Here is a 72,089-nt window from a genome sequence, read left to right on the forward strand (position 1 = left end):
GGCTAATTCTAAATTTTTTTGCAATAATTAAATCCTATTGTTAGCCCAATTAACCCCTTGTGCCTAGAAAGTGTTTGTAATGTTCTATCACACAAAAAGTCTTGCAACCTAAGTTCTAATCCTACTCTAGCATGGCAATTCTATGAATGTAAAGATCAGTATTGAATTGCTCAAAGTAAATAGAGAATGAGGAACGTGGCGATGTTTTGCCGAGGTATCGGAGAGTCACCACTCCCCACTAGTCCTCGTTGGAGCACCCGCGCAAGGGTGTAGCTCCCCCTTGATCCGCGCAAGGATCAAGTGCTCTCTACGGGTTGATTCTTCGACACTCCATCATGGTGAATCACCCACAACCGCTCACAACTTGAGTTGGATCATCCACAAGCTCCACCGGATGATCACCAAGCTCCCAATCACCACCAAACCATCTAGGTGATGGCGATCACCAAGAGTAACAAGCACGAACTCTCACTTGACCACAACAAGCCTAATGAGAAGGGTGGATGCACACTTTGCTACTCTTGATCTCACTAATGAGGGCTCTCTTTGGGATTCTCAAATCTCAATCACCTCACTAGGACCTTGCTCTTCTTGGCACTCTCAAAGGTGTTTTTTAGCTATTGAAATGAGCAAAAGTGCCCCTACACACGAATGGAGGAAGTATTTATAATATGGGCTGAAAAACGAACCGTTATGTGCCTCTGTGGGGTGACCAGACGCTCCGGTCATGTTGACTGGATACACCGGTCAGTTCACCCTAAACTCCAGAGTTCAAAGTGTGACCAGACGCTGGCCAGCATCCAGTCAGCACTGACCGGATGCGTTCGGTCGAGATTTTCCCTCTCTGCAAACTTACTGGAGTCGACCGGACGCTGGCCCCCAACGTCCGGTCACTTCCAGATGACTTCACCTTAATCAAATGAATTAACCGGACTCTACGCCAGCGTTCGGTCACACCAAAGCCAGCATCCGGTCAGTATTTGACCCTCCATTCACTTCCAACTCTCGAACATACGTGAATAAAGTTTGCTCTAATGAATCTAATGGCTTTTTAGGAGCTATCTAGTGCTAGGTTAGCAAGTGTGCACCACACCTAACCCACTAGACTTACCTAAGTCAAGCTACTCATCCATACCCCCCTTAATAGTATGACCAAAGGAAAAACAAAGTCCTAAACTACTCTAAGTGTCTCTTCAACTCCAATCGACACTTAGAACTAATCTATCCTTAACCTCATCGTCCATCCTTTAAAAACCGAAATGATTTTCATCGTAGGGGCATGACCACCATGATAGCCCAATCGATCACCATTACCATGACCTAACTTAATTGCCTCTGCAAAACACACGTTAGTCATAGTAATCGTGTATTATCATTAATCACCGAAACCCAACTAGGGGTCTAGATGCTTTCAATCTCCTCCTTTTTGGTGATTGATGATAATACCACCTCGAGTATGTGAAAGAGTTGAGGTTTTTAACATGCTTGGTTCATATAAGCTTTTGACAATAAGCACAAAAGAGTTAGGCAAGCTTATATGACCCAAACCAACATGATGTACTCAAAAGATATGAAATAAGCATAAGTACAAGTAATAAAGCTCATTTGTATCGGAGTAAAAACGCGGAAGCAAAGCAAATGAGCATAGCACAAGTGATATGACATAAATAATTCAAAGTAGAGAGCACACATGTCATATATCATGGTCACGTAGATATCACTATCACATAAATATAGTTTGATGCATAAAAGTAAACACACGAATGCATAATAGTGTATCACACATAAAACTCCAAATGTAATAAATAGTCTAATAGATAAACTAAGCTCCCCCTAGATATGTCGCTCCCCCTAAGACTAACATACTCAATCCCTCTCCCCCTTTGGCATCAAACACCAAAACCTAAGGGCCGGTCGGCGGGGCTACAGTGGATGAGTCGGGCGCTAAGGTACGAGGAGCAAGCTAGAACTGAGTGCCATCATCATCTGACCCTGAGCTCTGAGCTGTCTGACCCTCTATAGCTGGAAGCGTTGCTAAAGCGGTCTGGGTTGGATCAATAACTGGAGCTGTAGACTGTGTAGATATGACTAGAGCAGCTTGCTCTAATGATGCCACTAAGGAAGAGAGCGTCTCTGTAGTCCCGGTAATAGGTGCAACTATAGAAGGACCTAGGACATGCAAATATGATAGAGTAGGCTACCCCATCAATTCACTGAAGGTTGCTCCAAGACTTCTAGAGACTAAAGTGTCTGGCACTAGTAGCGAGGAAGTCTGAGCTGATGTGAAGCCCATCTGGAGAGGTGTGAACTACAGGGCTAACACGGGCGAAGCAAACCACTAGGACACATGCTCTGTAGGTGAAGCAAACTGTGCTGGTGGCTGTCCCTAACTCTGAAGCCCACTAGACTGTAAAGCTAGAGTCATAGAAGTGGTGGCATGCTTACCAAGCTGGGGTGAAGGTTGTGGCGGTGGAACCCCAATAGCTATCACTACATGCTGCATAAATCCAAGGAGCTGCTGCTGATGCATGGCCTGCTGCTGACACTAAAACTCATCCTATCGAGTCTAGAACTGTGCAAAAGTAGCGGTGGTCTCTTGAGCCTGGCGAGCCTGATCTTGCCTCATCCGCTCAAGTATGGCAAGTAGAGCGGGATCTGTCTGCGATGCAGATGGAGCTGAACTGGAGTTATCGGCCTCATGATCATGTCATCGAGGAGGCATCTAAGGGATATCACGGTAATCCTCATCTGAGCTGTCGCTGGGGTTGCCCTCGACCATCCCTTCCTACTAAATGTCAAGCTGCTGCTCCTCTATAGTTGCTATGCCCTTGATAGTGTCATCCTGCTAGGCTATAGTCTCTAGCACCTCTGGACAACGACGTGGCTAGCTAGGTGCACTCGGTGTACTATGGCGGATCATCTAAGTTAGGTTATATGTAGGAAACTCTGTAGTAGTACCACTGTACTCAGCTAACATCTTAGGTGGCCTCACTGTAACTGCCCTATGAATAAGAAATGTGATCCAGCAATGACCCTTGAACCCCTCTGCAATAGTATCCTCCATCTATGATAAAAGGAGATCCCAAATATCAAACACTGTCTGCTGCATCAGACAGTTCAATAACCACAACTGTATGCGAGTCAAGCCCTCGCTATAACCCATCCTTAGAAGCAGTGTCCTCCTCATAATGGCATCAAGCACTAGCAGTAGGAGTGAGATCACTGGGTGTCCTACTAGATCTCTTGCCAAATGGCTCTATGAAGTAGTGGTGGACTAGATTTGTAGGGGGCACCATACCGCCATGAGGACATCTAGGGGGCGATGTCTGTCCATAGCAAACCTCATGTAGTCGGACAGGCTACTCCTGAAGCCTAAGTATCTCTCTAACCCTAGTGCTCTTCAGCATGTAATCTCTGCCACTAAATGCAAAGTGTATGAATCTGTGCTGCGGGTCAATCTAGAGAGAAGCATAGAACTAATGGACCCAAGATGGAATATATAATCTAGTCCATCCAAGTAAATCTGTTAGCCCCGACAGGTAAGAAAGTTAGGGGCGAATGTGCTCTCCAGCTGCTGCAATAATGGTCTCAATGTTACACACCCTCTGAGATATGAAAATAGTCCCACTGTTAAGATATGTATTATAGAAATCTTCCTGTAGAGGTGTGCAGAAGCCCTCTGAAGCACGCTCATCCCGCCTTGGCGAAAACCACTGCTTAAAATCCACAAATCTGAGCTGCTAAACCTGCTTGGCCGTGGTAGCCCTCAAATCCAAGTGGGTCACTAGGGGCGGACCTTGTGGTCTAGGTGGTGGACGTGAACCCCTCCGCTGAGTCTCTAACCTCGGAGTGACTGGCACATGGGTACGTCTAGAGCGGCAAAGCTATGGCTGAGGTGTCTGCTCTGTCTCCACGGCCTGCTCTTCCTCCTGAGTCTACGCTGCTGGCTGTGGCTCCTGCTATGACCCCCCTTGAGGCTAACTCTCATCCAAGACAACTCGTCATCCCACAACCATGATAGTCCCAGCTGGACCACCATGACAGCGCTCAACCTGCTCTAGTGCAGCTCTAATAGAAGGAGAGAGCTGATCTATGATCTGGACTCCACTCCTGGCACCTCCTGCCTCTGCACGCTCTGCTGCTGCTGCAACTACGGCTGCTCTAGCTGTATCTGCATCTGGATACTTTCGCTTCTTTGTGGCAAGCTTCTTCGTTGCCTTGCCTTTTGGATCTGCAGGCAAGCAAGGCGGGTGTCTCAGATCCTCATCACCAGGACCACCTCCAACATTCTTGACATGAACCATCTCATGGATCTGAAAAGAACAACTTCCGCTAACAAGAAACAACTGTCAACTGTCACTTTTGAGGCTTGGCCTCGATCCGTACTCGTGAGCTTGGCCCTAAGTTGACTAATAACTGCAAATAGGACCTCAACGGCACGGACTCGCTGCATAATAGAATAGAGGGTATACAAATAATCAAAATTATTCATCTAGAGATACGAAACCCTAGGAAGCAAGCAATTAGGTATGAAATTAAAAACGAGGGCTTGCTACCTGATGAACCGGCGAAACAACGAGAAGAGAAACGGATCGGGGAACCACCAGGTCAGCAACTGGAGATTAGGGTTCACAATACGCAGTGAATTGTCGGCTAGGGTGGAAGCTCGGCGATGTGAAGCAAGACGACGGCGTAGCTAGGGCAAGAACTCGATGGCGCTGGAAGGCCTCGGTGGCGCTGGGGCATAGGCAGGGCACGACGGTGAGGCGGCTAAGCTGGAGTGGTGATGCGGGTGCGGCTGAGCGGGAGCGGCTGTGCAGGCACAGGCATGGCTGAGCAGGAGCAGCAGTGCAGGCGCAGAGTAGCACGGGCAGCGACACGGGCGTGGAGGCGTGGGGATGTGGAGACGACGTAGGTGCATAGCGAACACGACAGCGCAGGCAGAGCGGTGGCGAGGCGCGAGTGGCGGCGGCGGCGTGGGTTAGGGCATAGGCTTGGCGCGGCGCTGCGTTATATGGGGTCCCCCTCAGAATAGAAAAGGAAATGAGATAAGAGATTGAATCCCGCACATTCTCTACTGACCGGATGCTCCGGTGTCAGCGACCGGATGCTACCACCCAGCGTCCGGTCGATTCCAGAGAGGTCCAAATCCCCTAGAATCATGATCGGACACGTTATGTGAACACCAACCAGACGCAGCCAGAGTCTGGTGTAAGCTGCCTTCATTGTCTTCGATCGACCGGACGCTGGATCGCCATCTGACCGAATGCTAGAAGAACACTGTTTCAGCATCCGATCACTCCTTCTCAGCAGCAGTTCACCTCCTATGAACTGACCGGACGCTAAACATCAGAGTCCGATGCAGCGTCTGGTCACCCTTTTTCCAGTAAATCTTCAAAGTCCTTCGTGCTGCCTGTTCCTAATCAAGTCCCAACTCCAATAAGATCCAAATAAACACCAATTGGGACTGATATGAGTGACCTCTCTCAAACCCTCAAGTTTTTTAAAATATTTTGCCTTAGGCTATAATTCTTTTTAGGAAAATAGGCAATAAGAGGGCAATTGAAGATAAACGACAAAAGAATATTCATGCATATGTAATGCAATACTTAAAAATAAATCTAGTTGCTTGTCAAGTTTGATCCAAGGTTAAGCTTCTTCAAACGCTTTACGTCGGTTATCTTAACCTTGTTAGACAAGCCCTATATGCATTACCAACAATTAAATATGTTGTATATTACAATGCAATGCAAGGGATAACACAAGCTTATTTTTTAGTGAAGTTACTAAAATCAAGAACATTGAGCTCATTCCGCAATCGATAAAAAGTCGCCTTATCTAGCGGTTTAGTGAAGATATCCGCCAATTGATCCTCGGTCCTTACACCTTCTAATGATATATCATTTTTAGCAACATGATCTCTAAGAAAGTGACGGCGGATATCTATGTGTTTGGTGCGAGAGTGTTGAACCGGATTATTTATAAGTTTTACCGCACTTTCATTGTCGCACAAAAGATGTACTTTTCTAGAACTACACCATAGTCTAGCAAGCTTTGTTTCATGTAAAGTATTTGTGCACAACAAGCACCCATGGCAATGTATTCCGCTTTGGCGGTGGACAAGGCCACACTATTTTGTTTCTTGGAGGACCAAGACACAAGAGATCTACCAAGCAAATGGCACCCTCCGGATATGCTTTTTCTATCAACTTTGCAACCGGCATAATTCGAATCAGAATAGCCAACTAGTTCAAATATAGCTCCTTTGGGATACCAAAGGCCAATGCTTGGTGTGTGCTTAAGATACATAAGGATTCTTTTAACGGCAATCAAATGAATTTCCTTAGGATTAGCTTGAAATCTAGTACACATACACACACTAAACATGATGTCGGGCCTAGATGCGGTTAAATATAGCAAGCTACCAATCATAGAGCGGTAGAGAGTTTGATCAACTGTGTTACCTCCCTCATCTAGGTCGAGATGTCCATTAGTTGGCATTGGTGTATTGATTGGCTTACATTCATCCATCTTGAATCTCTTGAGAAGATCATTTGTATATTTCTCTTGAGAGATAAAAATCCCTTCTCTCATTTGCTTAACTTGAAAACCAAGAAAGAATGTAAGCTCCCCAATCATTGACATCTTGAACTCCTTTGACATTAATTCACCAAACTCTTTGCAAGAATCTTTATTTGATGATCCAAAGATGATATCATCAACATACACTTGACAAATGAAGATGTGCCCATCAAGCTTCTTGGTAAATAGTGTGGTGTCGACCTTCCCGATGGTGAAGCCCTTCTCAATGAGGAAGTTCTGAAGGCACTCATACCAAGCTCTTGGGGCTTGCTTAAGCCCATATAATGCCTTGGACAACCTATAAACATGATTAGGATATCTAGGGTCTTTAAACCCGGGAGGTTGATCAATATAGACTAGTTCATTAATAAAGCCATTTAAAAATGTACTTTTCACATCTATTTGATATAGTTTCATTTCATGATGTGATACATATGCAAGGTGGATATGTATGGCTTCTAGTCTTGCAACCCGTGCAAAGGTCTCTCCAAAATCCAATCCTTTAACTTGAGAGAACCCCTTTGCAACTAGTCTTGCCTTGTTTCTCACAACTATGCCTTGATCATCTTGCTTGTTGCGGAACACCCACTTTGTTCCAATGATGCTTGCACCTTTTGGCCGCTCTTCAAGAGTCTAAACTTCATTGCGGGTGAAGTTGTTCAACTCTTCATGCATGGCATTTATCCAGTCCGGATCTTGAAGAGCTTCTTCTACCTTGGTAGGCTCATAGCAAGAGACAAAAGAGTGATGAGCAATAAATGAAGCAAGTTTTTATGAGCGAGTCATTACACCCTTTGATGGACTCCCTATGATGAGATCTTATGGATGATCTTGTAGTAGAGGTGTATTTCTTCTATTGACCACTTGAGGAGGAGGTTGTGGAGCATCAACATCTTGTGCTTGTACCACCATTTAATCATGGGAGACATGAGTATCTTCATTTTCTACTCTTCTATCTTTATCATCATCTTGTGGCACACTTAATGAAGAAGGTGGATGGATCAATCACTTGTACATCATCTTCATCATCTTTAGACTTGATGTCTCCAACCGGCATGTTCTTCATATCCTCCCTCAATGGTTCATCACCTACATTATCAAGATTCTCATGTGCTCCTTGGGAGCCATTAGATTCATCAAATTCCATATCATATGTTTCTTCAACCAAGCTGGTGGCATGATTACATACTCTATATGCTTTGGACTTTGATGAGTAACCAACAAGAAAACCAATATCACAATGTCTTTAAAACTTCCCTAGGTGTTGCTGCTTCTTGTAGATATAGCATTTGCAACCAAACACTCTAAAGAAGGAGACGTCCGACTTCTTCCCATTAAGCAACTCATAAGGTGTCTTGCCAAGGAACTTTTGAAGAAATAGGTGGTTAGATGCATAGCATGCGGTGTTGATAGCTTCCACCCATAGAGCTTCAGGGGTGTTGTACTCATCTAGCATTGTTCTTGCAAGAGTGATCAATATCTGGTTCTTTCTCTCAACTACACCATTTTGTTGAGGAGTATATGTTGCGAAGACCTCATGCTAGATCCCAACTTTATCACAATAGGATTCTATGTTTGTGTTGTCAAATTCCTATCCATTGTCACTTATGTTGTTGTTGAGCTTGAGCCTTCTTTTCTTGGTTTGCCAAATACCCAATGCCACTTCTATCCATCTTCATGACGGTGTTCATAAGTAGCTCACTTTGTAGATGCTTGCCTCTTGTGAACTTGCTCAATCCAATCTTGAGATGCTCTTTCTCTAATTTAAGCTTCTTGTTTTCTTCCTTGAGAGCATCATTGTTTTTTCTTTCTTGAGCTTCTTATTCTCTTCTTTGAGCTTTTTATTCTCAAGGATCAAACCATCATCATGAACAAGAGTTTCTTGCACAATAGTGGTGTGGCTTTTGATCTCTCCAAGATCTTTCTTGGGCTTTTCATTCTTAGCTCTACTTTTTCTAATGATCTTAGTGTATTGATCTAGCAATTTAATAAGATCATCATAAGAAGGTGATTCATATTCATCATCATCACTATCGCTATCATCATTGCTAGCATGTTCATCACCACTACTATCATCATTTGATACCTTGTGTTCGCCCTTAGCCATAAGGCATAGGTGTGTAGAAGATAATGGCGGTGGTGGCAGTGAAGATGATAAAGATTCAATAACAATAGCGGCCACCTTCTCAATGTCACTATCATCATCGGATGAGCCACTAGATGAATCAATGTCCGTGAGCCAATCATCGACGATGTATGCCTTTCCATTCTTCTTCTTGTGGAAATCTTTCTTCTTGCCATCTCTCTTCTTGTATGGCTTGTTTTTCTTCTTCTCATCTTCTTCTTCATTACTTGAGTCATCTTTCTTGCCCTTGTACTTGTTCTTGAACTTGTCTTTCTTGGGCTTGGTGCATTGGTGTGATAGATGACCAAGTTCTCTATAATTGTAGCAATCCATCTTGGAGATTGGCTTCCTTCTAGAGCTAGTGAAGAACTTCTTCTTCTTGCCATCAAACTTGATGCCACTCTTGTTGAGCTTCTTTAGCATCTTGGTGGTTTTTCTCACCATGAGAGCAAGACTTGCATCATCAACTTCATCATCACTTGAGCTCTCATACTCAAGTCTTGCTTTGCCCTTCTCTTGGCTAGCTTTAAATGCTAAGTCCTTTTCTTTCTTCTTTGCAGAGGATGAGCCATCTTGAGGTGTGATGTGCATGTACATCTCATGAGCATTGATCTTTCTCAAGATTTGTGTTGGTGTAGCAGTGGAAAGATCACCTTGATGAAGCACGGTCACAATATGCCCATATTTGTCAATGGGGAGGACACTCAAGATTTTTCTTACAACATCGGATGGTTGCATTTGAGTGAGTCCAAGCCCATTGACTTCCTCTACAAGAACATTCAAACGTGAATACATTTCATTAGCACATTTTTTAGGAAGCATTTCAAAAGAGTTAAGCTTTTTCATGACAAGATGATAGTGTTCCTCACGCACACTCTTTGTTCCCTCATGGAGCACATAAACGTCCAACCATAGTGCATGGGCATCTTTGTGGTTCCTCACCCGGTTGAACACATCTTTGCAAAGACCTCTAAAGATGATGTTTCGAGCCTTTGTATTCCATTTCTCGTAATTCACCTCATCGCCTTGTAGGTTAGTAGCATCCCGAGGTTTTGAGAAGCCTTGTGAGGTGGCTCTAAGTATTCCAACATCTAGAGCTTCTAAGTACGCCTCCATGCGAATTTTCCAATATAGAAAATCATCCCCCTCAAAGATAGGAGCAGGTCCATCCCCGTGAGACATCTTTCTCTAGGCGGTTGAGCCAAAATACGTGAGCATGAGGCTCCAATACCAATTGAAAGGATCAAGATGCCCAAGAGGGGGGTGAATTAGGTTAATTCTAAATTTCTTTACAATAATTAAATCCTATTGTTAGCCCAATTAACCCCTTGTGTCTAGAAAGTGTTTGTAATGTTCTATCACACAAAAAGTCTTGCAACTTAAGTTCCAATCCTACTCTAGCATGGTAATTCTATGAATGTAAAGACAAGTATTGAATTGCTCAAAGTAAATGCTCAAAGTAAATAGAGAAGGAGGAACACATCGATGTTTTGCTGAGGTATCAGAGAGTCGCCACTCCCTACTAGTCCTCGTTGGAGCACCCGCACAAGGGTATCGCTCCTCCTTGATCCATGCAAGGATCAAGTGCTCTCTACGGGTTGATTCTTCGACACTCCGTCGTGGTGAATCACCCATAACTGCTCACAACTTGAGTTGGGTCATCCACAAGCTCCGCCGGATGATCACCAAGCTTCTAATTACCACCAAGCTGTCTAGGTGATGGCGATCACCAAGAGTAACAAGCACGAACTCTCACTTGACCACAACAAGCCTAATGAGAAGGGTGGATGTACACTTTGCTACTCTTGATCTCACTAATGAGGGCTCTCTTTAGGATTCTCAAATCTCAATCATCTCACTAGGACCTTGTTCTTCTTGGCACTCTCAAAGGTGTTTCTCAGCTGTTGAAATGAGCAAAAGTACCCCCACACACGAATGGAGGAAGTATTTATAACATGGGCTGAAAAACGAACCGTTATGTGCCTCTGTGGGGTGACCGGACGCTCCGGTCATGTTGACCGGACGCGCCAGTCAGTTCATCCCGAACTCTAGAGTTTAAAGTGTGATCGAACGTTGGCTAGTGTCCAATCAACACTGACCAGACGTGTCCGGTTGAGATTTCCCTCTCTAGAACCTTACTGGAGTCGACCGGACGCTGGCCCCCAGCGTCCGGTCACTTAACCTCTCAGCGTCTGGTCACTTCCAGACGACTTCACCTTGGTCAAATGAACTGATTGGACTCTGCGCCAGCGTTCGGTCACACCGAAGCCAGCGTTCGGTCAGTATTTGACCTTCCATTCACTTCCAACTCTAGAACGTACGTGAATGAAGTTTGCTCCAATAGATCTAAGGGCTTTTTAGGAGCTACCTAGTGCTAGGTTTAGCAACTGTGCACCACACCTAACCCACTAGACTTACCTAGGTCAAGCTATCCGTCCATACCCCCCTTAATAGTATGGCCAAAGAAAAAACAAAGTCCTAAACTACTCTAAGTGTCTCTTCAACTCGTCGTCCATCCTTAAAACTAGTCCATCCTTAACCTCGCCGTCCATCCTTTGAAAACCAAAACGATTTCCATCGTTGGGGCATGACCACCATGATAGCCCAATCGATCTCTATTACCATGACCTAACTTAATTGTCTCTACAAAACACACGTTAGTCATAGTAATCACGTATTGTCATTAATCACCGAAACCCAACTAGGGGCCTAGATGCTTTCACTCCCCTCTCCAACAGACGAGAAAATTTTGTATTTGGCCCTAAAAATAATGCTCCTTTCTTATTTGACATCGAAACTGAAAATCTTTCCTATATGTCCTGAACTCGAGTTTTTCTTTCCTATTTGACACTTCCGTCAGTTTGGATGGTTAACGGCGTCAAGTCCTATGTGAAAAGTCCGTTTTACCCCTAGAGTTTTTTACAGTCCTGGCATTCCATGGTTAATATTGCTTTCTTTTATGAAACATTGCAGTTTAAGATAAAAACATTCATAAAAGATAGCAATATTAACCATGGAATACCAGGACTGTAAAAAACTCTAGGGGTAAAACGGACTTTTCACATAGGACTTGACGTCGTTAACCATCCAAACTGACGGAAGTGTCAAATAGGAAAGAAAAACTCAAGTTCAGGACATATAGGAAAGATTTTCAGTTTCAATGTCAAATAAGAAAGGAGCATTATTTTTAGGGCTAAATACAAAATTTTCTCCCAACAGACCCCACCCCACATTGACTCGCATCACGCCAACCTCCAATTTTGAAGCTTTGGCCGCCGTCGTGCCATTAAGGCCCGTCACCGCCCACATCGTGGCCAGTCTCCACCACTTCACCCCGTGTTAATTCCTCTGCACCACTAGCTAGCCTTGGCTCCCTCTTTATTGTGCGCACGCTAGTCACAGCTCTAGTGCCGCCTCATCGCCGCTACCACGGTCGTGCCTTTATGGTCCGTCATTCACCTCGCCGCATGCATGTGGCCAGCCTCGCTCGGGTCGTCTCCGGCCAAGATGGATTCTTAGTAAGGTCACTGGTGGGTTGTCATGCTCACCCACTATCCCTACCACCTTGTTGTTGTCGCGGCTCACCAGAACGCCGTCGCCATTGTCGTAGGGTGCCCGCCATCATGGAGAGGTCCTTCTACGGTGTCCCGGCTCATGCAACCGCCGCCCATCGTCTCACATCGAACCCTAGGTAAGCGTTGGCCTCGTAGATAGGTCAGTGTGGGTCCTGTATGGCCGGCGCAAGCGCTAGTGCCACCGCTCGCCGTGCTGGCGCGCGTAGGGTGGGCCGGGGGCCTTGCTGTTGTAAAGAGGAGAAAGACCCGAGGGTTTCGTTGCAAAGTTGTTGTCTGTAGAAATAGTACGTGTAGTGTTTGCGCTATTTTTTGATAACGCGATGGTGTTTTTGCTAATGTGCCAGCGCGCGTTGGGCCAAAAACAGTTTAGCTTTTTCATGGAGAATATAAATAGCTTTTCATTTGTATTTTTGAGCTGATCTTTGGTAAAATCATGTAGGTATCCAAAAATTATGAAACCAATTTTATTAAGTTTCTAAAATTGTACTCTATCTATTAGTGTATTTAGTTCATATATATACATGTTGATACCAGGAACTATTAAATCATTTGAGAGTGCTTAATATTATTAGGTTAAATATTGTAGAAATTTTTGTGGCAATATGGTGATAATTGTTGCTTTGAAAATTTTACAGTAGCTTGATGGTATTATTATGTGCTCACTGTAATTTTTGTTGCCTTAGAATAGGCTAAGTACTAGCGTAGTCAGGTGCTCCTTGTTGTAATATAAGTTAAATCGCTAATAAGAGTAAGATTACATTTTAGTTGCTAAGTTAATATCCGTTAGATGAATCCATACCTGTTTTTGTGGAAATGATAGTTATCTTAGTATCTTAGTCATTAGAGCTAGCTTAGTAGTTTACCATGTGTATTCTTATTTTAGGAGCTGTTGTTGCTAAAATACTAAGTGTTGCATCATCATCGCATGCATGTAGAGAACGAGTCGTCGGAGATCGTGACCATCGGAGATCACGAGTTCGAGGAGTACAAGGAAAAGATCCTCATGCAGGAGAAGGTCCAGGAGCCACCACTGACTGACTGAGCTGACACCCCGTCTGCCTAAGGCAAACCCCGATGCATAACCCTTATTTTGAATAATCATTGGATATATATATGTGATGTGCATTTATGTTATAGGCTTATTGTTGAAACTACGTGCATAGATAAACCTACCTATGAGTCCTACTAGCATAGGGCGAGTAGCTGCTATGCTTAGGCTATTGGTAGTGTGAGTAACCTGCCGTTACTCACAATAGATGATTATTATTATCACTCTTATGATAAATGGTGAAAAAGAAATAGAGACCGGGCAGGGATATGGTACGAGTATTGGCGGGTTTAAGAGGTTGTGTCCCGTGGCCAATGGGGCATAGCTTGGTTATACTGTTTTTCCTGTCCGTGTCGGTTAAGGACCAGCCATTGCATTGGATTCTAGTCAGGTCACGAACTTATTATCCTGAGCACATACTTGTTTATGGGAGTAGGAAAGGCTCGTTGCTCTCTTGTCATAGGTTCCGGCTCTTTCCAGACCGACTGATTGGAGGCGGGGATGGTGGACGTCTAAGCACCACAGACTCAGGTGTGGGGGCTTGGAGTCCAAGTTTGAACGGAGACCTAGAACCCTTGACAGAAGAGTAGTGGATTGGTCCTACTTGTGCCTGGGGTATAAACGGGGTGTGTGTTTCGGGGTACCCAGCTAGGCTACATTGGTTCACAAATTGCCGTATAATACTATACGACTTGTCTACGATCTAGCATCGTAGTAAGAACTGAAAGATAAAAGATGGTGAAATGGATCTGATTGTTCAACTCTTACTTGAAAGTAGAACATGTGCTTACATAGAATTGCTAGATAATGAACTAATCATGATTGCTAATAAGAACATACATAAGGATTCACTACTAGTAATGCTTTTCATAAAAAAAAGAAACCCAGCAAACCATAAAGCTTATCATATCATTTGGAGTCGAGAAGTTATTCTCACTAGTCGGGTAAGTATTGCGAGTACATTGTGTACTCAAGGTTTATTTACCCCTATTGTAGGTGCAACTTGAGGAGTAACTATTGAGTGGACGATTCTTCTGGTGGGCACAGACGGATCCTTGTATCTTACCGCTAGATGTTTATTTCAATTCCGCTGTTTAAATTCCGCACTCTGAACTTGGTATTGTAATAATATATTTCTGATAACTCTTGATATATGAAATGGACTAAGTATTATAAACTCGTTCTCATTATTGGATCCTAGAGAAAAAAAGTGGATTGTTTGAGTTCTCTCTTGAGGTGTACTCGACGGAACCGTTCAATGTAGCTTGCTTTTGGGGTGCTTAGTGTCTAGTGGAAGACAAGCGTCTCCAAAGGTGTGTTATTTCGGACGGTTCTGCCACAGGCGTGCTCCTTGTCGTACTGCTCCTCGAGCAGCAGGTAGGAGCGGGCGGAGAGGAAAGTATGCGGAGGATTCTTGGCGGTGATCACAGGGACGGCGTGGTGATTAGAGGAAAAACGTGGATTGTTTGAGTTCTCTCTTGGGGTGTACTCGACGGAACTGTCCAATGTAGCTTGCTTTTGAGGTGCTTAGTGTCTAGTGGAAGACAAGCGTCTCCAAAGGTGTGTTATTTTGGATGGTTCTGCCACAGGCGTGCTCCTTGTCGTACTGCTCCTCGAGCAGCAGGTAGGAGCGAGCGGAGAGGAAAGTATGCGGAGGATTCTTGGCGGTGATCACAGGGACGGCGTGGTGATACTTGGGGGAGAGACCGCGGTGCATGTTGAGGACTTGGGAGGTCTCGCGCATGGGTTGCCTGACGTCACGCAGAGCGTCGGTGAGTTGCTTCAGGCGGTCGGTGTAGGTCTTGATGTCCATGTCTCCTTGGACCAAGCCCCTGAACTCGGCCTCTAGGTAGACAGCTCGATGAAGCTCGTGATCGCGGAACTGATCATGGATCGCGTTCTATATGGTGTAGGTGGTGGCCTTGGGAGCGCGGACATCCTTGGACACCGTGTTGTAGATCCAGCTGAGGATGCACTGGTCTACCATTGCCCACTCTGGATCATGGCGGTTGGTAGTGGTAGGAGGAGAGGTGAGATGGGATTGGATGCCGAACTTGCCGATGAATACATCAAAGAAGCAGCGCCACTCGGTGTAAATCTACTCGGCAAGATCGTGCTCGACGGGGATGTGGGATTTGATGTTGACGGTTTGGAGCACGGTGGCCGGGAGCGGAGCCGGTGGCGACAGCAGTATAGGACTCGACGTTAATGGAGGAGGAGGAGGAGGATTCGACGTCGAAGACGTCGGCGTTGAAAAGCGGGTTGTCGTCCATGGAAGGGGTTTGCGGTGAGCGTGTGGGAAGAAGAAGCAGCGGAAAAAGGGAGGGCGGCCGCGGCGAGCACGGTGGTCGCGGCGCAGCGGGCGTAGCGAGTGTGAAGGAGCGGTTCAGGAGATGACCCGCGCTGCTGATACCATGTAGAAGAATGGGAGCCAACACATCTTCGTATTGATCTCAATGTATGTATATAGAGTACATCAGGTGGTTGCTGTAATGGGCAACCGAGTCTACACTACCGCACGACGTGCGTGCGTGAGCGACGCGAGAGCGCGCGCGGCGTCGGTCAAGGCGGCGGCAGTTGCGCTGAGCTGTTCCAGAGTCCTGCTGCTCAACAATCATCATAAAGATAAAGTTCAGCAGCAAAGAGAAGTACAGAACCTCCAATGCAATCTCTAACTGAACCACAGAAGATGGAAGCACCTCTGGCACTGAGGACGAGAGGGCGGCCGATGAGTTACCCATAGAAAAATGACAAATCTTTTAGTTCTTTCTTTCTTTCTTTTTGTGAACTTTTTCTATTTTTAATATACACTCATCCATTCCAAATTATAAGTTGTTTTGATTTTTTTGGTATATAGTTTTTACAGTATCTAGACATATACAGTATATATGTCTAGACGCATAATAAAAACTATGTACCTAAAAAAAAAAGTCAAAACGACTTAGAATTAACTAGTAGAGTAGGGTACTTTGTTGCTCCTCATGTTCCTCTCAATGAAAGAAAATGAAGAATCAGCATTCTTGAGTGCTTGGCTAATTTGGAACATGCATGGTTGCAGCTGAAATCAGCCAACAGCAAACACAAATCCTGTGGGCTGCTGCTCAGTGCTCACTGTCTGTCTACCAGCACCTGGGTGCAGCATAGATACCGGATCCAGGCATGGGGCCACGGGCTGTGCCGGGGTCAAGAACTGCATGCATGCATGTGTACTACTGCTAGCTGAGGATGTTGATCGATCATATCCACTCGCCTCCTCCTGAGTCCTGATGCCTACCCCCTCTCCCGCGAGTGGTCACACTGCTGCTTGCTACCAGAGTAATGGTACTGGTAGTACCAGTAGCTGTATTTTTCATAGTGATGCGTATATGACGAGTTGCATTGGTGGCCAAGGATCGAGATGTGATCGCCCTCTGCCTCTGATGCATCCATCATACTTACAAGAGGGTCTGTTTGGATTGAGACCTGTCAGTCAAGCCAATATGCAAGTAATCATAGCTTCAGACATCTAAAATCGAACACATATATATGGGTTATCTACTTATCTGGTCCATCTCAGTGACCCGCGGTGCATGACACCACAGAGATCGACACTGTGCTAGCTAGCGGTGTGTGTCTGTGACCCTGTGTGATGACCACGGCGCCGGCCGCTGTCGTCGTCGTCGCCGGAAAAACGGCCGGGGAGACCGCATCCACGTCGTGGTCATGCATGCCCGGCCGTGTTCGTGCAGCCGGCCAGTAGTCGACCGATCAAGTGAAGCAAAATAAAGAGTATACGTACGTAGTACCAATAAGTAGAGATCGGATCAATCGCCGTGTCCTGTCCTGGTAGGAGGTTAGTACTCCGTAGTAGCTGACTAACTGTGTTCCTGATCGAGTTGAGTAGAAGGTGCGTGTGGTTTCATGCATGGCGACAGCAGCCTATATTCCAAGTTGCCAAATGGACGAATTGAAGGACGGCCGAATTAAGGTTAGATGTGCATGCCTGCCAGCCATTGAATATTGCTGCTATAGAAGGTTCCATGTGTGTGTGAAGCTAAAAAGACATATACTCACATACAAAGTTGTTTGTGAAAACATAATGGTGGTCCTGGAAGCTAAAGAGACACACAAAGTTGTTGCGTTCCTGGTGCTTCTCGATCGTTGCCTGCTCTTTTGCCAATTCAACGAGCATAAGGTTACGTTACGTGTACGTCTCGATCTGTAAGTGTAGTCCCACCAATGCAAAACCGTGGGCTGCCTCTGTGCCTGCCCGGCCACTCGCCATCAGTCGATCTGTACGATGTCATTGAATCCACAATACTAGATACATACTGTACGTAGATGCCACTAGTGGTGCAGCACAACACATTGGTGCTAGGCCTGCAGCTACTGCCGCACCAAGCTGTTACTACAGTACTCATCTCATCGAGGCTACATGGCCTCCAGCCAGCAAAAACGACGTGCAGGATGGTGGTGGTGGGCCTCTGCTGTGCCTCTTTATAGCAAAATAAAGCCCATAATTTTAGGCCCAGTGGACTCCCAGGGACTATTCAAAAATATGGCCGACATCTGGTGTGCGGGAATTCACTCGGTGTCGCGAGATGCCAAGAGGTAGACCCAGAGACCGCACGATGCGGGATCAGCGACTCCGCTGGCGAGCTGCGGCACGCGACGCTCCCTATCTCTCTTCCGCTCGGGCTGATCAAAGGGACTACCCTGCGCGTAGTTGTCCAGCCTCGATTGGGACGAGACCTAGAGTTTGGAACTTGGGGAAGCTGATCTCAACGGCAATGGCGGAAGTTTCAGTCGTGAAGTTGAAGGATAAGAAGAAGAAGGCGAAAGTGCAAGGTAGCAGCGGTGGAGCTCTTTTTTCGGCAGACTCCGAGGAGGGAGCCCGCTCGACGCTATGAATTGTCTCAGCTGGAGCTATTGCGGATTGGGCAGCGATGCGACAGTGAAAGAGCTTTGTGAGTTAGCGAAGAAAGTTGCCCCTACCGTGCTTTTTGTCCTTGAAAGTCAGGTCCACCGAGCACGGGTGAAGGTGTCCTAGGTTTCGACAATGATTTCGCTGTAAGTAGCTCAGGGCGCAGTGGTGGCCTTGGAATTTTTTTGGAACAACAATACCAGGGTTGAATTGTTACCGTACTCTCAATATCACATTGATACTATTATTACAGAGAGTGCGGGTGAGATGTGGCATTTGACGTCTGTCCATGTGTCTATGGTTAGGCGTAGGTTTCAGAACTCCACAAGACATGGGAATGTTGAAGTTCATTAAGGCTTCTTCTTATCTGCCATGGATGTGCATTGGAGATTTCGACGAAGTCCTCCTTCAATCGGAACATGAAGGAGTACTAGAGCGCAGCCGAAGCCAGATTGCTGGTTTTCGGGAGATGGTAGACGTCTGTGTTGGTGGAACTAGGGTTCGAAGGTCGCAGGTGGACCTATGAAAAGAAAGTGGCTGGTGGTTCCTACTGTCGAGTTCGGTTGGACCTTGCGTTGGTGTGTGCTGAGTGGAGCGCCAAATTTTCGCTAGCCTACATCCGGTGTTTGACCTCGGTGGTGTTTGACCATAGGCCTATTGAGTTGCGAGGGGAGGCTAGACCACAAAATTCATCGGGCAGACAAGGTAAAAATGCCCTTTCGGTATGATCTGATGTGGGAGCGACACTCTGATTTTAGGAACGTGCTTGCACAAGCCTAGACTGACCATCGGGGCAGACTCATGGCTGATTGAGGGGAATCCAATTGTAGCTATCAAACACTTTTACCTATTTTCTCTCTCTTAGAACATGTCCATCAGTACCTAGTACCTCTTCTATTTGCATAAAATTGTAATATTAGGGTAATTATGGTTCTTTTTTCTACAGTTGTCCTCAATATCTCACCTTTTTTTTTGGTCAACAACATTTTCCTCGCCTCCCTTTAAATAATAGGGAGTCACATCTCTCCTAATAACATGGAGACCACCCCAACGATCTCAGCCATTTTTTCATACACACACATGGGCCCCACAACTTATATGAGTATTGGGAGATATCTATATATATGTTGGGGAGCACGAATTATTAGAGCCTGGTTGAGATGCTCTTTTTATGCATTTTATCCTTTAAACCCTAGTTATTTCCCAACATCATGTGATGTTCTTCTCTCGTCTCTATGGCATGATAGCCTGTTCGATTGGCTGGTTCGTATCGTTGCTGGCTGATTTGTGTGAGAGAAAAATACTGTTCCGGCTGGAAATTTACGATCGTTTACGACAAGCCACAGCCAAACGAACGAAGGTGTCCTAATTGGTCTACCAAGTCTAGGGCATCGTATGCACTTATCCCAATAAGGTCTCTTTTGGTCAATTGTTTGATGGATCGATGGAATAGAAATGTGTATATTTAGAGATCCAATTAAAGAGGTCATTGAAGGTTATTTTTCAGGACCTAAAGAGTCTCTTGAGGTTGCTTGAAAAAGGTTTTCATTTATTCCAGGACCCCATCCGCCAGCTAACACATTCTCCGGTTTAGCGCTCATGCAGCAGGAGGCCCCGTCACGGTGGGCCAGGCCAAAGCCCACGTAACTAGAGGCCCAATTAAAGAGTCTCTTGAGGTTGCTTGAAAAAGGTTTTCATTTATTCCAGGACCCCACCCGCCAGCTAACACATTCTCCGGTTTAGCGCTCATGCAGCAGGAGGCCCCGTCACGGTGGGCCAGGCCAAAGCCCACGTAACTAGAGGCCCAATTATCCATCCACCAGCCTTGCCCACTGCAGCCCACTTCCACAGTTCCTCGTGAAAGTCATTAATGCTTTAAACCCTCTAGAACCCGTCTGTCTCTTGCGTGAGCGCGGCCGCCATGCTCCCACAGCGGCACAGCGCCGCGCTCCATGCTCCCACAGAGACAGAGGTCGCCGGAGCCGGACCATCGTCTCCCAATCCCAACCCAGCCCGCACACCCAAACCAAACTCGGCTTTCGACTGGGCCGCGACCTCCTCAAGCTCCACCGCGCGGCGCCGGCCACCGCCTCCCGTCCCTGGAGCCGTCGCTTTACGCGGGCCTCCTCCGGCGCGCGTCGCGGGGCCGGTCGCTGCCGCTGGCCAGGCTCACCCACTCCCACATGATCCGCGCGGGGTACCGGCCGGGCCTGTTCCTGAGCAACAACCTGCTGGCCGCCTACGTCCGCTGCGCCGACACGCGGAGCGCCCGACTCCTGTTCGACGGGATGCCGCGCCGGGACGTCGTCACCTGGAACACGCTCATCGCCGGGTACTCCACCCAGGGCTCCGCGCGCTTGGCGCTCGGCGCGTTCCGGGACGCGCGGCGGGATGGCGCCGTCGCCGTGGATAGGTTCACCTACGCCGCGGTGCTGGCCGCGTGCGGTGGCGCCGGGGACTGGAGGAGCGGACGCGCCGCGCACGGGCTGGCTGTGGTCAGCGGGCTCGCGCGGACCGCGTTCGTGGCCAACTCGGTGATTGACATGTACGCCAAGTGCGGGATGATTGACGAGGTGAGGCTGGCGTTTGATCGAGCCGAGGAGCGGGATGAGGTTTCGTGGAACCTGCTCTTGTCCGCGTATGTGCGGATGGGATGGCCAGAGGTCGCGGTGAATGTGCTTGTCTGGATGCACCGGTCAGGGGTGAAGCTCGATGCTTTTGCCCTGGGTGGGATCCTGAAGGCTTGTTCTGAGCTCGAGGATTCAGAGGATGTACGGAGGATGCTTCACGGTTGTGTGATTAAGGTTGGTTTGGACTTGGATGTGTTTGTTGGGAGCACCATGGTGGACATGTATGCTAAGAACGGTGGATTGGAGGAGGCCATCAAGGTGTTTGGTAGCATTCCAAGCCAGAATGTGGTAATTTACAATACCATGATAGCAGGGTTTGCTCGGTTAGGTAACGATCCCTGTCCTGAGATTAGAATGGAAGCAGTCAGGATTTATTCAAACATGTTGCGGAGGAGGATTAGACCGTCCAAATTTACATTCAAGAGCATGCTTGAAGTGTGCAATTTGACCAATGCGGTACGATGTTGGAGGCAGATACATGCCCATGTTATACTCTTTGGGTTCGAAGATGATGAGTTCATTGGAAATGCACTGATTAATTTGTATTCAAAAGTACGTCTAGTTGATGATAGTCTGAGATGCTTCCATAGGACTCCCAAGCAAAACATTCTTACATGGACTTCTATGATTACAGCATTTGTGCACAATGAACATTCTGATAAGGCACTAAACTTATTCAGAGAGCTTCGTTATACAGGTGTGGAGCCTGACCAATTCACCATGTCAAGTGTGATGAATGCCTGTGCTGATCTGAGTATGCCAATAGCATGTGAACAAATACACTGTTATGCAGTCAAATCTGGATTCGATCAGTTTACTCTTTGCGGCAATTCACAGATCGAGATGTATAGGTGTACAGGTGATCTTAAGGCTGCAAAGAAGACATTTGAGCGAATACCATCCCTGGATACTTTCTCGTGGTCTCAAATGGTCTTGAGCTATGCAGTGCATGGACATGAAAGAGAGGCTCTACTGCTATTTAAGAAAATGAGGGATTGTAGTGTCATGATAAATGAGTTTGCATTTCTTGCTGTTCTCGTTGCTTGCAGCCATCAGGGACTGATAGATGAAGGTTTCAGGTATGCATTTTTGTTTTCTTCAAGAGTAACATATCACCTGTTTCTTTGTTTTCTTAGATAAGTAGTTGCCTTCCTCCTGCCTACCTGTAACATACTTGTGGTAATTTACAAGGGATTTACATAGTCATCGTCCTACACAAAAATTAAATGCAAGAACAAGGTGGAGATGAGACTTTTTGAATTGTTTATAGAAAATTAGTAATGCCAACAGTAGATGATGGAACGAAATCTTCCTAAAAATAAACTGCCATCGTTCCATATTTTACACCATGAATTCTTCTCCTGCACTAAAAAAATGGCATGCTGCATTAGCTGATATGCATAACCCAAAGAGAAACCTGAGGGTCATCCGTAAGGTAGCATCTAGGCATGCATTTAGATTACCAGTTGCAAAAACTTGTAGGATTGTCAAACTTGAAGTGACACCACCAGTGCCGGTCCCAAGCCCGGATGTAAAAGGTGGGGGGTTTAAGTTGACATACCTTTTTCTGTTGCTTGTCGCCACTTAGCAGACAATGCTGCTAATCATACTGTAGCCTTGAAGAATTTTAGATGTCTACTACTTGGCATGTAGTCCTAATTGCAGAATTTACTATACAACTACACAGCAAAATGGATGCATCTTCCATTTCCTTTTTTACTTATTTCCCACTTCTGAACATTGTTTATAACTGATCACATGTTTTTTTCTATTGTAATGCAGGCATTATGAGAGCATGGTGTCAGATTACAGCTTTGTCCCGGATGTGAAGTATATAGGTTGCATGGTTGACCTCCTAGGCCATGTTGGGAAGGTGGCTGATGCTGAAGATTTTATAAATAGTTCTGGATTAGAAAATGATGCGGTACTTTGGCATACACTATTGCGTGCCTGCAGAATCCATGGGGACAAAGATAGAGGTATAAAAATAGGAGAAAAGCTAATGATGCTTGAGCCTTTTGCTGCTAGTTCCTATGTCATGCTGTACAACTTGTACATGGATGCTGGGAAAATCTCACTTGCTATGAGGACAAGAGGCCAGATGAGAGAGCGAGGAATGACTAAGGAGTCTGGGATTAGTTGGGAAGAATTTGGAGGATCCTGCCATCATTTTGTCGATGGAGATAACTCTTGCTCACAGAAAGATTCAACTTTCACAAGATTGGAAGAGTTGTTGGTCAGGGTGAAACAGAAGACTGAACGAGGCAGCATGAATGTTTGGGAGTTAGGATCCCAAAGCAGAAAGGTCAGTGAGAACTCAATCAGCAAACATGGTGAGTTGTTAGCAGTGGCTCTTGGGTTGTCTACTTTGCCAAACACCGCTCCTGTAAGAGTTATGAAGAACCAGAAGATGTCCTGGGAAAGCCATGAGACGCTGAAGTTGCTATCTGAAAGTGAAAACAGGGAAATAATTATCAGAGATCCAGCTCGCTTTCATCATTTTAGTCAAGGTTCATGCTCTTGCCGAGGCTACTGGTAGTCAAGAAGCCATATATGTCTACTCTGGAGTAATATTCTGAGAAGTGTCACTGGAACAGCTTCACCATTCTCACAGGTGAAGTTTGCAAGTAGTGGCTGACATTTAGTGGAACCATACATACATGCAAGTAATTCAAAACTGTCTATATTTTATTTTTGAACAAGTTTAAGGGTTCTTCCTTTTCAGAATGTCAATGCTGGTATACATTGCACCTGTTATAGTCTGTACTCTACCTCTACTCAAAATTTCTCACTCAGGCCTACGATGATTCAGGTTTTCAGTTTGTACTAACTATCCAAATGTCAAGGCTAGACTATTTCATTGCCTACTCATCTACAAAAGTTATACAGAGGACTCTTCAGTGCTTTGCTGTACATGCAAGTACATGCTATCACCCTAGTTGTATAACACTATACAGGAGAGGAAGAATTAATATAACTATATTATCTAAAGGGGGAAAAAATCTGTGCTGAAGATGAAGAGAAGTCTTAGATGTTTCTCAATCTTGATTCTTGCCTATTCATACCAGCTATGCATTGTGATGTGATATTAACATGCTTTTGCTAGAACACTTTATTTATGTGCTAATGATGTAGACAAATCATTTTTTTCTGTTGGTACTAGCAGATATATCTCATTGAGAAACTATTTATCCATAACAAAGCAGCATGATGATCATTGTAACCTGTTTGCAATTTGGTATCAACCATGCATTGTCTCTGTTGATCTAAATACTGCATCTTTGTAATACCTGCTGAATTATATCTTAAGAAAAGAACTCTTGCAGATATAGCTATATTATTGCCTACTCATAGCAGCTTATAAGTAATTGGAGTACTCAAACTGATGGATAAGTCTCTGTGTAGGTCTTTGTGGGGCTGCAGCAGCATGGTGGTATTGCTGCCCATCAAGGACAGCATCCTTGACAGGAGGACAACATCTTAGCATCGACTAGCATCTAGGACAGCATCTAGGATCTAGGACAGCATCTAGGACAGCATCTTAGACTAGCATCTTGGCATATGCTTGGCTGGCTAGTAGCCTATAAATATGTGTCCTCAACCCCTCAGGTTGGTATAGCATTTATGTGAGAAATAAATCAGAAAATTGCCCCAACTCCTAGTGTCATCCTTTCTTGATGAGAGTAAGAATTCTGCTACTACCAAGAGTAAGAATTCAGCGACTAACAACTGGTATCAGAGACGTACTATCCTGTAGCATGAGCATCTCCTGCTCATCTCCTTTTCCAGCCGCGCAACAGCCCCAGCTGGGAGCAGCAGCAGCTCCGGCCGCTCCTGCTCACTCCTCTCCCTCTGCGCAGATGAGCAGCAGCTCGTCTGAAGCAGCCCTCTCCCCACGCAGCAGCCCCCCGGTAGCGTGTCATGTCCGCAGGGCAGTCTCAGCGCTCGGTCGCCTCGAGCAGCGGCGTCGGCAGGAGGCCGAACTTGCCGCGGCAGAGGAACGCGAGCGAGCGGCGGCAGAGACCGCTGCGGCGGCGGCAAGGGCATTGAGGCTGGCAGCAGCCAGAGTGGAGGCGGAAGCAGCGGCGGCAGCAGAGGTCGAGGCTCTACACGGCAGCATCAGCAGCTCCGTTTCTGCTGATGACAGCGCCGACGCGGACCTCGAGCTGCTAGGGAGGGACACAGCGCGAGCGCGGGCGGCGCAGTGGGCAGCCGCGCACGCCCACGAGCGTGGCGGCAGCCCAGACAGGCGCGGACGCGCCGGCGGCGCTCCTGGAGGAGGCGCGCATGGCGGTGGCGCTCCAGGAGGAGGCGCGCACAGCAACGGTGGCGGACGGGTCGATGGAGAGCGTGGCCTTCACAGGCAGCATGGCTCTCTCTCCCTGGATCGGTACCGTGGTTACCACGGGCTCTAGGCTGTTGTCACGGACGTCGGCCCCGGCGGTAGGTGGCCTACCCTCACTAAGACCAACTACGTCGAGTGGGCTGCGGTGATGAGGGTAAAGCTCCAGGTGCGGCACATGTGGGAGACAGTCCGGTACGGCGATGTCGACTACGACCAGGATCGACGGGCGCTGGATGCCCTCATCGCTGCAGTCCAGTCCGAGATGCAGCTCTCGCTTACCAACAAGCGGACTGCCAAGGAGGCTTGGGACGCCATCGCTGCGGCACGCATCGGCAGCGACCGCGTACGCAAGTCCACACTGCAGGCACTTCGCAAGGAGTGGGAGAACCTAGCCTTCAAGCTAGGTGAGGACGTTGATGACTTTGCTCTCCGTCTCAACACTCTGTTGCAGAAGATGGTGCAGTTCAGCGATGACACCTACGGCGAGGAGAGAGCTGTCGAAAAGCTCTTCTGCTACGTCCCTGAGAAGTACAAGCAGATGGCTCGCTCGATCGAGTCCCTGTTGGATCTCTTCACGATGTCGATCGAGGAGGCGATAGGTCGCCTCAAGGTTGTCGACAGCGATGAGCCACAGTCTCTCTCGGGGCCCATCACCACTGGCGGAAAGCTCCTCAGTCGGGAGCAGTGGGCTGCCTGCCAAGGTGACCAGAAGAAGGGGGAGCCTTCTTCCGCGACAGGCGGCCGCAAGCGTGGCAAGCCGCGCAAGGCGTACAGAGACGCTCAGGCCGGGGAGCGAGGACGTGTCGAGGGTGATGCCCGCGGAGGCGTCCAGGGCAGCGCCGCCGGCAAGCACAAGCCGGCACGAGACGACACCTGCCGCAACTACGGCCAGCTTGGCCATTGGGCCAAGGACTGTCGACAGCCACGGCGCGGCCAGGCCCACGTCGCACAGGCGGAGGAGGAGGAGTCGGCTCTGTTCATGGCACATGCAAGCATCGAGCTACCTCCAGCGACACCGGCCGTAGTGGCTCTCCTCCACCTTGACGAGCCAAAAGCACACGCCCTCCTCGGCGACGGCTTCGGCAACGACAAGACTGACGGGTGGTGCCTCGACACCGGCGCCACCCATCACATGACCGGTCGACGGGAGTTCTTCACCGAGCTTGACTCTAGCGTCCGAGGCTCCGTCAAGTTTGGGGATGCCTCCAGCGTGGAGATCAAGGGCGTCGGCTCTGTCATCTTCACCGCCGTGTCTGGTGAGCACAGGCTGCTCACCGGAGTCTACTACATCCCCGCGTTGAGGAATTCCCATCATCAGCTTGGGACAGCTGGATGAGAACGGTTCGCGCGTGGTGGTTGAGGATGGAGTCATGAGGATTTGGGATCGCCGTCGCCGCCTTCTCGCCAAGGTATCCAGAAGTGCAAATCGACTCTACGTCCTTAACGTGCAGGTGGCACAACCCCTCTGTCTCGCTGCTCGTCGGGATGACGAGGCGTGGCAGTGGCACGAGCGCTTTGGGTACCTTCACTTCGAGGCCCTGAAGCGGCTCAGTGCCACGGAGATGGTGCGAGGCCTGCCGTGCCTCGACTATATGGAGCAGCTCTACGACGTCTGCGTGTTGACGAAGCAGAGGCGACTCCCCTTTCCCCAGCGGGCGAACTTTCAAGCCAAGGAGAGGCTCGAGCTTGTGCACGGGGACTTGTGTGGCCCGGTGACACCGGCCACACCGGGAGGACGACGCTACTTCCTGCTGCTCGTCGACGACCTCTCCCGCTACATGTGGGTGATGGTCCTCGGCAGCAAGGGAGAGGCTGCGGACGCCATCAGGCGCTCGCAGGCTGCTGCGGAGGCGGAGTGCGGCCGCAAGCTGCGCGTGCTGCGCACCGACAACGGCAGCGAATTCACGGCGGCTGAATTCGCGTCGTACTGCGCTGATGAGGGCATTCAGCGCCACTACTCCGCGCCGTACAGCCCACAGCAGAATGGCGTCGTCGAGCGGCGCAACCAGACGGTTGTGGGGATGGCTCGGGCCCTTCTCAAGCAGAGGGGGATGCTGGCTGTCTTCTAGGGAGAGGCGGTGGTGTCGGCTGTCTACATCCTCAACCACTCGTCTACCAAGGCGCTTGACGGCAGGACGCCGTACAAGGCTTGGCATGGGCGCAAGCCGGCGGTCTCCCATTTGCGGGTCTTCGGCTGCCTCGCGTTCGCTAAGGAGCTTGGCCACATCAGCAAGCTCGACGACAGGAACACTTTTGGAGTGTTCATCGGCTACGCGGAGGGCTCGAAGGCCTACCGCATCCTCGACCCGAAGACACAGCGTGTGCGCATGGCGCGCGACATTGTGTTTGACGAAGGGTGAGGATGGGCGTGGGACAAGGCGGTGGACGACGGCTCGGCTCCGACGTATGACGACTTCACTGTCGAGTACGTCCACTTTGAGGGAGCTGGGGGAGTAGGCATCTCTTCTTCGACGAGCGTGTCTACCCCAGTCCCCGAGCCTCCACCGACCCCGGCGCCTGCTACTCCGACAGCACCATGCTCTCCAGCTAGGACCTCGGCTGCGATGAGTTCTTCGCCAGCTCCACCACAGCCGGCACCGCCACACACTCCAGCACCGACAGGCACCTCTCCGGGCACGTCTACTCCAACACCAGCTCGTGTCGAGCATAACCCGGTTGAGCTCGCTACTCCGCTCTCTCACGACGAGGAGCACATTGACACGTACCACGACGACGAGCCGTTGCAGTACCGTACGATGGAGAACCTTCTCGGCGACCAGCCTGTGCCAGGACTGGTGCCTCACGACCTGGAGGCGCAGTTGCACCTTGCGTGTGACGACGACGAGCCTCGGTCGTTTGCAGAGGCCGAGAGACACGCGGCATGGCGCGCCGCGATGCAATTGGAGATGGATGCGGTTGAGAAGAACCGCACCTGGGAGCTTGCTGACCTTCCTCGTGGTCACCGCGCGATCACCCTTAAGTGGGTGTACAAGCTGAAGAGGGATGAAGCCGGCGTCATCGTCAAGCACAAGGCTCGCTTGGTGGCACGAGGTTTCGTGCAGCAGGAGGGGGTCGACTTCGACGACGCCTTTGCTCCCGTGGCACGGATGGAGTCCGTGCGACTCCTTGCGCTAGCTGCCCAGGAGGGCTGGCGTGTTCATCACATGAACGTCAAGTCGGTGTTCCTTAACGTCGACTTGAAGGAGGAGGTCTATGTGCACCAGCCGTCGGGATTTGTGATCCCCGGCAAGGAGGGCAAGGTGCTCCGCCTGCGCAAGGCCCTCTATTGCTTGCGGCAGGCACCGAGGGCGTGGAATGCCAAGTTGGATTCCACGCTAAAGGGGATGGGCTTCGAGCAAAGCCCGCACGAGGCGGCCATCTACCGACGGGGCAGTGGAGGAAATGCTCTGCTGGTGGGTGTCTACGTCGACGACTGTGATCACCGGCATCAAGGATGCGGAGGCGGCGGCATTCAAGGAAGAGATGAAGGCCACCTTCCAGATGAGTGACCTGGGGCCTCTATCCTTCTACCTGGGAATCGAGGTGCACCAGGATGACTCCGGGATCACGCTTCGACAGACCGTCTACGCCAAGCGCGTCGTTGAGCTAGTTGGGCTCACTGACTGCAACCCAGCTCTCACTCCGATGGAGGAGAGGCTGAAGCTGAACCGCGACAGCACGACGGAGGAGGTGGACGCTACGCAGTACCGGCTTCTTGTGGGGAGCCTTCGCTACCTCGCCCACATACGGTCGGACTTGGCATTCTCCGTCGGCTACGTTAGTCGGTTCTTGCAGCGACCGATGACGGAGCACCAGCAGGCTATGAAGAGGATCATCCGCTATGTTGCGGGGACTCTCGACCACGGCCTCTACTACCCTAGGTGCCCTGGGGCGGCACACTTCGTCGGGTACAGCGACAGCGACCACGCCGACGACATCGACATCAGCAAGAGCACGAGCGGGATCCTCTTCCTCCTCGGCAAGTGCCTCGTTAGCTGGCAGTCGGTCAAGCAGCAGGTGGTGGCCCTGTCGAGCTGTGAGGCCGAGTACATAGCGGCCTCCACCGCTTCGACTCAGGCGCTCTGGCTCGCTCGACTGCTTGGTGATCTCCTCGGCAGAGACACTAGAGCGGTGGAGCTCAAGATGGACAGCAAGTCCGCTCTGGCCCTAGCAAAGAACCCCATTTTCCATGAACGGAGTAAGCACATCCGGATGAGGTACCACTTCATCCGAGGCTGTTTGGAGGAAAGGAGCATCAAGGCAAGCTACATCAACACCAAGGACCAGCTTGCGGACCTGCTTACCAAGCCTCTTGGGAGGATCAAGTTCCTTGAGCTCTGCTCCAGGATCGGAATGGTTCAACTTTCCCACAAGACGATGCACAAGACTTAGGGGAAGAATGATGGATAAGTCTCTGTGTAGGTCTTTGTGGGATAGCAGCAGCATGGTGGTATTGCTGCCCATCAAGGACAACATCCTTGACTGGAGGACAACATCTTAGCATCTAGGACTAGCATCTAGGATAGCATCTAAGACTAGCATCTAGGACAGCATCTTAGACTAGCATCTTGTCATATGCTTGGCTGGCTAGCAGCCTATAAATATGTATCCCCAACCCCTCAGGTTGGTGTGGCATTTGTGTGAGAAATAAACCAGAAAATTGTCCCAACTCCTAGTGTCATCCTCTCTCGATGAGAATAAGAATTCTGCTACTACCAAGAATAATAATTCAGCGACTAACACAAACACCCTAGTTGTCACGAAGTTGTAATAATGTATATCTGAGTTTCATCTTGCTGGATACAAACCTTGAGCAATAATACATTAATTGTTAGTTCTCTCTTAAGGATATGAGATTATGAAATTGAATAAAGTGTGCTCCTAAGGTTGTATTATTATATAATGGAAACTGTGTTCTCAAACATATGTTACTCCTAAGTTGCAGCTAGCCATTCCCCTAATTCTTAATTTTACATTATATTTAACTCTCTGCTTTTGTATTCAGGAGTTTACTGGGTAGCATTTTTTTTATGAAATGTATATAAGTAACCATTCCCATAGTACCCAAACACAGAGATTACTGTTGACTTAAAATTTATTTTTCTTCTGTTTTACAGGGCTTGAGACGTTTTAGTTTAATGTGTCTGTATCTTTCCTTATCGATTTTCAATACATCATTGATACTGAATTCACAGTACTTAGATGATATGAAATTATATTGGCTAACCTGTGATGTCAAGGACCTCCTGCCCTAGGGTAGCTGGCCCTTGGCTACGGAGTTCGTAGCCCCGGTCCGTCTTCTCCGGCAAGGTTTGCCCCTCCGCCGCAGGCTTGTTTGTAGATGAGAGAGATAGAAGGCTTAGAGGTAACAATCTTGCTTAACCTTAACAATGTGCGGTTACAGGAAATATGTAGGCCTTGGCCCAACCGAATGAGAGCTAATTGCTCCTAAAACAAGGGACTAATAATAGGAAACTAATTATCTAATAATAGGAAACTAATTATCTGGTGATCCTAGCCACTGATGGTGGCCTGGTCGTCGCTGCCGTCCTCCGTGCGTGCCGCACGTTCCGCGGCCCGACGCGTGTCTCGCGGCCTGCGGCGCCTGGAGTATGTGCGCCCCCACATGACATGTGAACTAACATATTTAATGATATTATAAAACCATAGAAAATTATATTTTTCTAGAGTAAATAGTTTATGGCTCAAACCCTCAGGTAATTGATTAATTTTTCTCAATCAGAACATAATGCATCTCCAGTTCTGTTCCTTTGCCAACTTTGATCATTGCTTCGTAGAGATGAACAGGATATTTACTGTAATATGTATCATATGTTCTAGGCATAGAGAGGAGCAATCAAGACTGATAAAGGTATGTTTCTATCACATACTAATACATATATGAAATTGCTGTACTGACTTTTGATAAGTTTAATTGTTGTGTGTTGAGTATATAGAATGTTGACAGTGCGTATTTGCTTCACTGTTTTAAAGGGTTCCTCTTCACAGTCTCAACTTGTTGGGTGAAATAATCACACTAACAACAAGTTTGAACACAAGCATAAAGTTGTATTCATTTTCCTCCTGATACAGTACATGTCAGAGGGGTATTTATAGAGGTCCTAGTCTTCGTAAATCGTATACAAATGACCAATTTGCGCCTCTTTCTAATCAATACAACCCCTTTAAACTACAGGGGTAAAGTTGTCTTTTCATCTTCGAGAGATCATTCTTCATGCCCTTTTATCGATCTTCAAAGTTATTTTCTTCGGGGGTGTCTTCGCGACCCCGAACTTGAATGTTTCTCATCGTGAATCTTCTGGACTTCGCATGTTGAGCGAAGTCTTCATTCTTCACGTCGCTTGGGCAAAATTGTTGGGTTTCAAGTGAAGCCCAAAGTCTTTTTGCTTGTTCTGAGTGAAGTCGATTTTCCATCTTCGCTTTAAAGTCCTGAAAACAAACTTTTGTATAGAAGTTAGTTGTTCAACTCTAAAGTTTCGGGGCTTCATTTTTCTCAACGAAGTCAAGGTGTAGTCTTCGCCTATTAGTCCTGCAAACAAACTTTGTATGAAAGTTAGTTTTCCAGTTCCAAGTTTCCGGATAAAGTTTTCTAGCGAAGTCAAATCCCCAACACAACTCAAACAGGATATACAACATATGGAGATTGATAGCCAGGGTAAAAATATGTATACATTTTCTTCCTTTGTTCATAAGTCATTATATAGTGTACAATAACTGATTACTAATAAGTGATATCTCAACCTGTAATTCAGGGTATTGGATGAAAACAAGAACACGGGACTTTGACGATGAGCACTAGGTCAAAACAAGTGGCTCTTATCTGTTTGCTTCCAATCTAAAGCCACCCCAACTCCTAGGCTACCTCTCACTCAGAGTCACAGGATATCGACAACATAAGTGATAATGCGCCTTTGAAAACATCTAAGAGATCTCGCGTACAGGAAAAAAAAAACAAAATATAGGCGATTAAAGAACTACTCTTGCCGTATTTACAGGAAACATCCTATAATACATCAGCATCTTGTCTTTTCTGTATCTACCTTTTTTTCCCCCTAACACTTTATATGTCCCTTCAGGCTGTGCAACCCTGTCCTATATAGCTTGCATGGCTTGGGTGTTTGAGCAAGTAATTTGTAAGTAAAATCTGATAATTTAGATGGGTTATCATTTTTTCACCTGATGAGCCGAGGCTTTGCCCAAACATTCTTCGAAATTTACTAGAACATTATCTAGTCGAGAAGAAAATTTACTTTTATTTTTACAGGAGCACCATAGGGGTACAATTCCAAGACTTAATATGGGACTCCAATATAACTAGGAGTGCTTTTGAGTGGAGATAAACCTAAAGACTACATGGCTGTGATCTACCACTACTGTAAAAAAGTAGACCAAAAACTACACGCTCAGCCTTTTGTAATCCATAACCAGATGGAAGTAGATATGAAGTCTGCTTTTCATGTATTCGATTCTCTCTATATATGCTGTAGATTATACTGGAGCTAAGACACTCAAATCATAAACTCCAACGCATTCACCTGCGTAAGCGTTGCCTGATGGATGCATTGCCTGACGGAGTGACGGCACATCCTGCAGAAGCATTGGATTGAGAATGTAATCAATGATCAGAGGCTCTTCTTTTCATAAATTCTTGCAGTACTAGCTGATCTTTTATCATCCCTAACACCACCACCGCCACTAGAGAACTACAAGTTTCTATGGGTCGTTACACAGGATGCACTAATGACTTCACGGCTCGTATGTGAGCGGTTCCTGTGGCCAGCAGCTTTGCCAGATCAACATAAGCAGCAACGCCTCATTATCTGGCTCTTGTCCTAACTCCTAAGTCACAATTCTCAAATCATACTGTGCGCACACCAATGATTAAAAAAACACAGCATGAAATGCTGGTCGCACCTTTGCTAAGTCCAGATATCATGGAACAACGAATTCTTAACTGGGATGTGCCATTGAGATGCTTAATAATTTATTCTGAATTCGAAGAGATCATTAAATTCCTGAAAAAGGTGAAAGAGGACAAACCACCGTTCGTCCACAAAATTCATAAACGCCAACTGAACCTAGGACCAGATCAAACACCAGGAAGCTTGTTCAATCTCAAGAATGAGCAAGCCGCTTGTTTGCAGGTCTGACTCACAATAGGTGCAGCAAAGCTGCGCCCAGATTTTTTTCCCGTTTGGATGCATGTGTATTCACTTCAATCCACATATGTTGGAGTGGAATGGAATGAAATTTAGTTTAATTCCACTTCAACACATGTGGATTGAGATGAATACATGCGCATCCAAACAAGGCCTTAGTGAGTCATTAGAATCGGTTCAGTGTTCATAATTCTGGGATGCATTAAGCGAAGCCTTCCCAATATCCACATTAGCAAACTTGTTACAAACACTAATATAAATACAGAGTCAGAACAGGTGATGTTTTTTATCCACCTCTGTGAAACTACACATGAAAAAAATATCTACCACACGCACGCGCACACAAGGACAAACATAAAAACAGGTGAGGACATCAGTGAAATCAATCAACCATGGGGAGCAATTCCTCTCCAATCAAGTCAAACTCCTGCACTATGTTACCACCACCATGTGTCAAGTCATGTCATTGTCGCTGTACCCATCTGTCATGACACTACTTCATGGAGTAAGATCCTACCAGGCCGAACGATCTCCGATCAGCTCGTGGGACTAGTGTGAAATTCATCCCAAACATCTCCTTGAGGGCCTGCTCAGGCTCTAGAAGGTCGATCAGCCTCGCGACAAGAGACGCGCTCTCCCTGACATGCTCCATGTCAGTCTGTGTCCATATGAGACGGGAGAGCTGTAACCTTCGCTGTTTGGTGCTCAGATCAATTCCCCATTTGCCGTAAATGCTCTCTTTCTCTCCGTTGGAGAGCTTCTTCAGCATCTGCTTGTAGAGCATGTCCCTTTCTCGGCGAAGATTCTTCAAGCTGTCAATAGAACAAGTTCAAGTATCCGCCACATATTATAGGGTTTAAATGCTATGCAAAAAAGCTAAGGGTTGATTTGATAGTTGTAATATACAAGAAAGTATGTACCTTGATGCAATGGTAGGATTAAGTTCCCCTTCTGCTGCAGGTTGTGCACCGAATGAACTCTGAATGAAAGACAGTCTCCTGTGCTCCACTTCCCTGTATATGTTATCTGCTAGATCTCCCTTGAAGAGGAGGAAAAAGTAAGTTCTGTGCACGATGGACACGTTGCAATCGTGCCACAACTCGATAATTTGTTGCTGTTTTTTCTCAAAATCAACTGTCGGATGAGGAGATTCAAAGGGGCTCAGTGCTGAATCTACACCAACGTCTCTGACAGTTTTTGTGGATGTCTTCTCATCTCTATCGGCCTGCTGCTTGAATTAAATAAATGAAGTTATGAAAAATCAGCTTTGTAAGACGAACCAATCAATATGTTAAGCCAAAAAAAAAATCTACAAATCACAATCTTTGAGCTGGTCAGTCAATTCTATTTCTCATGTTTCCATTGTAGGCATGCATAGCAAGAAACGTAGCAGAGTAAACAGCAGGATGCTGATGCCTAGTTTCTAGTACATTATAACCAAAACTGTGAGTGATCCTGGAGGTATCATGAATGGAAGGAAAATCTATGAAGAATCCACTCTTACCATGATTATTTGTGCATGTAACTCTTCAAGTAGATCTTCATGGTGATCTTCTGTATTCTCTTTCACCTCTGTGACATAACTAATGTCATTGACAGGAGTTTCTTGTTCTTCATCGCTGGTGCTCATTTCCTTAGCTACTTCATCACTGGTGCTCATGTCATTGAAAACTTCATCAGATGCTACTTCACAGGAAACCGTGGAGCAGTCAGGTAAGCAGTCCTCATTTTGGTAATCATTTTTTTCAGGAATCAACGGGGAGGTTTTGAAGTCCTCATTTTGGCAATCACCATTGTCGTCATACAGGCTTCTCCTGACCTTATCAAGCCTTCTGGGAGCATACCCAAAGATTTCATCAGGTGGTGTCGTGCTAGTATTCTCAAAATCATCAAACCAACTATTGGGAATCACCATGAAGGTAGCCCTGCAGCTTTTACTTCTAGCCAGTGCACGATCCTTAGAGCTCATTATGCACCTCTTGAGGCTCAAACATTCATGAGGGGTTTTGCCAATGTCAAAAGAATGGTTAGCATCGCATGTATATAGTTCGACAACATTTTTTGTAATTCTATCAGATTCACATTGATAAATTTTGGCCGAATCTTCCTCTATCTTTCTTATATTTTCAGCTTGTTGCTCATCTTTGCTGGAATACGATCTGACATGATCTTCTATTTTCTTCGTTATGCTTTTGAGCCCTTGCTGTTCATCAGGTTGGGGGACTGCATCTTTGGAGATCACCTCTACATCAGGTGTTTGGCTCTTGGTGTCTTCAGGGAGTAATTGATTGAATTCGTGGCTTCTGCTTCTTACATGCTCATGTATCTCTATGCACTGGACTTCCCTGCAGTGCTCTTCAGAAACTTCTGAGGTAGTTCTTGAAGGTGATTCCTTAATATGGTATGGTTCTATGCCATCAGAGCCATGGTTGCTGGGAGGGTGCCAAGGTGAAATCACCTTTTGATCCCATGTTTGCCGAGGAAGCTCCCTTGTTTCACCGAGGAATGCTGAGTCATTATGATCGCTACTGTAGACATATGATCCATTAAACGATGCATAATCTTGATCTTGAGGAGCAACCCCATAAGCATCTGCAACTGAAAGCGCCTCTTCCAATACATTTCGTGCAAGGGACTCTGATGACCGACTATGCTCATCCTATCAGGAGTAGGTCAATTTGTTAGATGTTGCAATACAGTGATTCTGAAGGGAAGTAAGTATAAGAGAACAAATACCCATCGCTTTGCAGTGTGCTCATTGCCATGGTCATCACCATCACCTTTTAGCAAACAGTTAAGTTGAGACTGAACTGTATCCCTTTCCTCCATCAATTCCTTAAGCTGCTTTTCAAGCTGAAAAAGGATAGACGAGTGCACAGTGCATAAAGACAGGTGGCGCAACAAACAGTGTTCCGGGGACTACAGAATCTTAGAAACGAGGGAATGTACCTTCTTAATCTGCGCATCCTTCTCTCTCAAAGCCTCAGTGTGAGTAGTGCAAACAGTTGAGCCAGGGAATTTCAGTTCATTTTCTAATCTTGCAAGTTCTCTCTGAAGATGCTTCACAAGTGCTTTGTCAGACATCACTACATTAACCTGTGCATTTGTAACAACCTCCTTTGCACAGGTCGCAAACAGAAGGGTGTTTCTGGATTGCTCCATATGAGTGTGAGCAGGGCTCATTGTGCAGATAATGGCTGTTCTAGCATTGCCACCAAGAGAGGACTGTAATATACGGGTCAGTTTTGAATCTCTGTAAGGGATATGGCCATTTCTTCCTTTGCTGCAGCATGACAAATGAAAAGGGTCAAGTAATAAGCAACATTTTATCTTTTTTTTTTGCGAATGATAAGCAACATTTTATCTAAAATGCAAGTGGAAAGGATATATGCAAAATGCAAACTGCCAAAAAAAAAAAAACTAAAGCAGAAATTCTTTTTTTAAAAAGAGTGAGCAAAACAAACCTGAGTAGACGGACGACCTTTCCCAGTGTAAGCAGACTTCTGTTAATATGGCTGCCTTCTTTTAGCCTCATACCAGCCGAAGCTGTCTGTGATGCACGCTCACTTCCGGCTAGATCAACAAAGTTCTGTCCACACGAAGAATATAAGGCACAGAACTTTCCACACGAAAGAATTATAAATGTAGAATGATATTTTCATACCACACAAGCGACAAGGGTGCTTGAGTTTCCTCTTCCTAAAAACTGCCTAGCAGAACTTTCAATTGTCTGAAATTAACAGATAGATCAAAAAACTTTTATTAAAAGAATAATGTGGAGCATACAGTATTAAAGGGACACTAACCAATCTGAGTATTTGATGGGATCTGGAACTTGTTTCATTCAAAGCAGTTTCTCCAATCTGCCTTTGAGCTGGAGCACGAAAACAATTGAATCAGATAATGTGGGGAAAACACAGGCACCTCTCGTTTGCAGCAAGTTCAGTTCCGCACCTTCACATACAACAAGAAGATCCCTAAGATGACCATAATCCGTCAAAGTTTCCTCAGTGAGTCTTTCTACAGTAGTCCCTTTCTATTTGACATAACAGCATGAATAGTATTGTAAATAGGAGCATGAAAAACTAGAACAATTATGGTGAGTTCAAGTAAAGAAGAATCGAGTACCTCTGGATCATCAAGTAGTCTAAGAGGTGTTGGATCATGGCTTAGAAGGTCCCTCACAGCTTCATTGTATATCTCTATGGCCGAAAATTTCAAAATGAACTCTCTTTCAGGATGCTGCAGCATGGAGAAGAGGTTCAAATGCAAAGAAACACTAGTAAATTCACAATAGCGTTCCAGAAAATATAAAGTGAAAAACATGAAGATACCTTATCTATGTAGTCATAGATGTCAAGCATACTATACTCCGTTATTCCCGTCATTGTATAAGTCTTTCCGCTGCTTGTTTGCCCATAGGCAAATATGCTTGCTGCCAAGAAGAAGAAATGCATGCCAAAATATGTGTTAGCTCACATCGGTTCATCACCGAAAATGGAAGTGGTAGAACATAGCTGTTTCTCTTGTGCATACAGTTAATTCCACTAACAACTGAAAGAGCAACTTCTTTTGCTCCTTTCTCATAGACTTGCCGTGTAGAGCAACTGGGGCCAAACACCCTATCTGATGGGGACAAGAAACAAGCACAATGTGAGCAAACAACCGCCAGTAAAATGTCTAAAGAACACCAACTCCTCCTCCTTTTTGTTAAAAAAAAAACACCAACAATTTAGTGAACACCACTGCAACTGGTAACTTAAGGTATCCTGAATTTTGCAACAAAAAAAAAAAAAGAACCGAGCTCTGCTGCTGCTACTCACCGTAGGTGTAGGCGGTGGGGAACATGGCGCGCTCGGGGACGGTGCTGCGGAACATGATGGTGGTGGGGCTGATGCACTCCCAGTCGGAGCTGTCCCCAGCTTCCCTGCCGTTGAGCGGCCTGAGGCGGACGGACACCATTATCCTCTCCTCCTTGGCCTCCGCCGCCATCTCCTCGCCCGCGGCCTCCATGGCTGGCGCACCTCTCCTCCCCCTGCACCCTTCCCGAGCCAAGAGCAGTGTCGTCAAAGCCTCCCCCTTTCGTTTATACCAGTCTCACCGGCAACCCTCCCCTCCTCCGGGACCAAGCAGCAATGGCATTGCCCGCCCCGAAAGCGACGCTCCCCCGCGGCCGGGGGAAAACGGCAAGTTTGGGACGCGTGCGGTAGGTGCCCCCGCGGCCGAAGGCGGGGTGCCAGCGGGCGCTGGACGGGAGTGGGACGGCGATCCGGCGAGAGACCACACGGGCCGCGCAACAGCAAGGACAAATTGCGCGATAGGCTCCTTCCTGCTCGCAAGCACATGCACCGGCATTACCACTACTTTTTGACCACCGGGCCGGCCGGCTAGCTAATTTCCGCGAGAGCATTATATCGGGTCGCCGCCGCCGCCCCCGCCCCCGGGCCGCGCTGGAGCCCTGCGGTGCTGCCGCGACGGACCATGGTCCCCGCCACTCCTCTGGCCGCTTCCTAAAAAATTAATCGTTTTATCTATGCGCCTCACATGGGAGGAGGCCGGACCGCAGGAGGGGGGAAGACCAGATGAGAGAAAATGGGAATTTTGGATTACGGGAGTGGTTACGTTATTTTATTATACGTTATTTTATTATTTCGTGTTTGTTTTAACTTTATAAATTTCGGACCCTATCTTGTTATCACGTGACCGTTTTATTCCGTCACCTTCCATTTTCTGTCGGTTTGTTTAGCTGTCGTAAACGATCATAAATTTTCAGCCTCTTACACAAATCAGCCAACAATGCTTATGGACCAGCCAACCGAACCGAACAGGCTGCTTATTCTCTGTTTCTCAGGGTCACGTTAATTTCTCCTTTCTTTCCCGTTATCTCTCCGTCTCGACAGGTGTTCGGGCGGGAGCCTGATGCCGGCCGCCACCGCCCATCTGCGCCAGGCCGCCGTCGACAGGCCGCGCGTCAGTCGCCTTTCTTTTCCTCTCGCTCTCCGCCTCCATCAGCTCAGCTCGAACCGCTTCCTTCCACCCACCACCTGACCTCCCTTCCCTCCCCCCTCCCTCCTCCTCCTCGTTCCCTCCCGGCAGGAACGCCGCACGCCGAGTCGAGCCAGCGGCCGGAATGCCCGCACAGAAGTGCCCGCTCCCATCGTCTGCCTTGCCCGGCCCCGACGCCCAAGTCGAGGAAGCTCCTGGCGCCGACGTGGATGGTTGCGGCTTCGGCGACCGGCGATCGCCGAAGCTGATGCTGAACGGAGTGGAGGAGCGGGACGGCGGGCCGCGGCAGGCCAAGGACCGGCGCCACGGTACTACTAGGCTTTCGACGATGCGCGGCCCGCCGACTCGGGTCATCGTCTCGCGATGCGCGTACGCATCGCGCGGTGCTGCCTATGTATGGGTGTCACTGATCGCGTGCTTGTCTGATGGGCTTGGCAGATTTCGACGCTGACGACGAGGAGGAGAAAGAAGACCGCGAAGGCGGCGGCGGGGACGGGAGCGGGAGCGGAGGCGACGACGTGATGGACGAGTAAGTAAACCGTGGACCGCCCCCTCTCTCCCGTCTCCTCCGCCGTCGCCTGCTCTGCCGCCCGTAGCGATTCGGCGGTGTCATGTCGTCACGTCCCCGTGCGCCAGCTCCCGTTCGGCTGGGTGACGGCAGAGGCCGCCGGCCGGAGGTGTCCAGTCCACCCGCCAGCCCTGGCGGCGGCTGCTTCCGCCGTGGTGACGTCGGCTCGAGCGCTCCCTTCGCCTCCGAGGCGTGGGATCTTCGTAGTGTTGTGGACCCGCGAGCCAGCTCGGGTTCATCGTGGCGGACTGGCGGCGGCGGCGGCCGGCCACCCTGAGCTGTTCTTGCTCGGTCGAGACGGAGAGAGAACGGGAGAGAAAGGAGAAATTGCCGTGACCGTGAGAAACATAGTAAGAGGATAAGCCAGAAGGAGTCAGGGTAAAACGGTCATGCCCGATAAAAAAATAGTATCAGAAATTTATAAAGTTTAAAAAAACACAAAATAATAAAATAGCGTGAAACACCGTCTAAGCCCACTTCCCGTCGGGACAAAATTACCATTTTCTCACCAGATGAAACCAGCCAAAACCATGATTTTTCTTTTCAATGCTCACCAACCACTACTACTAGCAACTGCGCGAGGCTTATCAGCAGAGAAGGAAACCAAGAAGCAGCATTCATTAATTACCTGCGCCGGCGAGAGGTAGGCGCGCTCGTGGGAGCTAGCTAGGCGGCCAATGCGGGAGACGCGCGCGGGGATAGACGGGGGAGGAATGCGGCCGGCTAGTGAACGGCGAGCTTGTCGTCTCCTCTGCGGCTCGTCTCTCCCTCTCCTCTCTGCCACTCTGCGAGAAGAGGAGGGGAGGGGGGGAATTGGTAATGGCGTGGCGGTCCTCCTCTGCCTCCGAGGCTCTGAGCTGTGGTGGGAGGCGGAGACGGCGGTTTGGTGATTGAAAATCCAAAAAAGAAAAAAATGAGAGGCGTTCTGCTGCGGGTACGGGGCCTTTCTACCCGTAGCAGATAGGACGCGCCATCGGCCAATCGCGGTCAAGGGAGCGACCGTGGGGCCCGACGAAAGTTCAGGTAGGACCACAGTGTCTGTCGGTCATGTGCTGGCCAGTGGTGTCCGTCCCTCACCATTGAACGGACGGGCGGCGGTCCTGTCTTGCCAGATCAGCTCACTGGTCGTGTTTCACGTCTCTATTTTTCGCTCAAATGGCAACACCGCAACACTCTGAATTGAGCCAGTTGGAGTGGTAAAATCTTATGCGCTGGGGCCGTGTTTGATCTTTGATACAGCACCGGAAGCTTGTTTGGTCTCATCAGCGGCCAGGAACGTCTAAAATCAATTGCCTAGTAACGTTCATAGTACCGAGCAAAGTTGTCTGGAAATGAAGTAAACACGTCCTAGACCTTTCTTTTACCTGAACAAAACTACCGCGTGTACTCTATTTACAAGGTGTTTCTTACTCCCTCGTTCCAAATTATAAGTCGCTTTGACTTTTTTTTTTGTTGTACAAAAAAGAAGTCAAAGCAGCTTATAATTTCGAACGAATGGAGTAAGTAAACTAAATTAGACAGTTGCTTCTTCCATCAAGCCACCAAAACTGAGCGCATGAGTGTTGCACGTTGAGCTTTCATCATAGCGAGTACTATGTTAACCGACCAGGCCTCAGGGGTCAGGGCTCTATTTTTTTTCCAGGTAACAAGCTTCAAGCAAGCAATTACTCTTCCAACTGCTTGACTAGGCAAAATCGAAACCATTCACAGGCAACATGCAGGCACATCTTCTCCCCCTCCCCCCCCCCCCCCCCCCCCCCCCCCCCCCCCCCCCCCCCCCCAAGCAAATGGTCTAGTGTAACGACATCATTCTAAGTGAACTCAATAATTCACGAGGTATGTATCATAATTTATCTAAAAAAAGGTATATATCATAATGCTTTTATATATTATTGAGTAATAGCGAAATATCATAGTTTATTATATCAACCAAACATGTGCATAGACATTCTTCATTACAATTTGACAAAAAATGGGAAGCATATAAAATGTAAATACAGAACTTATATCATTGAACTAATGACAAAACTTTTAAAACATAACCTATGGCTAAATTCTCACCCACGGTTGGCAGATGTGCATTTTTTTTTTGAAAGATCCGGATTTCCGGCATTATATGAATAAGCAAGAATTAGAGTTGCAAGCACATGCGCGAGAGGCGCTAAACCACACAGCAGACAGCCGTGTGGGTTACCAGAAAACCTATGCTAATTACTCATGTTGTTTAGAACAAGGCAACATATCAAGTGCAAACCAACTAACCTGTGCAAATTTAGAAACTACTAATCAGGATCACTAGATGTTAATCCAATGAATAGGGTGAGGGGGCTTAAGCATAAAAAAGGTCGGTGGGTGGGGGCTTAAGTGCAAAAAAATCTCATCTCTTATCCCATCCATTAGATCAGCATCCAGTGGTCCTGATTGGTAGTTTTCAAGAATACATGGGTTGGTTGGTTTGCACCTTTGCCTTATAACAATCCTAAACTAAGCCCCTGCCTTCCCGCTGAAGCCCAGTCAGAGCATTCGTCCTTGATCCTAGTGAAGACAGATTGTTCCCCACTCGATGATTCGTTGAAAACTCTGGCGTTTCTCTACTTCCAAATATGTCAAATAGTTAGTATGGCTAAAGAGTGTGCCTCCTTAGTGCCTCCCGCCGTCATTGCCATGAACCAGTCCATATCTCTGTGCTCAGTCCAAACAGTAGGCTCAAGGTTTGCACAATTGCTCCACTCTACGACTAGAGTCCAGACTTTCCTTGCGTAAGGGCATTCGATGAAAAGATGAGTGGCGGTCTCAAGGTTCCTTTCACACAGCGCACAGAAGTAATTGTTCTTCCATCCCCTTAACTGTAGCCTGGCTGCTGTCCACACTCGATCTTGCAGGAGCAGCCACATGAAGAATTTGCAGCGTGGTGTGGCCCAAGCTTTCCAGATGAGTCTCGGGAAATTGGAGATGACTTGTCCGCTGAACTGAATTTCGTAAGCCGATCGGGCAGAGTAGGTCCCCGAGCTTCCTAACGTCCAGTTGATCTGGTCCTCTTGCTCAGATGTCAGATCAAGCTGCATCGATTGAATGAGCTGCGACAGTAGGAAGAGTTCTCTCAAGATGTCTGCGTTCAGGTCGTGTGCAATGTCCTCAATCCACTTCTCTTTCAGCACTGCCTCACGTACCGATCTGTGCTTTCGTCTACTATGATGGTACAGGCGTGGGAAGAGGAGCGCCGGTGACTGCCCATCGATCCAGCTAGACAGCCAGAACGAGGCTTTCCTTCCATCGCGTACACTCACCCTTGTAGCTGCCGTAAAGAGGACGATGTCTGTCTCGTCGATCGGAAGCTTCATTCCCACCCATGGCCTCTGGTTGCTGCTCCACGCCAGCCATAGCCAGGTCCAGGATGCCGAGGCCCCCAACTTGTACTGGTGCAGATGTGCATTATGGTAGGCTTCACACACCCCTTCCCCTGCCCCCCACCCCCAACCTCCCTATACGTTATTTTGCATCAAGGATTAAAATCAAATCCAATGGATAATGTTCTTTTTTGAAATGAAATGTATAATCAATATTTGATCATTGCTTGGGTGTGGAGACATCTCATCGAGACACCGTGAGAACCATCTGTAGGTTCGCGATTGGGAGAGTATTCATACCCAGGAGAGCCCTAACTAGTACTCCCAAATTTATGTAATAATTTTTTCTAAGAGCTCCTAAATTTATGCAATAGTCTCATTCTTGAATATTTATGCATGGATATGTGTTGTGAATCCACAATAAGTTACTCTCCATGGGTCCATCTAACTTTTTCCATATAACCCCTCATGGTGTCTCATGAGTGATCCATCAGGAGTTCACGGCCAAGATCCTTGACTCATAAGTTGATTCCAAACTTGACGCCTAGACTCCTGTGTCAATTTGTTTTCAATCCTGTGGTACTCGGTTCATTCTAACTTGGGGCTATCTCTGAAATTGGGCTCAAGCTAGGCGGTCACACTTAGAGATGACGAGGAAATTGAAATGAGTTGGTCATAGGTTCATGACAAATATACTGAGTGCTTGTTGGGTGCACTCGTATTCACCTCAACCCATACTTGTTGAGGTGGATTGGGTATAAGTTAGTTTAATTTCCACCCTAATCTACCCAATACATGACAATTGAGGTGTAAGTTAGTTTAATTTTCATCTCAATCCACTCAATACATGTTAATTGAGGTGGATACGAGTACAGCCAAATAAGCCCTGATCCGCATGTTTAATTTGTCCAGAGGTGGGATTTTTTTTTTTTTTGGAAAAAGAGGTGGGAAGTTATCCATTCTCCATTAAAAACTTGCTTACCGGTACAACACATTGGACATTAGTGAATAATCTATGTGATGATTGTATCTTAGATTAAGCTTGATATCTTTATCAAAGAATAGGCATGGGTTGGAGGAAGCTTCCTGGCGTGGAACATGGACTATTACTCGTTCAATTAAAACATTTCCAGACGCAATAATATGATATATATGGATCCTCATGGTTCAGTGTCACTTTCCTGGTCGTTAAAACAAAACATTCTCATCAATGTCAGTCTGTCAGACCATCAGAAAAACATCCCGAAATCTATTGTTTTTTAGTATTTATCTATAAAAGAAAAATCAGTGCACACCAGTTCCAGATATCAGGAAAACAAAATGAAAACGAGGCAAACCAGCAAACATCACCGCAATTATTAATAATAACATATACTGCATATGCATGACACCGACATGGTACTGCACATTTTGTTTCAGGTTACTAATCTGAATGAACAAATTAAATCTTTGTTCTCTGTCCCAGGTTTTTTACTTTTTAGGAGAGATAAATGACTCTTTCCTTTAAGATGTGCAAGAATTGGCACTGTACAAAAAGCCTTTGCTTGCTTAGGCACTAAACAAAGGACGCTGATCGCTCGGCTGGAAAATTAAGCCTTCAGATCTGCGTAAAGTAAAGCTTAAAAGCATCATCCCCAAGCAATGGTACTGTTGGTGTCTCTGGTTATTTTTAATCCCTGTCCTTGATTTCCAGCTCACAAAGGCTGAGTGCATCTAACATGTCTGCTCAGATGGGAGATGGATCGAGTAGAAAGGCGGCAACGCGCGTGCAGGAGAACCGAGGATTTCTCCAGCCTCCTCGGCTTGCGTCCACAACTCAGGCTCTCGCTGGCATGGTTCTGAATTTACTGCATTTGAGCTGAAACTTTTGGTCATAATGCAGTTCTAAACTTCTAACATTCTAGCTTTCAATTCGTCGGTCACTAGGCATTTTTGCTGAACCGGTGATACTTGCATTTGGCCGGAGCATGCGTCAGGTGTTGTGTCACTGGCAACTGGCATGCAAATGCATGGCTACCTACTCGTGGGTCACCTTGTACCAGCAACCAGCACTGTTAAGCAATAAGCAATATTGTTAGCGAGTGTGGTTATGGCAGTGGCCCTGTTGGTATGGTAGCAAAGATTCCAGGGCATTATGACTCGTGGATGGTACTCCACATGCCATGATGCCACAACACGGCTGGACTGTTCACTGTTCTTGACACACTGCACGGGAGACGCCATTGCTGCTGGTATGGTCGTACACACAGTGCACTTGCTTGTATGGCAGCGGTGGGGGTTTTTTGACACTCGAGACCTGCCCAACCCAACCCAACTGCTGCTTCTACTGGCTCCCAAGGACGGACAATCATGCCTCGCATTCTTTGCCCTCGCCATGTGCCGCTATCCATCCATGATCCATGCATGCATGCATATGGACAGGCAGCTCGATCGACCCATCATTATCCGTTAATGATTCACAGTCGGGAGGGTGCTGCAAGTACTATGATCATCGTCTACGACAACATTTCCTAATTAACATCTATCATGTGTGTGTACAATCAATCATTGGAGAACGAAGCTATTAGTACCGATATGGAAATGCAAGGGAGAGACGAAAAAATAAAGATAAAAGAAACTTTGGTCAGCAGGAATAATGAAGGGAGAGGCCTACAGTGTTAGATTGATCTCTAATCCTAACTGGACCCAACGGTCCAGTTGGACCTTTGATTCGCGCCCTGATCGGGGGCGTCCAGCCCACCATGGCTGGAGGGCCCCTGTCACACTACGCTATAAAAAGAGGTGGGGTCGGCGGCTCTTATCACGAGGTTGACCTGAGCCGAGCTCCCCACCGACACCTAAACTCTAATCCGATCAGAGAGGGGACCTGAGCCGAGCTCCCCACCGACACCTAAACTCTAATCCGATCAGAGAGGGGCGCAGCCAGTGACGGGAAGCCACCAGCGCGCCGCTCGCTCCATCGACGTCGACGTCTTCATCGTCCTCTTCACCGATCGTCGCTGCCCATGTGCAGACTACACCAACGAACGTGATGGCGTCCTCTGAACCCTCCCCTCTGCGGTGTCAGGTTCAACACCTTCTCCCTTCCATCTCTGTCTCTCTTGTTCTACATGTATTAGGATGAACTGCGTCATTTATCCCATATAGAATCATTCTACTGGCTAGATCTATGATCCTAGTGATCCTATAGAACTAACAATGGTATCAGAGCCATCGGTTTCTAGGGTTTTTAGATCTAGAACGGGTAAACCGATTAGAAAAGGAAGTAGAATGTTAGATCCAGTGCGGGTCTAACAAGAACAGAGGGTTCGGTTGAACCCTAACCCTAACTGGGTTAAGGAAAGGAGAAAAAGAAGAGGGTTTCGGCCTTAAGAACGTAAGAGCCGAACCCTAAATCCGTAAAAGACTTCACGGGGAAGATAAATAGGGAAACCCTAACCATAACTTCGATCCCCATCCCAAATCGGTTGAATCCGAGCACTGACATAGAAGCAAATCCGAAGGGGAAGAAGGGGAAGGGGTGGCCTACCTCGCCGCTGCGCAGCGCTACTGCTTCGTCGGCGCGCGGGGAAAAGAACGCCGAACCGGGGGCGCTGCTCGCCAAGCTCTGGCCAAAGAGGCATCGCGGCAAGGCCGCTCGACGGCGGCGCGCTCACCCGCTGGGGAGCGCGCACGCCGACGAGGGGGCCGACAATGGCGCCGGGGCTCTCTGCTCGCTCTCGTCGCCGTTTCGCCCGCTCGACTCGCTCGGTTGCTGCTGTCGCTGCGCTGAGGAGAGAGGCGAAGAGAGAGAAAGGGCAGAGACGAATGATGCTAGGGTTTTCAAGGGAGCCGCTGCGGTCGGCGTTTTGATCATGCGACGCGCGTGGACGACCGAGATCGATCGGGCCGTTTCGCGGCCCAAGCGGGTGCGCGCGGCCGCGCGGCTTTGCTAGTCCAGGCCCAGGTTGCGGCCTGGGTGCGGGCAGCGCGCGTGGAAGAGAGGCAGGTCGGGCCGAATTCCCGGTTGGGCCAAATGAACAGTGATGAATTGAATCAGTTTTTTGTTTTTTCTTTTTCCAGTAAATGTTTATTTCCTGGAAAATGGATAAATGGCTTAAAGAAAATAGAAAAGAGAATTTTCCTGTGGGTAAAATTCACAAAATTGATATTATTTTTCCGCTGCATATTTAAAGTTGTTATTTTTATTATTAAATTCGAACCAACTGGAGAATTTAATTTTGAAAATGGATATGTTTTAATTGATTATAATATTGTTATTATTCTGACCAACGTTGATTAATGACAATATTATGCTGAGTTCTTTATCATACATTAATTCTATTTCTGCCCAATGATGTAGATTTAATGTATAAACAGTTATATGTTTTAATTTTGACCAACGTTAGAATCAAGGCATATAATTGTTGTTATTATTTATGTTCTCACACTATATGAATTGTGTTTTCAGGCAGATACAACTTGATGGATTGTATCAAAGAGATCCACACTCTCAAAGGTGATAACTACACGGAGTGAAAGAAAAAGATTGACCTAGCCTTCATCTTGGCTGAGATGAACTGGGTAGTCACCTCGCCGTGTCCCACAGAGCTTGTGACACCGGTGAGAGAGACAAACGAGGCTGGTGCTGCTTGGGCAACCAAAGAGAGGAATTTTGCATCACAAAGAATATCCTATGACCTTGAGCATAGGAAGTGGGTTACTGCCAACAAAAAATGTTTGACTGTGATAAAGAATACGATTAAGCCTACAACTGTGGGCTCAATTCCAGAGTGTGATACCGTCACCAAGTACATCAAAAGAATAAAGAGTCAGTTCACTGGCTCTTCAAAGATATATGCTACCCAGCTGATAAAGCATCTGGTGATAGAGAGGTACTAAGGTAATGGTGGCATAAGAGAGCACATACTAAGGATGAACAATTTGTCATCCAAGCTAAAACCAATGGATCTAGCTCTCAAGAAAGAGTTTCTTATCCATCTGATTTTTGCTTCCTTGCTAAAAGAGTTTGACACTTTTGTTGTCAACTACAACATACAGCCCGAGAAATAGGACATGGAGAGGCTCATGGCTATGTGTGTGCAAGAGGAGGAGAGAATGAAAGCTGCCAATGGTGGCTCTATCAATTATTTGAAAGACAATAAGAAAAAGAATAATAATGCTAACTCCTCCTCAAAGTCAAAGGAAAATGGTCACATGCTGCATCAGCCTCAACAAAACAAGTTCACAGTAGAGAAAGACCAGTGTCTATTGTAAGAAGATGGAACATTATAAGAAAGATTGTCCCGATTACTTAAAGATGATCATAGCAAAGAAAGGTGAGAATATTATTACGTTCATAAATAAATCCATATATGTACAATATTCAAAATCTACTTGGTGGATTGATGTAACACCCCGGTGTTACGATCTTATTTAGCGCCGCGATTTAGGCCTAAGTAAAACTTTTGAATGAGTTTCTTGATTTTTTTTATTATTTAAAACATACGTGAAGCGATAAGCGAATCCGGTATGACTTAGTTTCGTGGACTTAAATACATGCTCAAGTTAAATTACGCCGTACGTAAGGATATTCAGGACTGTCCGATAACGATGCTATCGAATGATTTGATCTTTAAGATTCGGCATGACGAGCAACTGTTATAATAGAATAAAAGTCCGTAATCAATATATATATATATACTCACGGGTCTACTTTTATATGTATGAACGGTGATGAGAGTTTCGGTGGAAGTCTGTCCTCTGTACAAGTTGATCTCGCTCTCTCTCACGCGTCTGCCTGTCCTGTCTGCTCGTGTCATGTCTGTCCCCCCTTGTTTGGTTGTTGAACCTTTATTTATCGGACAACACAGGATCCCGACAACTAAAGTTTTGATTATATTCTCACAAGTAATCTATCAAATATCAACGGTAGAAATATATAGCTGAGCACGTTAGATTCTTTATGGTGGATACTGGTGTTTTCTATCGTTGTAGCGGCGTGTAAAATGCTTTTTTTCTCTTCTCCCTGGTGTTGGGCTTGAAGGGCTGATCGATTGTTTTCCTCTCGATGCATCGAGCACCGGCGGCCAGCGCACGTTACAGCACCAGCACGCCTTGTCTGCACCCATCGTCACCCGGCCCTACGCGTTCCTGTGCCGGCAGCTGTGGCAAGGACGCCAGGTGGCCCATGCAGTGCCGGTGCTGTGCAGTCTCGTCCGCAGTCTTGTCCGTGGCCCACTCTCGTCCTCGCTGCTGCCATCCTTGTACGTGGTTTTTGTCCCTGCCGTGCCGTGTCCTTGACGTTCTGTGGGCACGCAGACATCGTTCCGGCCACGTTGTGCAGGTCGCACACGCTACTGTCTCCTACTCTCTGCTCTTTCTACTTCTTGAGGAAGCCAGGCCGTGCTCGCTTTGCTCACCAGTTACCACACATCTCATGGTCTTTCCTGCTTCCTGCCTCGCGCGCGAGCAACTGCACGGCCCCGCGCCACCGCCCCATCTCCGTGGCTAGGAACGCAGCACCCACCGTGGCCGAGCTTCCGTCGCCGACCTCTACGGGCAAGCGCGCGAGCCGCTCGAACCGCGCCGGTTCGGCTGCTCCACGACACATCTCCTCCAGCGCCGGTGCTCCCTGTTGTTCCATGGCCGTCTCGCCGTCGCTCGACCGCAGCGCGCGTGGGCACCATGCCCTGCTGTGCCCTCGAGTCCACACCGGGCCTGCGGTTTCCAGGCATCGTCTCCCTCATGCGCCTGCTAGTCCCGCTGCGTGGTCCGGTGCCGCACCCGCACCATGTTTCCGTCCGCACCGAGCCTCGATGCCTCGCTGGCTGTCCGCACCGGTGCCGGCCTCTCCCGCGCGCCTGGTTCGCCGGTGCCTGGGAGTCTGGTTTCGCCAGCACCGTGCCCCCGCAGTCGCCTCTCCTTCTTCCTCCCCGCGCTGGACCGCTCCACCTCTGGCTCGCACTCGCCGTCGGCCGAGCTCCGCAGCCGCAGCGCCTCGCCCTACCCGCGTCGTGTGCGCTGCTCCTCCCTGGTGCCTTCATCGTCATCGTCGTGCTGCACCACCACGCGGCCAGCCTCGCCGAAGAGCCACCCCCGCGGCCCCTGCCCTGGGTCTGCTCCGTGCGCTCTGTTTTGAGGTTGAAGAAGCAAGGTGAGGAGGGCATATATCCAAGCAAAAGAATTATACGGGGTCCTTTTTGCTAACTACGAGACTCAAGTAAATAGTACTTTTGTACCACGGGTTAAATTGAGAAAAATACGAGGGCCTTGTTGCAAATTGGTGCCGTCGCTGTCTGGCCCTGGCCTTGTGGGCCGGCCTGCTCGCCATGCCGTGGGTGGGCCGTTGGCCTGCCTATCGCTGGGCCGGCCAGTCCTTGCCGCGCGCTGGGCTGGCCTGTGGCCGCCGCGGCTGGGCCGCTAGCGCCCCACCGCGCGACTGGGCCACGAGCGCTGCGCCCCGCCTGGGCCGCCAGTCCGGCTAGTGGGTTGCCGCCGGCCCCTTTTCAATTTATAAATGTTTTTCCAATATAAGTTTCTGGATAACTTGTAAAATCGATATAAAATGGTATAGGAGTCCAGAAATTATGAAACCAGTTTTGTTGGGTCTCTAAAATTAGGATCTACCTATTAGTATAGTTTGTTCACATAGTTTAATAATATTCTTAGGAAGCTATATAATTAATTAGAGATAATTAATATTGTTAAAAGGAGAACTTGTAGGAAATTCCGTGGGAAATTATTAATAGTGTTGAATTTGAAATCTTTGCAGTAGGTTCTTAGCAATATTAGGAACTCGTGGTAATTCTTGTAGCTCTAGAATAATCAGTTTACTAGGTAGCTAATGATGCTCTATTTCGAATAAGGATTAAATCGATAGAATAAAATAATGACTTAGGTTTATATAACTAAGCTAAGTGTTGGGAAATAACGCCTTATCCGACAACGTGTATATGTAGCCTAAGTACGGTCGTCGTTAGAACTAGCCCATTAACTCGAGAGGCGTATGTCGTATTATACGAGTCACGATTGCAGTTGATTAATTACATCTTTGCATTGCATCGCATGCATATCATGTAGGTACGATGATGGATCAACGGATCAACTGAAGGATGATTGGGAATCCAAAGATGATACAATGGGCCTTCTATCCAGTTGATGGTGGATGATCTGAAGATGCAGATACTAACTTTTAATATATCTTACCCAGGCAAGCCCCGGTGCATAACCCTACTTTCTGCAGTTTAAATTATAATTGTGCATTAAGTTTTCAGGAGTTGAATGAAACCCACTTGCATATATATATTTATTCCTACGAGTCTCACTAGTATGACAGATCGTGTAGAATGCTATGCTATAGGACTCCGGTAGAAGTCGAGTGATTGCCTGTCACTCGTGAGAGATAGGAAATATATTATTGGATTACTATCACTTGGAAAATAATAAATGGTGGAAAGGAAAATGGTGACCGGGCAGGGATATGGTTTGGGTATTGGTGGGTGTAAGAAGTTATGTCGCCGCGGAGGCGGGTCATAGCTTGGTTACACCGTTTTTCCCTGTCTGGTCGATTAAGGACCGATCATTGCATATGACTCTGGGCAGGTCATAGACTTATTATCCCGAGCACATACTTGTGTATGGGCGCTTGGAAAACTTGTTGCTCTCTTGTCGCGGATTCGGCTCTTTCCGGACCGACTGTTAGGGTTTGTTTTTGGTGGAGGAGGTCCTTGCACCGCGCTGAGTCCGGGACTCAGGGGCGGGGGCTTGGAGTCCCAGTTTGGACGGGGACCTGGACACCCGGGATAGGAGAGTGACAGGTTGGTCCTGCTTGTGCCTGGGGTACAAGCGGGGCGTGTGTTTTCGGGGTACCCAGCTGGGGCATTGATTCGCGAATCGCTGGGCTATCCGGTACGACTTGTCTACGGTTTAGCATCGTAGTAAGAACTGAAAGATGAAGGATGGAAGATGGACAAAGAAATTCTGATTGCTTACCACCTGCTTGAAAGTAGCACAGGTGCTTACATAGAATGGTTAGTTAATGAACCAATGCGGCTATTAATAAAAATCGAATATAAGGACGCATGCTTAGTAATGCTTCCTGCAAATGCAATAAACCCACAAGCCAGATAACCTTGCATATCCTTGGAGTCTTTTCTTTTCCCCTGTCGGGTAAGTCTTGCTGAGTACAATTGAGTACTTAGGGTTTTATTCCCCCTATTGTAGGTGACAGGTGGATGCTTGAGCTGACTCTTGTGTGTGGATTCCTCCTGGTGGGCTCAGCGAGGATTCCTTTACGCTGCGATAGTAGTCTTTATTTATAACCCTCACCAAATGCTTTTATAAATGAAAGTTCATAATCTATTGTCGTAGTGTATATATCAATACTTCATCATGTCATTAATAGATGTTTATTTCCGCTGTAACTCTGTTCACATGTTTCTATTTCGCTGTTAAATTAAAATATTTATAACTCTAATAATATGATTTTATTCCGCTGTTATATTAATAAATCTTATACTCTGATGATGTATTAAAAGTGATGTAAGAAATGGTTCTCAATGATGTAAGCTTTATTCTCTCATTTGTGATCCTGATGGCAAAAATGTGGATTTTTGGGTTCTCCCTTGGGGTGTGTCCAACAGAACCGAGTAATTTAGGGTTCTCCCTTGAGTGCTTAGTGTCTAATGGAAGACAAGCACTCCTGTGAGGCATTAGATTAGGCGGTTCTGCCACAATTGACTCAGGTGCAACTGTTCATGTTGCTAATTCTTTATAGGGATTCTGTTCGACGAGGACTACGCAAAGAAGCGAAAGACACGTTAAAATTGCAAATGGAGTCCGAGCAGAAGTTGAAGCCGTTGGTGATCTTTCTCTAGAGCTTGCTGATGGTTTCAAACTTATACTTAGAGATGTTCTTTATGTTCTCTCATTACAGAGGAACTTGATTAGTGTTTCATGTTTGAACAATGATGGATATGATTGCCATTTTGGAAATGGTAAATGTAAGATAACATTTAATAATGCATGTGTTGGTCTTGCTATCTTACCAAATGAGCTTTATTTGTTATCACCACGTGATGATGTGAATGTTTGTATACGATGATGGAAACATTGCGTGCGATAATGTGAATGTATCCTCGTTTGCGGATGTAAACAGAAAACGAAAGAGAGCTCACGATGCATTGTCGAAATTATGGCACTGTCGTTTAAGCCATATTTCGAGGAGAAGAATAGAAAGACTAGTTAAGAATGATATTCTTCCTCCATTAGACCTCTCAGATTTAGAACAATGCAGAGAATGCATTAAAGGAAAGTATGAAAAGAAAATTAAGAAAGATGCCAAACGAAGCGCAGGAATTCTACAGATTATTCACACAAACATCTGTGGTCTGTTTCCTGTAAAGAGTGTGGATGGTTATGATTCATTCATAACATTCACAGATGATTACTCCTATTATGGCTACATTTATCCAATCAAAGAAAGAACAGAAGCATTGGATAAGTTTAAGATATTTAAGGCAGAAGTTGAAAACCAACACAATTTAAAGATTAAGATAGTCAGATCCGACCGTGGAGGGAGTACTATGGTCGGCATACCCCATATGGACAAGTTTCTAGACCTTTTGCAAGGTTCTTATAGGAGAATGACATAGTAGTCTAGTATTCTACACCGGGCGAACCTCAGCAGAATAGAGTAGCTAAAAGACGCAATCGTACCCTGATGGATATGGTGCGTAATATAATAAGTTACTCCACCTTACCGTTGAGCCTGTGGATGGAAGCGTTAAAAACCGTCATTCATATTCTCAATAGAGTACCAAGCAAGTCGGTGCCAAAACACCGTATGAGTTGTAGACAAGAAGAGTACCCTCACTAAATCACTTACGTGTGTGGGGGAGTCCTGCTGAGGCTAAAGTATTTAACCCAAACATTGGGAAACTAGATCCCAAAATAGTAAGTTGCCATTTCATTGGCTACCCAAAAAAGTCAAAAGGTTTTTATTTGTACTGTCCAGACAGACATACAAAGTTTGTGAAAACGAGACACGCTGTCTTCCTAGAGGATGAAATGATGAGGGGGAGCATGGTAGCTCGAGAAATTGACCTTGAAGAGAAGCGGGTGTATGCGTCCACTCTAATGATTCATAAGTCATTTTCCTCACTACCTGCTGTCGCTGCACCAATAGTACAAGATACTGTGGTGCCAGCACCTGTTGTTATTCCGCCTATGGCAATAATGAATGATGATGAGGAACCTATTCTTTAGGATCCTATAGAACCTATTGCCACAAATGAGGGGGAGCAACAACAGCCTCAATCAGAAGATGTGCTAAATGTGGAGGCCCCTATAAGTGAAAGTGCATCTAGCCCTTTTGTGGGTTTTGGATGATTGAATGACAACGTGATTAAAGGACTAACCCGTTTGCTAAGTGTGAACAGGTAATAGGTTATCTCACAAGGTACTTAATGAAAGCCAAAATGATGTATTGTTGTATAAACAATCTAGTTCAAGCACAAGACAACAATGCAAATGGAAATCATGTGAAGGCTTATTTCTTGTGGGATTTCCATGTACTATGTGAAAGCAAGCTCATGATTATTAGTTAATGAGACATAAGGGATTGCATATGGAATGGTCTCATATTTGAAGCTTGCTAAATTTAAATGAAAAAGATAACAATACATATGAATGGATGATTCAACACAAGATGTGACCTGATGGCTTGAGATGGTGAAGATAGCAAGGAAAGGCTTCGAGGTACTAAGCAAGGGTGAAGGGCAAGCGACGGCTTGGCGGCCGAAGAACCTAGCTAGGGTGAAGAAGAAAGTACTTGCATTTAGTTGAGGTACTAATCAAGCTAAGATGGTCATATTTATGTGAAGGATAAAATCTATAATGAAGTATTTGATGGAAGTGACTTGATACATCTAGGATTATTCAAACTTGATGAATGGAATCAAGTCACATGCTCAAGATGGCTATGCTCAAGTGAAAAGATCAACATCAACATGTTAGCTCCCTTACTTGATGAAGATTGGAAAGGACGGCATCAATTCAAAAGAACAACTCAAGTGGTACAAATTCATATTTCCATTTATCTTGAGTTTAATAGGTATGCCGTACTATGAAGAGGGATGCATCATGTTGATAGATAATGTTTCATAAGTGCTCAAGCCAACCCATGTGAGTTTTGAGTATTTGAGCGACAAAAGTGCTAACTGATCACTTGCTGGTCTGGCAATACCGGACGTGTCCGGTATTCATACCGGACGTGTCCGGTATTTGTCCAGCAGCTGTAAACCTGTTGTTCTTGGGTTGGTTGGTCGGGAGTTCCGACGGTCGGGAGTCCCGGCATGGGTCGGGAGTTCCGACGTGTCGCACTTCAACTGACTTGGAGGGTTCACTGTCCTGGTCATACCGGACATGTCCGGTATTCATACCGGACGTGTCCGGTATGGATGACCAGAGGCCAACGGCTAGTTTTCAAAAGCCGTGAGAGTCGGGAGTTCCGACGTAAGTCGGGAGTTCCGACGGTCGGGAGTTCCGACATGTGTCGGGAGTTCCGACACCTCACTAACTTTAACTCAGTTACATGTTTTTCAAAATTACTGAGGGTCGGGGGTTCTGACTTGAGTCGGGAGTTCCGACGGTCGGAAGTCCCGGCATTCTTCGGGAGTTCCGACACCTCACAACTTCACTGTAACTTAGTTACCGTTGGCGCAGTGTGAGTCATACCGGACATGTCCGGTATGCATACCGGACATGTCCGGTATTGCAACGGCTATAAAACGGCTAGTTTTTTAAGGGGGCTATAAATACCCCCAAGCCTCCACCTTTGGAGGCTGCTGATTCTGATGAGATAGACACACGTTTTTAAGCCTTGCCTACTCTCCTAAACCCTCTCTTAGTGAGTGTGTGATCCAAATTGCAAAATCAATTTGTGGGTTGAGAAAGAATTTGAAAAAGAGAGCAAGCCACCACTTGAGCACTTGTGCATATTGTCAATCTCGTGATTCGCATTTGTTACTCTTGGACTCTTCGGTCCTAGACGGCTAGGCGTCACCGGAGAGCAACTGAGAGATTGTGGTTGCTTCGGAAAGTTTGTAACGGTCGATTCCGCTGCCTCGGAATCATTTAGTGGAAGGAGGAAAAGGAGTTGGAAAAGACTCTGGCTAGAGTGACCTTCATGGTACCCTCTAGGGCTGACCTTCGCTGGGTCGCCCGCAGCCCCCTCAATGGAGAGTAGGACTCGAACGAGTCCGAACTTTGGTAAAACAAATATCGTGTCTTAATTTGCATTTCATTTGATATTTGTGTTGCTCTAGCTGTACTGCAGGTTCTCTGTGTATATTGTCATCTCCATTAGGTGTCTGCAGTTTGGTTTGAAGATAGAAATCGAAAGGAGCAAGTTCAGGGCTGATCTGCAGAAATCGTGTATACCGGACACGTCCGGTATTCATACCGGACACGTCCGGTATTTCCTGCCTGCACTGAAAATATTTATTCTCTGTTCTAACTTGGTGTTGCAGGGTTGTAGCTTCTATATATATTCTTTATACCTTGTTTACTTTGTGGCTAACTTGTGAGGGGTGGTAGTACTCTTGATTTGGAGTTTCCATTTTGGAAACTCCCCTTTCTAATTGTTTCCGCATTTAAAGGTGTTAATTTTCAGAAACGCCTATTCACCCCCCTCTAGGTGGCATCCTAGGTCCTTTCAATTGGTATCAGAGCGAGGTTCTCACCTAAAGCTTCACCGCCGTGAGAAAAGGATGTCGATGCCTATCGAGTTGGAGCCGGTGCTTCTCCAAAATGATGGTTCAAACTTTCTACCTTGGTCAATTAATGTACTCAATGCTTTTAGAGATATTAGTCCTCTTGTTGAGCATATTGTGGATGCAAGCATACCTCTTCCTATAGTTGATTGGAGCAACTACAAAAATTTGTCTAAAGAGGAAGAGATATGCGTGCAACTCAATGCTCAAGCTATTAATGTCATTTTGAGTACATTAAGTGTAGAGGTTCAAGATGAGGCAATATTCAATGGACAACCACCTCCGGAGAGTGCTCATCTCATTTGGACTAGACTTTTTGATTTATATGGAAAATCCAAATGTGATGATGCACTTGAGATCGAGTCAATGGAAAGTGTGTCCATTGTGTCTTCATACAGCGAAGAAGCCTCACAAGACCTCAAGAGTACCGAGCCGAAGCAAGAGGTGCAAGCAGCACATGACGTGCTGTCTGCCTGCACATACCGAACATGTCCGGTATGGCCGAGGCAGCAGACCAGCAAGCAGCTGTTTGCAGCGATGCTCAAGCCCGATGGCGACCAAGTGATGAGTCAACCTCAGTATCTCATGATACTCATCACTTGTGTCTCATGGCCAAGAAAAGCAAGAAGAAGAATAACAAGAAAGATCAAGAAAAGGAGAAAGCACAAGTAGATGATCAAGATAAGAGTGATGTTGAAGTTGAAGACAACTACAACCTTGATCATCTCAACCATAAAGATAAGCTCATCATCATGAAGATAGTTGAAAAGAATGATGAGCTTGAAGAAGAGATTGAGAAGCAAGAGCAATCGCTTCAAAATCAAGAAAAGTTTCTCATCTCCAAATTGCAAGAGCTAAAGGCAATTAATGAGAGGTATGAAAATTTGTCAATTGAGCATGCTTTAGTTACTAACTCCTCTTCTAGTGTTTCACAACTAGAGAAGGAAAACTTTGAGCTCAAGGCAAGGCTAGATAAACTATCAAGCAAGTATAATGAGCTACAAGCAAATTATGATCATCTAAAGTGCTCTCATGAGGAAGTAGTAGAATCAAGCATCATGCTTGAGGTGGCTCATGAGGTTGTGATTACATCGGTAAAATTCTCTCAACCTCTCACACATCCGCTCACTAGTACACCATCTCAATTAAATATTTCTTGTACTAATGAATGTGCTACTCAAGCAAGCCAATCTTCGATTGAGCTAAATCTTATAGAAAACATAGAGCTCAAAGAAGAAGTGCAAAGATTAAAGAAAGATGTGATTCAATTGAAGGGTAAGGAGAAAGCACAACCTTCTCAAGATAACCGTGATAACATGGTGAAGAAGCTTGAGAAGGGTTCAAACCTTGCTTCCTCCAAAGCCCAACAAAAGAATCACATCTCAAGCAAGGCCAACACAACCAAGAGCAAGAAACATAGAAAAAGGATGTGCTATGGTTGTGGATTGTATGGACATGAGTGGGCTATGTGTCCACACAAGAGTTGGGCCGACAAAGTTGAAGCCACCAATCAAAAGGCTTCTACCAAGAAATGCCCAATGTACAAAGAAGCAAGAAAGGAAGCCCAAGTTGCAACTAGAAGATGCTATGGGTGCAATGAGAAGGGCCACAAGGTTGATAGATGTCCATACAAGCAAATCAAGCATAGAGCACACAAAGGCCGCATATGCTATGCTTGTAGAAGAAAGGGGCATCTAAGCTATGAATGCCCAAATGGTAAAACTCCTAAGCCAAACACATTTGTTTATAATGATATGCTTAGGAAGACCACAAATAGAGTTAGCACTAGTAAGGTGATGTGTTCACCACAAACTAATGCTAAAGCCATTTGGGTGCCTAAGCACTTATTGACTAACTCAAAAGGACCCAACAAGAGTTGGGTACCAAAGTGTGCTTAGGTTAATGATGTAGGTACTTGGTGATGAGATGAAGCCCTCGGGGTGGTTGAGCAAGCAATTTGACTATATTCACTCAATCTATCAACCAATTCTTATCTTAATCCCTTATATGGTTGACCCAAAGATAATACGATGAACATCTCATATATTTCATCCTCACCATTGGTAACACGTACCTAAACCTTTTAGGATAGCCATCTTGTTCATTTCATGTTCTATAGTTCACAAATAAGTACATTTGTGAAATAATGAAAGTGGCTAATTAATTTCACTTGAGATTCATCATGTTTGCCATATGATGCTTTTATTAGCTCTCTAGTAGAGTAATTTATTTGTTGAGATGCAAGTATACAATAAATAAATATTACAGTTAAAACGAAGAATCACAAGCAGCAACTTAATTGGTTCTGTCTTTCACCTATCGGACGTGTCCGGCATTACTATCGGACGTATCCAGTATGGACAGGGACAGAAGTCAGTGTTTCTGTTCTGTGTATTCCGGACGTGTCCGGTATACTACCGGACATGTCCGGTATTGCATGGACCAGAACACTAATTGTATTCCAACTGAGTATTCGATCCATATATTTTTTATATATCCCTAACTTACTCAGAAGCTTGTGTTTTATCAAATCTAAGTGGATTGTGAGCATCGCTTAAACTCACTTTTAACTATGGCAATCTTATTTGGTTTATGGTCAAAATGAAAAATTGGCTCTCAAATTTCTTATTAGAATAAAGTGCTTGTTAAAAGTCATTCAAAATACGTGAGGCACTTATTTAGGGGGAGCTAAATTTCCATTTTGCACCATTGTGGACTAACAAATTTATCTAGCATTCTTTGTAGTTCTTTGGATGAAAATGTATCTAGCATGATTATTTGGCAATTGAGGTCAACATAAAGATCACCATGCTGCTTGTCTTCTTAGTGATATTCTTGCGGGCTCAAGGCAAAGGTATGTGTTTACATACATACATTGTAAGTGCATCTAAGGCCCTGTATATGTTAGAATATGCATTTGTGTGACATAGGAGAGATGTTTTTCAAAAATCCCTAACTAGCATGAGTAGGAAGTGTGAATTTGAGAAACTATTTGAATCTTGGTCTTTGTGACCTAGCCTTGCCATGTGATGATTATAGCTCTCCTTGATTGTTTGATTGGCTAATCACACATGACATGGCTCTCTTAAGTCCACAATCTACTTTGTCTCACTTTATCTCTCTCAAGCAAGCAAATTATTGATTATGCCATTTATTTGGAAAAGAGAAAATAAATTGATGGCATTTGACAAGAGAAGTGATAGTACTCGGTTTGGATCAAGATCATACACCGTTTTGGACTGAGCAACAACAGAGAAAGGGTTTGGAAGAGTAAGAACACATTTTGGAATTATTTGGGCCAGCCCGCGTATACCGGACGTGTCCGGTATGCTACCGGACGTGTCCGGTATGAGCGGGATTATAAAAACAGAGCTTACCCCTTCGGCCCAAACAGACTTGCCTCCTCCAAACCAACCAGCCGACGCCCTTCTTCTCCCCTAGGGCGACCAAGGATCTCATCAAGGAAAAGAGAGAGAGGGAGATTGCATTGGAGAAGACTTGGATCAAGAATTGAAGGCCCGTGGATTTGGATTTCACATCGCTCTATCTTCTCTCCTCTCAAGGTACCCTAATCACGGACCTCGTCCGATCTACATGGTCAATGCAAGATTTTAAAATTCCTTCGGTCCATATGCTACATTGGTGATATAGAAGCAATGCCCAAAGTTTGGAATTGATCCGTGGTGGTTTGAATCGAGAAACCCCGGTTAGGGTTGCTGGTCGCCCATACCGGACGTGTTCGGTATGCTACCGGACGTGTCCGGTATGGCCCAGCAGAGCAGACTCCCTGCTGTTCTCTGACTCAATCCTATCTGAATGGTTTGTTAGGCTTAGTTTCTTTTGTATCTATGTTTTGCAAACCTTGTGACAACGGTGTGTCGAGGTGATTGTAAAACCTTGGATAAAAGAATCTATGTCTAACTACAATTCAAGAATAAGCTATGGGCATGTATCTAAAATTATTTGGAAATATTTGGATACAGGACAGCAGCCATGAGTGGACGACAGGAGCCGAGGTCCAAGCACAGGCATGATCCAGCACTTGAGAAGTACAAGAAGGCGAGACAGGATATGCATCCTAGATTTCAGCCAACCAGCAGGAGGTCCACCAGGGCTGCCTCTAGTGCAGCAGCTCAGTATGCAGAGGGGTCCGGGAGCTCTTCTTCTGACACTGATGAGTTCAGAGTGGAGTCTAGAGATGAAAGAAAGAGGAAGAGCACTGACAGAGGATCAGATGGTGACAGCTTAGATGAGGAGCAGGAGATTGAGGAGGAGGAGTCCGTTCCTCCAGTTCAGCACCAGCCTGGTCAGGGGATGCATTATGGTCTTCTTGAGACACGTCTGCCCAATGTGCCCTCCTATGTTCCCAGAGTTGACTACAGGGGAAAGGGTATGACCAGGAAGGCTAGAGATGAGCGAAGGGTTGATCCGAGGAACTTACCTAAGGTTCAGTACGATCACCGCTTCTAGACCGCCTTTCACTTGGACTTCTACTCCAGTGTGATTCTTACCAGGAACCCAGTAATTGCCAGGTCTCAGTGGATTGACTGGCAATATATTAGAGAGTTGCAGAAGGCCTCAGTTGATCATGCTATTGCCATCTGCCAGAGCACAGGAGTTTATGAGATCATGGAGTTCCAGCATGACTGGAACACAGAGGTAGTAGCTCAGTTCTATGCTACTCTGTTCGTTGAGGAGGATGAGAGGCGGATGCACTGGATGCTTGAGGGCCAGTGGTACAGTGTTGACTATGATGTATTTGCCGCCCAGCTTGGCTTCTCTGAGGATGATCTCCAGAGGGACAGGATCCACACCGAGCAGGTGTTACCTCCTGAGCAGCTCGCATATATGTATCCTCCTGGTGGTCAGAGAGGAGCTATGGGGAAGGTTCTAGGTCTTCACCCTACCTATAGGTACCTGGACAGGATGTTCAGGAAGACTATTGACTGCAAGGGTGGAGATAAGGGCACCATTGCTGATTACTCCAGGAACCTACTCCACAGGATGGCACCTGATGCTCGGCCCTTCAGCGTGTTTGACTTTATTTGGTCCGAAATCAGGAGTGTTGGAGAGAGGCCCCTCAAGGGCTGTGGTTTTGCTCCTTATATCATGCATATGATTGAGCAGGTGATAGGGCACACATTTGAGTATGATAAGATTCACAAGGCCCTGAAGATTATTGTAGATCTGCCTGAGATCGGGTTACCTCCAGCAGGACCAGGAGGAGCAGCAGCAGCACCAGAGGCAGATGCACCTGGGAGTGGTGCACCAGCAGGAGCTTCACCTTCACCATGTGCTCCTTCACGTTCTACTTCACGCCGTGGCAGTCCTCCTTCGCCTATCCGCAGGCTTTTCAGCTCCATATTTGGGATGTGCCGTGACATCTAGACCAGGCAGCAGAAGGAGAGGGAGGCTAGGAGGAAGGACACTCGGACTTTGAAGCAAATTGCTTCTAATCTTGAGCTTGATCCTCCTAGGTCTCCTCTATCAGATGAGGCAGCTAGTGAGCCTGAGACTGAGGAGCAGCAGCAGGCTAGATATGATAGAGAGTATGTTGAGTTCATACAGCGACAGCAGCAGCAGGCACCTGAGCACCCTGACACTCTACCACTTCAGGCTCGTGTGCCTACTCACTCTCAGCCACGTCCCAGCACTGCAGACGATTATGCTACAGATTGGTGGAGTGACCTGACAGGTGGTGGTGGCTTCTACGGGTCTGGTGGCTATGACGTGTCTAGTGCGGGTGGTTCTCGTCCAGCCGGTGTTGCACGCTCAGATGATGAGGATGCTGGTCGAGATGATGATGATGATGAGTGATCTCAGCTTTCTGTGATAGCTTGTAGCCCCTTTGTCCTTAGTATGTCATTGTTGGACCCTTGTGGTGATAGATGACAAAGGGGGAGAGAGACTGATTAAAGCTTCAGGATAGTTTCATTTGCTTATCTTTGTACCTGAACATATGTACTGCAGGCTGTAGTTTGTTTCTGAGCTTCATTGATGTATCTTGGATTTGAGATAGATTGTATCATGAGAGAGATGAGACTTACTTATGCTTTATCTATGTATCTCTTGAGACATGATCTTTATCTATATATATCAGTGGTTTCTGGACTTGAGAAAATTTGTAATGAGTGCTATGTGTGAATTACATGTGTCATATTTATATTCATAAGGACTATGCATGCTAGATTGAAAATATTTGATGTGATGCCTTTATATTTATTCTTGTATGATATATCATGTCATATGCATCATGGTTCCTCTTTGTCACACACACATGCACCCCACGGATGCAATGATTTAGGGGGAGTCTCCTATTTGTTTTAGTATGTGCAATTGATATTTGAGGTCATTTTGTGGATTCTAATCATAAGCATATATTAAGGGGGAGCCTCTCATAAATCATTGAACCCAAAAGTTTAAATGTTTATATCATTTTGTAAGCTTTAATCAAGTTGTCATCAATCACCAAAAAGGGGGAGATTGAAAGTGCATCTAGCCCTTTTGTGGGTTTTGGATGATTGAATGACAACGTGATTAAAGGACTAACCCGTTTGCTAAGTGTGAACAGGTAATAGGTTATCTCACAAGGTACTTAATGAAAGCCAAAATGATGTATTGTTGTATAAACAATCTAGTTCAAGCACAAGACAACAATGCAAATGGAAATCATGTGAATGCTTATTTCTTGTGGGATTTCCATGTACTATGTGAAAGCAAGCTCATGATTATTAGTTAATGAGACATAAGGGATTGCATATGGAATGGTCTCATATTTGAAGCTTGCTAAATTTAAATGAAAAAGATAACAATACATATGAATGGATGATTCAACACAAGATGTGACCTGATGGCTTGAGATGGTGAAGATAGCAAGGAAAGGCTTCGAGGTACTAAGCAAGGGTGAAGGGCAAGCGACGGCTTGGCGGCCGAAGAACCTAGCTAGGGTGAAGAAGAAAGTACTTGCATTTAGTTGAGGTACTAATCAAGCTAAGATGGTCATATTTATGTGAAGGATAAAATCTATAATGAAGTATTTGATGGAAGTGACTTGATACATCTGGGATTATTCAAACTTGATGAATGGAATCAAGTCACATGCTCAAGATGGCTATGCTCAAGTGAAAAGATCAACATCAACATGTTAGCACCCTTACTTGATGAAGATTGGAAAGGACGGCATCAATTCAAAAGAACAACTCAAGTGGTACAAATTCATATTTCCATTTATCTTGAGTTTAATAGGTATGCCGTACTATGAAGAGGGATGCATCATGTTGATAGATAATGTTTCATAAGTGCTCAAGCCAACCCATGTGAGTTTTGAGTATTTGAGCGACAAAAGTGCTAACTGATCACTTGCTGGTCTGGCAATACCGGACGTGTCCGGTATTCATACCGGACGTGTCCGGTATTTGTCCAGCAGCTGTAAACCTGTTGTTCTCGGGTTGGTTGGTCGGGAGTTCCGACGGTCGGGAGTCCTGGCATGGGTCGAGAGTTCCGACGTGTCGCACTTCAACTGACTTGGAGGGTTCACTGTCCTGGTCATACCGGACATGTCCGGTATTCATACCGGACGTGTCCGGTATGGATGACCAGAGGCCAACGGCTAGTTTTCAAAAGCCGTGAGAGTCGGGAGTTCCGACGTAAGTCAGGAGTTCCGACGGTCGGGAGTTCCGACATGTGTCGGGAGTTCCGACACCTCACTAACTTTAACTCAGTTACATGTTTTTCAAAATTACTGAGGGTCGGGGGTTCTGACTTGAGTCGGGAGTTCCGACGGTCGGAAGTCCCGGCATTCTTCGGGAGTTCCGACACCTCACAACTTCACTGTAACTTAGTTACCGTTGACGCAGTGTGAGTCATACCGGACGTGTCCGGTATGCATACCGGACGTATCCGGTATGCATACCGGACATGTCCGGTATTGCAACGGCTATAAAACGGCTAGTTTTTCAAGGGGGCTATAAATACCCCCAAGCCTCCACCTTTGGAGGCTGCTGATTCTGATGAGATAGACACACGTTTTTAAGCCTTGCCTACTCTCCTAAACCCTCTCTTAGTGAGTGTGTGATCCAAATTGCAAAATCAATTTGTGGGTTGAGAAAGAATTTGAAAAAGAGAGCAAGCCACCACTTGAGCACTTGTGCATATTGTCAATCTCGTGATTCGCATTTGTTACTCTTGGACTCTTCGGTCCTAGACAGCTAGGCGTCGCCGGAGAGCAACTGAGAGATTGTGGTTGCTTCGGAAAGTTTGTAACGGTCGATTCCGCCGCCTCGGAATCATTTAGTGGAAGGAGGAAAAGGAGTTGGAAAAGACTCCGGCTAGAGTGACCTTCGTGGTACCCTCTAGGGCTGACCTTCGCTGGGTCGCCCGCAGCCCCCTCAACGGAGAGTAGGACTCGAACGAGTCCAAACTTCGGTAAAACAAATATCGTGTCTTAATTTGCATTTCATTTGATATTTGTGTTGCTCTAGCTATACTGCAGGTTCTCTATGTATATTGTCATCTCCATTAGGTGCCTGCAGTTTGGTTTGAAGATAGAAATCGAAAGGAGCAAGTTCAGGGCTGATCTGCAGAAATCGTGTATACCGGACACGTCCGGTATTCATACCGGACATGTCCGGTATTTCCTGCCTGCACTGAAAATATTTATTCTCTGTTCTAACTTGGTGTTGCAGGGTTGTAGCTTATATATATATTCTTTATACCTTGTTTACTTTGTGGCTAACTTGTGAGGGGTGGTAGTACTCTTGATTTGGAGTTTCCATTTTGGAAACTCCCCTTTCTAATTGTTTCCGCATTTAAAGGTGTTAATTTTCAGAAACGCCTATTCACCCCCCTCTAGGCGGCATCCTAGGTCCTTTCAATAAGGTCTCAAAGAGTTAGGAAATTAGCTATTCCTGCTGATTATAAAGTGTACAACACTGAGGAATTTTAAATGGAGGATGATCCCACCTCATTTGAAGAAGCCATGAGAAATGATCATTCATCAAAGTGGCTTGAGGCCATGGAAGATGAAATGAAATCTATGAATGCCAATAAAGTTTAGGATTTGGAGATAATTCCTAAAGGAGCCAAAACAGTAGGCTGTAACTAGGTCTACAAAACAAAACTTGACTCTCAAGAGAATATAGAGAGATATAAAGCACGACTTGTGGCAAAAGGCTTTACGCAAAGAGAATGGATTGATTACAATGAGACCTTTTCTCCAGTCTCATGTAAGGATTCCTTCAAAATTATAATGGCATTAGTGGCACATTACGATTTAGAATTACATCAGATGGATGTAAAGACGACATTTCTCAACGGAGACTTAGAGGAAAATATTTACATGGCACAACCGAAAGGTTTTGTCGTGGAAGAAAAAGATTGAATGGGATGCCGTCTAAAAAAATCCATTTATGGATTAAAACAAGCTTTAAGACAATGGTACTTGAAGTTTGATCAGACAATAAGGAATTTTGGGTTTAAAGAGAATGTTGAGGATAATTGTGTCTATGCAAAGTTTAAGAATAAAAAGTTTATCTTCCTTGTCCTGTATGTGGACGACATCTTACTTGCTAGTAGTGATATCAGTCTACTACTAGAAACAAAGAAGTTTTTATCCTCTAAATTTGATATGAAAGATCTTGGTGAAGCCTCGTTCGTTCTAGGGATCAAGATTCACCGAGATAGAAGTAAATGGGTATTAGGACTGTCATAAAAAACATACATAGAAAGAATTTTAAAGAATTTCAGTATGCATAAATGTAGTCCCTCACCTGCTCCTATAGTCACGGACGACAGATATGGAGATTTTCAATGCCCCAGGAACCAATATGAGATCGATCAAATGAAAGTGGTTCCATATGCTTCAGCTGTCGAAAGCTTGTAATATGCTCAAGTATGTACGCGCCCTGACTTGGCATTTGTTACCAGGTTACTTAGCAGATTTTAGAACAATCCTGGAATAGAACACTAGAAATTAGTAAAGAAAGTCTTGCGTAATTTGCAAGGAACGAAAGGCCTCATGATGACATATAGAAGATCCAATTCACTCCATATAGTGGGATATTCAGATTCTAATTATGCGGGAGATGATAGAAAATCCACGTCTAGATATGTATTCACTCTCGCAGGGGGAGTTATTTCATGGAAAAGCTCAAAGCAAACCGTCACTACATCGTCCACAATGTATGCCGAGTTTGTAGCGTGTTATGAGACAACAGAGCATGTGAATTGGCTAAAAAAGTTCATACCCGGTTTGAAGGTGGTTGACGACATCTATAGACCACTTAAGTTATACTGCGATAATAATCCGACAGTACAGTATGCTCACAACAATAAGTAAGTGGTGCTGCCAAACACATTGACATAAAGTATTATGTTGTGAAAGATAAAGTCCGGGATCATGTCATAAGTCTTGAGCACATAAGTACTGAAAAGATGCTCGTGGATCCGCTTACAAAAGGCTTACCACCCAACGTGTTCAGAGAACATGTAGCCGACATGGGTTTAAGGGAAAGCCTATAATTCCTGAACAAAAGAAGGTCCAAAGATAAGTATCTATTTTAGAACAGTGTGGTGTATCGTAGCTGTTAAATCTATTGGTAATGAACCGTGACGATGAGATATGCTCTATGCACTAATCTGTAATGGAATGAACAAAAGTAAATGATATGAAAATGAAAGATGCCAGTGACGGGAAGCCACCAGCCGCGCCGCTCGCTCCATCGACGTTGACGTCTTCATCGCCCTCTTCACCGATCGTCGCTGCCCGTGCGCAGACTACACCAACGAACGTGATGACGTCCTCTGAACCCTCCCCCTCTGCGGTGTCAGGTTTAACATCTTATCCCTTCTCTCTCTGTCTCTCTTGTTCTACATTTATTAGGATGAACTACGTTCTTTATCCTGTATAGAATTATTCTACTGGCTAGATCTGTGATCTAGTGATCCTGTAGAACTAATATAGATGCTTGCTGCGCTAGTGTCGGTGACGCTGTTTTTGCCGGCGTTTCAATGGAGTGATCCTATAGAACTAATATAGATGCTTGCTGCCCTAGTGTCGGTGACGCTGTTTTTGCCGGCGTTTCAATGGACGCTGCCGTAGCATGCAGCAGCCGGTAGAGACTGCCCGGCACGTGAGGGCAGGAGGAGCCAGATCGACGACCCTTTCATGGTTTAATTTGTTGGCCTTGTCTCTTTGACCTTTTGCTCCTCCGATCCCCATCCGCATTTAATCATAGGTCGATCGGACACCGGCACGATCCTCATCACACGACGTGCGTGCTAGTAGCTTGTTCTAAGCCTTTGCTTAGAAGTTTCTCGGACAATTATGCCAGATATAATCTAGTGGCATCATCAGATTGCACAAAGGTTATAGTTAGCTGAAGACGTTAATTGAATTCTTTGAGGAGCACGAGCGTACGAATTCTGAAAAAGAAACGTTATTCAAACAACATGGACGGTTTTGGTGGTAAAAAGTAGCCGGTTCTTGCTGAGCTAGCGTATGTGTGCTGTATGTTGATTCGTTCAGTGCTGCGTGCTATATATATATATATATATAGCCACTTTGAGTTATGATAATTACTATGTTAATTTACGAGATTATAGTAACTCTTTACTAAGTGGTTTAATATAACGTTATGGTAAATATCCCCATATGTTATAGTAACCCAACTATCGTAAATATGTATTGACATTATGGTAAATTAGTATATAAAATTATAGTAAATGGAGGTGGCTACAAAAATAACTTATTTTGTAGCCGGCTACTGAATAGTCTCTCCCTATATATATATATATATAGGGATATATATAGGGAGAGGCTATTCAGTAGCCGGCTACAAAATAAGTTATTCTGTAGCCACCTCCATTTACTATAATTTTATATACTAATTTACCATAATATAAATACATATTTACGATAGTTGGGTTACTATAACACATGGGGATATTTACCATAACGTTATATTAAACCACTTAGTAAGGAGTTACTATAATCTCGTAAAATAACATAGTAATTATCGTAACTCAAAGTGACTACAGAATAAGTTATTCTGTAGCCAGCTACAGGATAGTAGTTCTATATATATATATATATATATATATATATATATATATATATATATATATATATGTCTGCTTCAGAACCCAGCTGTCAGAAAAGCAACTGCTAGCATAGGAACATCTCAATTGCCAGTCGGTGGGCAATGGAGTTTTGACTCAGATATTTAAGTGCTTCTTTTTTCGTTCTACAAAGAATTTTTTTTGGAAATTTTAGAAAGGTTCAACGACGCAGTTAGGTAAAACTGGTGCCTAGTCGCTCAAAGGAGCAGGAGATGATGGTGAACTTTGCAGACTAGTAGGAAGGAAAAAGAAGAGCTGTGTGTATATATATATATATATATATATATATATATATATATATATATATATATATATATATATATATATATATATATATATATATATATATATATATATATATATATATATAGAACTACTATCCTGTAGCTGGCTACAGAATAACTTATTCTGTAGCCACTTTGAGTTACGATAATTACTATGTTATTTTACGAGATTATAGTAACTCCTTACTAAGTGGTTTAATATAACGTTATGGTAAATATCCCCATGTGTTATAGTAACCCAACTATCGTAAATATGTATTGACATTATGGTAAATTAGTATATAAAATTATAGTAAATGGAGATGGCTACAGAATAACTTATTTTGTAGCCGGCTACTGAATAGCCTCTCCCTATATATATATATATATATATATATATATATATATATATATATATATATATATATATATATATATATATATATATATAGAACTACTATCCTGTAGCTGGCTACAGAATAACTTATTCTGTAGCCACTTTGAGTTACGATAATTACTATGTTATTTTACGAGATTATAGTAACTCCTTACTAAGTGGTTTAATATAACGTTATGGTAAATATCCCCATGTGTTATAGTAACCCAACTATCGTAAATATGTATTTATATTATGGTAAATTAGTATATAAAATTATAGTAAATGGAGGTGGCTACAGAATAACTTATTTTGTAGCCGGCTACTGAATAGCCTCTCCCTATATATATATATATATATATATATATATATATATATATATATATATATATATATATATATATATATATATATAGTATGTCCTTGTTTAGTTCGCGAAATTTGGAATTTGGGGTTACTATAGCACCTTCGTTTTTATTTGGCAAATAGTGTCCAAACATTGACTAATTAGGCTTAAAACGTTCGTCTCGCAATTTCCCACCAAACTGTGCAATTAGTTTTTCTTTTTGTCTACATTTAATGCTCCATGCACAGGCCGCAAACATTCGATGTGACAGGTACTATAGCAACTTTTTGAACTTTGGGTCCAACTAAACAAGGCGTATATATCTCTTGTCTGAAGCTCTGAATTATTGAATGAATATATATGTCCCTGGTGCTAACAAAAACGTGCATGGACCCATCTCGTCGGGCGGGGCCAACTGCCAGGTGACTGAGAAGCTTGGCGGCACACACACTAGCTAGTGCGGGCCGCACAAACAAACACCATCATTTCGTCTGAACCCTGAATTTTTATGAAGTATGAACACGGGTTTACGGTACATATGGTTTGCAGAGATTTCGTCTTCAGCTTTTCTGCTGATGTGTATGGTACCAACCTCGTGATGCACCGGCCTTTTGCTCTGCGAATGGTTTATCTGCAGTGCAGAGGGTACGGTGAGCCGTCTTTGGCAGACATCTGACAGTCGGTGCCAGGTCGGATTCGTACGTAGTAGTAGGTTCTTTCTCCCCTTTCGCTTTAATTTGTGATTAGAGGCGTGATAACAGAGGAAGCCATCGATTTCATCAGACTCTGACGTGGCATTTTCTCAGTCAGTGTAGCAGCTCCAGACAAGTGGCGAGCAAACGCTTCACTCTCCTGTACATTGTTTTTTTTTTTTTTTGAGAGAGAGAGAGGATGTCCTGTACATTGATGATATAGGCCTTGATGCCCTGGGCCATCAAGTCAGTGAGACTGAGACCCCTGGACCGACGACATTGATGATGACTCTAATGCAATCGGCCCAATTGTGTTCTTGGGTCGTCAGCTTACCTAACTATTTTTTCACCGGAGCCGGGGCCGGTCCGAGCGCGTGTTCGTCTCGAGCCCACCAACAAAGAAGGACCTATTAGAGCGGCCAGTGAATAGCCCACTGGGTGGGGTGGGGTGGCTTTGGTGTTCAACCGTCACAGATACGCCCAAGCGTGGTCTGCTCAATTCAGACCGGCCCATCTAGTTTACATGGATACATGCTGCGTATCCACTGTTCCTCACTGACACGACACACCATGACACCATCAAATAGAGTACTGCTAGTAGAGAGTATAAAAAAAAGAGAGTAGTAGACGTAGACGTCGGTATGTCCGGATCGGGTGCACACTGAACAATCAATACATAAATAAATATATATTAATATATAGCAGAATGAAATGACGATGCGTATATACCCCCCCTTTTATTTATTTGTAGCTATAGCTATAATAGGGACAGACACGTACCGAACAATCCATGCGACACTTTCTAACCGATATTCTTTCGTCCATGATCTACCAAAAGGCAACGAACAATGGCAAACATCTTTTTTTTCTACTAGGTTCCATATGCACGTAGGCCGGGTATCGTATCAGCCTCAGGGTCACAGTTTTACTGCATGCATAATGCAGACACACTGAGCTGCCGGTTGCCGGGCCGGGGTCCTCTCGCTCTGCCTCTGCGGCGTGTGTTGGGGCAGCGCGGCACAATCCCCGCTGCCAAAAGCGGATCGGATCGCAGGGAAAGCAGGATGCACGCAGGCTGCTGCTGGCAGCCGCTCCGCTCGCCGCTCCTGCTCGCCTGCTCCCATCCCATCGGCGCGCCGCCCGGCGGGCCGCGCTCGTCAGAGGTGCAGGGCAGAGGTTTCAGAGCTGCCACTGCGAAAGCGATTGGGCGGCGGAGAAAAGCCGACACCATA

The 72,089-nt window shown here is 45.9% G+C and overlaps 2 protein-coding genes across 4 annotated transcripts; one reads left to right on the top strand and one right to left on the bottom strand.

The window, feature by feature from the left end:
- Positions 1–20,151: 20,151 nt before the first annotated feature.
- LOC136472997 (pentatricopeptide repeat-containing protein At3g13880-like) lies at positions 20,152–24,541 on the top strand. Of its 3 annotated transcripts, none has more exons than XR_010762458.1 (3): positions 20,152–21,942; positions 22,646–23,477; positions 24,269–24,541. XR_010762458.1 is itself a non-coding variant. In XM_066470699.1 (2 exons), the coding sequence occupies exons 1-2, from the start codon at positions 20,186–20,188 to the stop codon at positions 23,400–23,402; spliced, it is 2,514 nt and encodes an 837-aa protein (XP_066326796.1). In that variant the 5' UTR covers positions 20,152–20,185; the 3' UTR covers positions 23,403–23,659. The 3 variants fall into 3 exon arrangements, 1 of the variants encoding a protein (XP_066326796.1); XR_010762459.1 differs by lacking the exon at positions 24,269–24,541 and adding an exon at positions 23,589–23,605; XM_066470699.1 differs by lacking the exon at positions 24,269–24,541 and having other exon boundaries at positions 22,646–23,659.
- Positions 24,542–33,564: 9,023 nt separating this feature from the next.
- LOC136477028 (kinesin-like protein KIN-7H) lies at positions 33,565–39,413 on the bottom strand. Its single transcript, XM_066475036.1, has 13 exons — positions 38,212–39,413; positions 37,925–38,014; positions 37,723–37,823; positions 37,517–37,630; positions 37,343–37,424; positions 37,195–37,262; positions 37,053–37,118; positions 36,853–36,977; positions 36,338–36,671; positions 36,125–36,241; positions 34,893–36,047; positions 34,309–34,619; positions 33,565–34,200 (listed from the first exon to the last, which is right to left on the bottom strand). Exons 1-13 carry the CDS (start codon positions 38,399–38,401, stop codon positions 33,882–33,884), a joined length of 3,072 nt encoding a protein of 1,023 aa, XP_066331133.1. The 5' UTR covers positions 38,402–39,413; the 3' UTR covers positions 33,565–33,881.
- Between the last annotated feature and the right edge of the window lie 32,676 nt (positions 39,414–72,089).

The sequence above is a fragment of the Miscanthus floridulus genome, chromosome 8 (genome assembly GCF_019320115.1).
Source record: "Miscanthus floridulus cultivar M001 chromosome 8, ASM1932011v1, whole genome shotgun sequence".
Taxonomy (NCBI): Eukaryota; Viridiplantae; Streptophyta; class Magnoliopsida; order Poales; family Poaceae; genus Miscanthus; species Miscanthus floridulus.

Bases quoted from the DNA above. Each gene is read 5' to 3' on its own strand.
- LOC136472997 (XM_066470699.1), top strand. From the start codon at position 20,186: ATGCTCCCACAGAGACAGAGGTCGCCGGAGCCGGACCATCGTCTCCCA. The intron at 21,943-22,645 runs GTATGCATTTTT...ATTGTAATGCAG, and splicing joins CTGATAGATGAAGGTTTCAG to GCATTATGAGAGCATGGTGT.
- LOC136477028 (XM_066475036.1), bottom strand. From the start codon at position 38,401: ATGGAGGCCGCGGGCGAGGAGATGGCGGCGGAGGCCAAGGAGGAGAGG. The intron at 37,119-37,194 runs GTTAGTGTCCCT...TGTTAATTTCAG, and splicing joins CCCATCAAATACTCAGATTG to ACAATTGAAAGTTCTGCTAG. The intron at 34,201-34,308 runs GTACATACTTTC...TTCTATTGACAG, and splicing joins AATCCTACCATTGCATCAAG to CTTGAAGAATCTTCGCCGAG.